The sequence below is a fragment of the Gobio gobio genome (genome assembly GCF_949357685.1).
Source record: "Gobio gobio genome assembly, chromosome: 10".
NCBI classification, from domain to species: domain Eukaryota; kingdom Metazoa; phylum Chordata; class Actinopteri; order Cypriniformes; family Gobionidae; genus Gobio; species Gobio gobio.
The window spans coordinates 54,136,420-54,189,051 of NC_137116.1; the positions used below are offsets into that span (position 1 = coordinate 54,136,420).

General features: G+C 43.7%; 1 protein-coding gene across 11 annotated transcripts; it reads right to left on the reverse strand.

Moving 5' to 3' along the window:
* Positions 1 to 7,125: 7,125 nt before the first annotated feature.
* On the reverse strand, positions 7,126 to 52,428 carry LOC307133264 (uncharacterized protein). 11 transcript variants are annotated; one of them, XM_079828222.1, is made up of 33 exons: positions 52,242 to 52,428; positions 52,135 to 52,164; positions 51,968 to 52,003; positions 45,940 to 45,996; positions 45,609 to 45,650; positions 45,334 to 45,375; positions 45,194 to 45,214; positions 45,028 to 45,069; positions 44,770 to 44,811; positions 43,214 to 43,255; positions 42,923 to 42,967; positions 40,262 to 40,303; positions 39,969 to 40,010; positions 39,678 to 39,722; positions 37,010 to 37,051; positions 30,028 to 30,069; positions 29,765 to 29,806; positions 27,949 to 27,990; positions 25,794 to 25,835; positions 25,510 to 25,551; positions 25,251 to 25,292; positions 20,594 to 20,635; positions 20,316 to 20,357; positions 19,491 to 19,532; positions 19,202 to 19,243; positions 18,914 to 18,955; positions 18,629 to 18,670; positions 16,905 to 16,946; positions 16,621 to 16,662; positions 15,239 to 15,259; positions 14,841 to 15,125; positions 9,018 to 9,158; positions 7,126 to 7,504 (listed from the first exon to the last, which is right to left on the reverse strand). In XM_079828222.1, the coding sequence occupies exons 1-33, from the start codon at positions 52,285 to 52,287 to the stop codon at positions 7,461 to 7,463; spliced, it is 1,695 nt and encodes a 564-aa protein (XP_079684348.1). In that variant the 5' UTR covers positions 52,288 to 52,428; the 3' UTR covers positions 7,126 to 7,460. The 11 variants fall into 11 exon arrangements, with proteins under 11 accessions (XP_079684348.1, XP_079684352.1, XP_079684353.1 ...); XM_079828226.1 differs by lacking the exon at positions 45,194 to 45,214 and having other exon boundaries at positions 39,678 to 39,719; positions 42,923 to 42,964; XM_079828227.1 differs by lacking the exon at positions 25,251 to 25,292.
* Positions 52,429 to 52,632: the final 204 nt, after the last annotated feature.

A 52,632-nucleotide genomic window follows, 5' to 3' on the forward strand; every position in this document is an offset into this window, starting at 1 on the left:
CTGTTCCCTTTCGTTCAGTCACTACGACGTAACGTTAGTGACTAACGAATGGGGGTTTCGCTTAGAAGCCTATCAACTTCGAGTTTAGAGAAAACGCCCAATGGCGTGCCAATGCCATGGGGCATGCGGAATTGGCATACGTAACTCCGCCTCACCGCGTGAGTATATAAGGAAGTACGTGGCAATATCGCATTATGTTCTGCTTTCGGAGCCAAGAGAACCTACCTCTTCACTCCTACAGCCTTCTGAGACTCTGTCAGCTTCTTCGAGACGAGCAGCTTCCAGTCGGTGTTGGTGTAACGGCGCGTTCCAGTGATCGCATACTTCCTGCCTGCTGATCTGCGCAGTGGTCCGTTTGACAGCTGGTGTGTGTTTCCCTGGGCGCTTCGGCATCGGCTGCGAGGCTTTCCTCTCACAAAAAGAGTTTGCGCGTGGCACGTCTTTTTCAAGACGGCTCGCCCGTGCACTTCCGGGTGCGATCGATTTTCCGCTGCTGTCTGTGGACGCATTCACTGCTCGAGCATGTTTGGGCTTCAGCACGTTCGGGCAGTGTTTGCGGATGTGTCACGTTTCCATTGCGGGGGCGTGACCATCGCGATGTCGCGGTCGAGACTCTATGATCTCCGTGAGGAGAGAGAGTCCCCTCTGCCACACCCCAATCTACCGTCCCCGAGTGAGATGGTACTTTGGCTGGTGGCCAGGGTGACCTGAGGGCGGTGCTGTGGTATTAAGAACCCCGATGTTCATTCCTCGGGCCACGCCCCCCTCTTATACATCGCTCCCGCGAGTGTTGGATTGAATCTACGGCCCGTCTCTGACGCCCCGTTCGTTCAGTTCACGCTCCGGATAGCAGTGAGATGTCGATCGCCGCATCCCAAGGTGGGCTGGAGTCCTTTGGGGATGACGATTAGGTTGTGCTCCGCCTCCGGGTGTGTCAGCACTGCCTGATCTGACCTAAAGTTGACAGCCATGTTATCTCGGGCAGCCGCGAGCCGCGCGCTGGTGTGGAACTCCGCCCAGTCGTGGGTGCTCGTGGTTGCGCGATTGGTTTTTGGGGGCGGCACCCGACAGCTGTTGGGCCCCGTCCCCAATGCCTTTCACCCCCGGGGTGCATGAGGAGATCACGCGGTCCCGGAAGTCCCCGTGCTTCCCGCGACCGTTTGGTGGCCTCCTCCGCCTTCTCTGCCCTTGATGGGGCCGCGGCCTAGGGTACACTGGTGCCCACTCCCCCCCACTGTTAAACTCTCTGTTGCGCACTACGGTGTCCACAGAGGGCTTTGACGTGGCGTGGTGTGGCTGTCCTAAGCACCCTCCCAAAGCCTGTGGGCTCGTCTACTTCGGTGGCGTGGTCCCGCAGAGCTACGGGCAGGCCGCCGCCCCTTTGCACATGCACAAGGGTCGAGCCGACCCAGGGCTCTTCATTGAGCTGCGTGCCGCAACTGACCCCGCCCCCGGGCGGTGAAGGTGGCCACACGCTCCCTGGGTCGGGCGATGTCCACAGCTGTGGTCCGGGAGAACACCTGGCCTTACCTGGTGATGTGGAGGACGTTGAGTGGGCCTGCCTCCTCAACTCACCCATATCCCAGGCTGGCCTCTTCGGTGGCGCGGCTGGGAACTGCGCCCAACAGTTCTCGGCTGCCCCAGAACAGACTGAGGCTGTAACACGTACTGCCGCCGGCTCAGTCGCCTCAGTCCGCTCGCCGCCGAGGGCGCCCTCCCTCTTCCCGCCCGGCCCCAGCAGCAGCCTTCACCTGGGCCGCGCCGTGGAGGTGGTTGAGGATGTCGCCCAGTCCGCTCCCCAGACTGGTTAAACGCCAGGCTGGAGGTGGACAACTCAGAGATGGGTTCCAGTTCTTCCCAGGGGATGGTAGCAGGGCCTCTCCTTCCCCCGGTGGAGGGCCGGGGGAAAATCCTTCCGCTGCTGGCCCCCGGGCTAGCAGCGCTTGGGAAGAACTCATGTTCCTGTCTCTGAGCACCCAGAGACCGGTGATGACAGTGCCCGCCACCCTCGGGTCTCGCCACTCGCATCCCTCTCTGTCGCCAGCCCCCTGGCAGAGCAGACCCCAGTGGAACGTGCGTCCTTCCCTGGTCTCCTCTGTCAGGACGCAGCCGTTAACCGTGCCCCGACCCCGGGACGCCCAACAGCCTCCCCTGTCCGGGCCGGTAACGCTGCCTCGCTGCCCCACCCTGGGTACGTCGACTGTCCGTATGACCCCGTTGGTGCAGTTCCTGAAAGCCTGGCTTCAGATTCCGGGGCTGTCCCGCTGGGTCGCGCGGACCGTCAGGCGCGGCTACGCGATTCAGTTTGCGCAGGCTCCTCCCCGCTTCCCCGTCATGCGTGCGGAGATTGCCACCCTGCTGGCAAAGGGTGCGTTCGAGCCTGTCCCTCCAGCCGAGATGGAGTCGGGGTTCTACAGCCCCTACTTCATTGTACCCAAGAAAACCGGTGGGTTACGGCCAATCCTGGACCTTCGCATCCTTGACCTTCGCACCTTGAACCGATCCCTTCACCGGCTTTTCGTCCTCACGATTGGTTTGCAGCGATCGACCTGAAGGACGCCTACTTTCATGTCTCCATCCTTCCTCGACACAGACCGTTCCTACGGTTTGCTTTCGAGGGGAGGGCATATCAGTACGCGGTCCTCCCATTCGGGCTATCTCTGTCCCCTCGCGTCTTTACGAAGATCGCCGAGGCAGCCCTTGCGCCCTTTCGGCAGCACGGGGTTCGCATCCTGAACTACCTCGACGACTGGCTCATACTGGGCCACTCTCGAGAGCAGGTTTGCGGACACAGAGATCTGGTTCTCCACCACTTAGCCCGTCTGGGCCTTCGGGTCAACTGGGAAAAGAGCAAACTTTGCCCCGTGCAGAGGATCTCTTTTCTCGGTATGGAGATCGACTCTGTCGCCATGTACGCGCAGCTTTCGAGCGAGCGCCAGCAGTCTCTGCTGACTTGCCTCCGTCAAATCGAGAGCAAGAGTGCGGTTCCACTGAAACTATTTCAGAGGCTCCTGGGGCATATGGCATCTGCAGCCGCGGTAACGCCGCTCGGATTGCTTCATATGAGACCGCTTCAGCACTGGCTTCGCGATCGAGTCCCGAGATGGGCATGGCAGTCTGGCACGCTCCGGATCCAAGTGACTCGGGCCTGCCTACAGACGCTCACCCCGTGGTCGAACCTCAGTTTTCTCCGGGCCGGTGTGCCCTTAGAACGAGTGTCCAGGCATGTTGTCGTATCGACGGATGCCTCTGCCACGGGCTGGGGTGCCATGTGCAATGGACAAGCAGCCGCGGGCTCCTGGACAGGACCCCAGCGCCTCCTGCATGTCAATTGCCTCGAGTTGCTGGCAGTACGTTTCGCCCTGCACCGCTTCCGAGCGCTGCTGAAGGACCAACATGTACTTGTCCGGACAGACAACACGGCCGTAGTAGCGTACATCAACCACCAGGGCGGTCTACGCTCCCGCCGTATGTCTCAACTCGCCCGCCATCTCATTCTATGGAGTCAGAAGCGCCTGAGGTCCCTTCGTGCTGTCCATATTCCGGGAGTCCTGAACCACGCAGCCGACGAGCTCTCGCGGTTTCAGCCTCTCCCGGGAGAATGGAGACTCCATCCCCGGACGGTTCAGCTGATTTGGGAACAGTTCGGCGACGCACAGGTAGATCTGTTTGCCTCCCTCGACTCTTCCCACTGCAGCCTGTATTATTCCCTGACGAGGGCACGCTCGGCACGGATGCACTGACGCACAGCTGGCCGTCAGGCCTACGCAAATATGCGTTCCCCCCAGTGAGCCTACTCGCACAGCTCCTGTGCAAGATCAGGGAGGACAAGGAGCAGGTCCTTTTGGTCGCCCCGTACTGGCACGGCCGGACCTGGTTCCCCGAACTCGTACTCCTTGCGACAGCCCCTCCCTGGCCTATTCCTCTGAGACCGGACCTCCTTACTCAGAGACGGGGCACCCTTTGGCACCCACGTCCCGACCTCTGGAGCCTCCACGTGTGGCTCCTAGACGGGGCGCGGCAGGTTTGAGTGGCCTACCACCTACGGTGGTCGCCACCATCACTTCCGCTAGGGCAGAGTCCACTCGGCATGCCTATGCGTTGTTATGTTGTAATACTGTTAAGCTAGGACTGGGCACTATGACAATGATAGTGACTATCCCTAGAGCATTGCACACAAGTATCTCAAAATCCTTGTCATGTGAGGTGTTCACTTGATTTAAACAGTCAGTTATGTTTGAGGTAACGTTAGAGTTAAACGGTTCAAGTTAACGTGGGGAATCCCGGATGCGTGTCATTGTGCTTTCGTTCTTAAAGGGGCAGCAGCTTAATAAACTGCCGTCCATTAATTTGAATCAAACAACAAAAGACTAGAGAAGACCTTCTGTGTTTTTAAGAATCAAGTGATAATAATGCATACAATATCATACAGTGAAGACTAAGCAGTATTATTCTGTAGTATTTCTTAATAAAATATCTATAAAATAACTATAGTGATATTGTTATTGTGAAATAAAATTTCTCATGTATGTAGAATAATATGGTCATAATGGCCATCCCTTACTGTCAACTAGTTTTAAGATCAAGCTTGTCATAAAATGTAAAGGAGTTTTGGAATGAGTAATCGGAGAACATTGTCATGTACACTCGATGTGCAGAGAGGACAGGAAACCACCATCCTTGGACTCTGAAGAATTGCAGGCAAACCAGGAGTTTGGATCTACTGTGAAGTTTTTGTATGGACATGGTGAGTACATTTTGCAAGTCCATGTCTCTGTCAGTAAGTTGATAATTAATATTAATGTTTTATCAAATAAATTAATATTCATTTGTGTGTGTGTATGCTTCTTCCCCCCTCATGATCCAGAAGTTTTGGGAATGAAAATATGCCACATGAACTTCAGAGGAAGTGAGTATTCATGCCATATCCAACATTAATACTGTTACGGTACGTACCTTCTTGAGTTTAAAAGCATAGCTCACTCAAAATGAAAACTCCCTCATTGTTTTCTTACCCTCATGTCTTATCAAACTTGTATGACTTTCTTCTGGGAAACAAAATATTTTGAATAATGTTGGTAACCAAGCTACATTGGACCAAATTTTATGGACAATAATTACCAATAACCATCTCAAAGCTGAGCGGACTCTGTGTTCATATAGCCAGAATAACTCAATGTCAAATGTTGTTTAAAGGAAAGGTACAAAACAAAATCCTCCCTTTTAAGGACTTTTCAGTGAATCAATGTATTTTTCTTTCTTTCTTTTACAGATCCAGATGATTATTGGAGATTTGGAAAAGGATTGCTCATTATCTGCTGTGTCTGTCCCTTCTGGTGCAGAATCATGGACCTGTTGTACGTTTTGATTTATATTTCTTATTACACTATATAGCTTGGATTCTGAATTAAAAGGTAAATGTTTGTCCACATATATTACCAGAGCTATATGGAGCCCTCGGGGGTCAGTTAAATATAGAGGAAAACAATATAAAACTTATTTGGAAAATACAAAGTAAATACAAAACAGTAAATGGCACAATTTGTTATTTTGTTATAAGGTGAAATCATGACCTCATCATGATATTAGTAACCCTAACTTACAAGATAAATGCAAGTTTTAGTTTTTCAATTTCTCCTGGGGGCTCTGAAGAATGTTTACATAAATTTACATCTGAATAATACAAGTTTTAGAATCAATAGTGAATCCGTGACAATCTTGTAAATGTATCAGTTTTTTTTTTCAGTTTGAAATTTTATTCAACTTTAAAATTTTGATGAAACTATTCCACTGTTATCTGTATTTGAAATGTATTATGTATTGTATTGTTTACAGACTGTGTTTTGTCTTCCAAAATAAAACTGTAAATTTAACACTTTATTGATTGTTTTTTTTATTGTAATAATCTGTAAAATAACTGTTTTTCTGCAGAATTTTTAGTACTGTCACTTTATTGAAGGTGTTTGATCATAATAATCTAGGAAAAATCAGTAAAATAACAGTTTTACACTGTTCAAAAATGGTAAATGATTGGCAGCTATGGCTGCCAAACAAAAAACGTAAAATTAAAGTAAAATATCTTAATTTAAACAAGGAAAAATCAGTAAAATAACAGTTTAACACTGTATAAAAAACGGTAAATGACTGGCAGCTATGGCTGCCAAACAAAAACAAAAAGTAAAATTATTGTTTTTGCACTTTATTTGAATTAAGATATTTTACCTTAATTTTATGGTTTTTGTTTGGCAGCCGTAGCTGCCAGTCATTTACCTTCTTTTTACGTTTTTTTTTTTTTACAGTGTGCCTATTTTTTATTTAAAGAAACCAAACCAATGTATATTTGGCTTTTGAGGCTTAATTCTATAGAATAATCATAATTAATAATCGCAGTTACAATTTCAGGGGAATAATCGACAATTATGATTTTTGTCATAATCGTGCAGCCCTACTGTAAAGGTTTTGCCAAAAACTCAACTGACTGGCTTCTGTCCTGTATGATCGTCTCTTCTGACCTCCCAACTGAACTCCTTCCCACAAATTGATCATAGATATTAAATGCAAACAATAACCATAATACAATAATCAAAGGACTCAATATTCAAAGTGCAAATAGAGACCACACTTTTCTTCAGGCATGATACAGAGCTAAGAGATGTTACAACGAGATCGCTTTTATATCGGGAGATATTTGCGTGCCTCAGGGGCGGTAATGTATTGAAATCATGTTTGAATGCGCGCTCATGTTTATTATTACTTTCATTTTTCGCAATCATGCGTACTCTGTAAATAGGGATCGGTGGTGCTGAACGCGCATTTTAAAATGTAAGTCTGGCGCTTCTGCTGCGCAACGAATCCTCCGCCCCGGTCCAGTCCACTAACATGTAACACACACTCAATGTTATCTGCAATACATTGTGTTGGTTCTGTTCTGTTTACCCTAAGGGAGGTTATTGCTGCTTTTATCCATGATAGGCTGCATGGAACCATTACCGCCAATCCAAACTGTATGCTAATAGTCAATCAATCATCTTTGACGATAGTGGTCCTGACAGAAACACTATCACTTGGCAATGGAAGTAAGATCTCTAGTGTCTGGCCAGCAGTAAGCAGACAGACTCCAGACAGTGCCTTTGAATATGCTTTAATCACGGCCGGGAGAGAGAATCCCCAGACAAAAAGAGTACAACAGTTTATAGAGTAAGTCCAAGGCAAAGGTTACATGATTCATTACATTACATTTTTCTCTAATATGATTGGTTCTTTATGCAGTATGTATAATTCTCTATTACTAGGTAAAAGCAAATTTGGTTAGTTAGTTATAATTAATAAAAAAATCCATCTCACTATACAGATGTAGCCGATAAAACAGTAACAGTTCAGCATGTAGAAAATTATTTGATCAATCTGAACTGATTAATTGATTAGTTGTCGTTTCTTTCCCCTTCAGAAACTCTCTCGTCTTATACATCCTTATAGTCATTCGCTGCCCCAGTAATCACTGAACCTGTTGAAACAAATGCATTAATTGAAATAATACATTTCAAAATGTAAAAATATGCAAACTACTGGACTTTACTGCAAAAATATTGTTCTTTTAATTCAGCCAAGAGGTCACACTGTGAAGTAGCGATTTTCTACTGCTCGCATGTCTTCATGTAATGCGAATGCACAGGTCAGAGTTCACCAAACCTGAACTTTGCGAAATGCGTAACTTTTCTCATGAGCTTGCATTTGCGGTCTGACGTATTCGCATTAGGGGTGTAATGGTACACGTATTCGTATGGAATCGTTTTGGTAAAGGGCTTTCGATTCGGTGGACATGTGTACCGAACGTTTCCAAATGCAATCTTTAACTTGTTTTAAGTGCGGAACATACTAGTTCCCACACGAACGTATTCAGTCCATTTTATCACAAAATTCAAACGATAAAATGCTGCTTTAACGCTCTTTAATGTGGCGTGACTGATCACTGTACAGGCGCATCAGGTGAAGCGTGTGCACGGAGTGCATTCGTGTGTGAACGTGATCATCTCTTCCTAAAGAATAAACATGAATTAATATCTCAAGGTATGTTGAGGATACATTACAACTTACTGAAGCGCATCACATGTGGTGTAATCGCTCAATCAGTGTTTCAACGGCGGAAAGACGTCAATAAAACAGCTTGAGAACAATGTCCCGCAGCATCACATGACCTCAGACGTCATTCAGTGCCACAGCTGAGAGTTCACTAGAGAAATCAACTCTTTCACTGAATATATGACCCATATTAGCCGTTATATTCGTCATATTCTACTGAACCTGTGACTGATGTCTGGATTATTAATGTGTGTTTAAATAAATCTGTCATGAAAATGACACACACTGTGTATAAATGATTATATTCCAACAATGAATTGGAGAAAAAAATATTTTATCATTAGATTTAGAGTTAATGCAAAAACTGCCTTATGTGAAGTTTACATGTTTGCACACAATGTGTTATCTGAGTGTTGATTATTATATCTAAACATAAACAGCAGCTGAATTTAGGCTCATAGTTTGGGCTCTGTCCTTTAATATTATAGTAATGTGTGAGTAAGGGCTCCTATAGTTTACAGCTTTATCTTTAACAAACTTTTAGTTATAATTGAATTAATTTAAGGACGGACACAATTTGTTCAGTAAACCACTGTTTAATAAAAATAAATAAAAAGCAATTTTGTAAAACTGCTGTACTGAATCCGTAGCGAACCGTCAGTTTTGTGTACGTTACACCCCTAATTTGCATTCATATTAAAGTCAATGGAACGAAAAGTGTTGTAGTCTTGCAGAGTTTAGCTCCAACCCTGAAAACAACACTTACCTGCCTGTAACTTTAGTAATCCTGAAGACCTTGATTAGCTTCAGGTGTGTTTGATTAGGGATGGAGCTAAACTCTGCAAGAGAGTGGCCCTCCATGATCAACGTTCCCCTGATGTATACAGTAGTTTTATGTGTGCAAATGAATAAATTGGTTGTTTAGGTGAAATGTGCACCTTTAGCATTGCTCATAGTCTTAAGGGTGGCCATGATCACTGCTGCAGTCATGGCGAAGAGACCAACAACAGCGAAAGAGAAAAAGCCAATGTATAATGAAGATACTCCAGTCTCATGCTGATCCAAGACTGCAGGAAAATCTGAAAGCAAACACAAGCATGGAAAAAAAAACATGAATTTCATATGTGAAACATTTAGAAACATGGTTTTGGAAAAGTTCCCATGTGATCACATGTGGAAAACATGATTTTTCTGTAAGAGAAAAAAACAAACATTTACACTCACAGGATTTGAGAAATAATGTAGCTTTACTATCGTCATGCTGGACTTGTCTGTGCGCGCTCTGAGATAGAGCGAAACAAACAAGTATAGGCTATTTTGGGCTTCGGGTGTGGCATAAACTGACAAATACACACAAAAATATTTCAGAATGTCCACCTTGGGGAGTTTTCACTTAAAGAGTTGGGAAAGCAATTGAATGCTTGTCAGTGTATTAGGTCTTTGCATTCGGTCTTAAAGTGACAGCAGCCTAATAAACCTGCTGCGGACGAGGGATGTGACAGTGAGGACATTTTCCCACTGGTTAATCATTGTGTGACATGTGGGAGTGACGTTTAAGTTTTTCCCTCTTTTTCTACTTCAATTTTAAATCGCTTGCGGTCCGTGTCCACCAGCACAGAGCAGAGCGATTGTTTTCAATGAAAGGGTTAGTTCACCCAAAAAATTTAATTATCCCATGATTTACTCTCACTCAAGTCATCCTAGGTGTATGACATTCTTTTTTCAGATGAACACAATCAGAGTTATATTAAAAATGTCCTGGCTCTTCAAAGCTTTATAATAGTATTGACTTGATGGGCAGTTTTTGAAGTCTATAAAAGTTTATCTATCCATCATATAACTGCTCCACACGGCTCCGGGAGTTAATAAAGGCCTTAGAATAGCTATTTTCCATCCAAAGTTGCGAATATAATTTATGCGCAAAAATGCAATATCGCATAAAACATTCACAATACAGCAGTGTTTCCATCCAGTGAGTCAAAGAGAACATAATCGTAACTTGCTGATAAACTACTGCTAAAAAATCACTAAGAAACATAGGAGAAGCCACCATATATAGCAATTTTCGTATATAATAAATTACTTGCGTCTCAGAGAAACTTGTGCGTCTCAACAAATTTGTTGTCATGCTTTCAGAGGCAGATGTGCTTTTTGGGAATGCAGTCGTGTAAGACAGGAAGGAAATATACAAGCATCTTTGACAACAGACTTCTAAATGACCAAAACAGCATTTCAGATGCTGTGCAAACAAGATTTTTCCGCTGGTTAGTACAGTTATGCTGTTACATCGCGAAAGTCACATGATTTTTATTATGTGCATCAAGGAATTTACTCGATTAAAAACAAACAAAACAACAACTATCAGCAGTCAGTTCGTACTGTGGATTTTAGATCAGCCACATCCACAACCAAACATCCTCTCTCTTCAATTTTCTACACTCACTGAGACCGAAGTATCTAAACTTCTCCTCTCCAGCCATCCTACCACCTGTCCTCTTGATCCCATTCCCTCACACCTCCTTCAAGCCATCTCTCCTACACTCCTACCAGCACTCACACACATCCTAAACACATCTCTCCTACACTCCTACCAGCACTCACACACATCCTCAACACATCTCTCCTACACTCCTACCAGCACTCACACACATCCTCAACACATCTCTCCTACACTCCTACCAGCACTCACACACATCCTCAACACATCTCTCCTACACTCCTACCAGCACTCACACACATCCTAAACACATCTCTCCTACACTCCTACCAGCACTTACACACATCCGCAACACATCTCTCCTGCACTCCTACCAGCACTCACACACATCCTCAACACATCTCTCCTACACTCCTACCAGCACTCACACACATCCTCAACACATCTCTCCTACACTCCTACCAGCACTCACACACATCCTAAACACATCTCTCCTACACTCCTACCAGCACTCACACACATCCTCAACACATCTCTCCTACACTCCTACCAGCACTCACACACATCCTCAACACATCTCTCCTGCACTCCTACCAGCACTCACACACATCCTCAACACTTCTCTCCTACACTCCTACCAGCACTCACACACATCCGCAACACATCTCTCCTACACTCCTACCAGCACTCACACACATCCTCAACACATCTCTCCTACACTCCTACCAGCACTCACACACATCCTCAACACATCTCTCCTACACTCCTACCAGCACTCACACACATCCTCAACACATCTCTCCTACACTCCTACCAGCACTCACACACATCCTCAACACATCTCTCCTACACTCCTACCAGCACTCACACACATCCTCAACACATCTCTCCTACACTCCTACCAGCACTCACACACATCCGCAACACATCTCTCCTGCACTCCTACCAGCACTCACACACATCCGCAACACATCTCTCCTACACTCCTACCAGCACTCACACACATCCTCAACACATCTCTCCTACACTCCTACCAGCACTCACACACATCCGCAACACATCTCTCCTGCACTCCTACCAGCACTCACACACATCCTCAACACATCTCTCCTACACTCCTACCAGCACTCACACACATCCTCAACACATCTCTCCTACACTCCTACCAGCACTCACACACATCCTAAACACATCTCTCCTACACTCCTACCAGCACTCACACACATCCTAAACACATCTCTCTGCACCGGCATTTTCCATACCACATTCAAGCAGGCTCGAATAGTATTGACTTGATGGGCAGTTTTTGAAGTCTATAAAAGTTTATCTATCCATCATATAACTGCTCCACACGGCTCCGGGAGTTAATAAAGGCCTTAGAATAGCTATTTTCCATCCAAAGTTGCGAATATAATTTATGCGCAAAAATGCAATATCGCATAAAACATTCACAATACAGCAGCGTTTCCATCCAGTGAGTCAAAGAGAACATAATCGTAACTTGCTGATATGACTACAGTGGCTCTGTATTAAGTCTATCATGCGACGAAAATACTTTTTGAGCGGAAAAACAACAAAAATAACGACTTTATCACACTATTATTGTTGTTCAATTTGAGCCTCTGACGAGAGTTCGCGGGAGTGCCACGACGCATGCGCGAGAACTGAGATTAACCCTACTCCGAAAGAGTGAGCAGCCAGTAACAAGTAGTAGTAGAAGAAGAACGCCGTAATCTCAGTTCTCGCGCATGCATCGTGGCACTCCCGCGAACTCTCGTCAGAGGCTCAAATTGAACAACAATAATAGTGTGATAAAGTCGTTATTTTTGTTGTTTTTCCGCTCAAAAAGTATTTTCGTCACATGATAGACTTAATACAGAGCCACTGTAGTCATTTGGACTCCTTAAATGACGTTTTTACTTACTATTCTGGGCCATCAAGTTTCATTCCCTCTGAAAGCCTATGGAGGAGTGAGACCGCTCTCAGATTTCATCAAAAATATACTAAATTATGTTCCGAAGATGAACGAAGGTCTTACATGGTTGGAACAACATGAGGGTGAGTAATTACTGACAGAATTTTCATTTTTGGGTGAACTAACCCTTTAAGAAACCCACATTAAACTCATCACTCTTAGATAACTACAGACCTGTTTCTCTCCTAGCATTCATAGCGAAAACTCTTGAAAGAGTTGTTTTCAACCAGGTTTCCTCCGTCCTCTTACAGAATAATCAGCTGGAAGTCAACCAATCAGGTTTCAAAAGGGGCCACTCCACAGAGACTGCACTACTGTCGGTCAATGAAGCCCTGCGGATAGCTAAAGCTGACTCCAAATCATCAGTCCTCGTCCTGCTCGATCTTTCTGCGGCCTTTGACACGGTCAATCATCAGATTCTTCTGTCCACCCTCTCATCACTGGGCATCACAGGGACTCCGCTCCATTGGTTTGAGTCTTATCTCACAGGTAGGTCATTCAAGGTTGCCTGGAGAGGAGAGGAATCCCAAGCGCATCAACTGACCACAGGGGTTCCTCAGGGCTCAGTGCTTGGACCTATCCTCTTCTCCATCTACACTACTTCATTGGGTCCCATCATACAGGCACATGGCTTCTCATATCACTGCTATGCTGATGACACTCAGTTCTACCTTTTATTTCAACCAGACGACCCCACAGTAGCTGCAAGAATCTCCAGCTGTCTGGCTGACATCTCTGCATGGATGAGTAAAAATCACCTTCAGCTCAACCTGGCAAAGACAGGTTTCTCGTCTTCCCCGCCAGTCCCACTATGCAACATGACTTCACCATCCAGTTAGGTACATCCCTGATTTCCCCTTCAAAATCAGTCAGAAATCTTGGAGTTACATTTGATGATCAGCTGTCCTTCAGAGAACACATTTCTAAGACAGCTCGCTCGTGCAGGTTTGCGCTCCACAACATCAGGAAGATCAGACCATTCCTAACAGAACACGCAACACAGCTTCTTTTACAGGCCCTGGTTATTTCTAGACTTTACTACTGCAATGCGCTTCTGGCTGGACTCCCCTCGTGCGATCCAAACACTTCGAATGATCCAGAATGCAGCGGCACGTCTTGTCTTCAATGAGCCCAAAAGGACCCACGTTACACCTCTCTTCATCTCTCTGTACTGGCTACCACTCGCTGCTCGCATCAAGTTTAATGCGCTGACGCTTGCCTACAGAGCCACCACGCGCTCAGCTCCTGCATACTTTGACTCGATTCTACGACTCCACACCCCCACCAGAAGCCTTCGCTCAGCTAAGGAGCGACGGCTTGTAGTACCATCACAGAGAGGCAGAAAATCCCTTTCCAGAACATTTTCATTCAACGTTCCCAGCTGGTGGAACGATCTTCCCACCGCCATCCGAAACGCAGAATCATTGACAACATTCAAAAGTCAACTAAAAACTCAGCTCTTCCGTGACCAATTAACCTCATAAAAAAAAAACACTTTCCTTTCCTCTTTCTTCCCCTTTTTTCCCTCCCTACTCTAGCCGGTGCTACACTGAGAAATGTACACGGTCTCAGTATTTCAGGCACTTGTTGCGCTTACTTGACTCTTCATGACCAATCGCTTCCTGTACTCCCAAGTTGTAAGTCGCTTTGGATAAAAGCGTCTGCTAAATGCATAAATGTAAATGCGTTTCCATCGTAGTTTATGCGCACGTTTTCGTATCGGATAGAAAATGTATCCGACTCAAACGAGTGCATAAGGTTTTTATGCGCATTTTTAGAATTTATGCGCATCTTGCCGTTTCATTCAGTATTTTTTGATGCGATATCCCAAAATGCGCATAAAAATAGGTGGATGTAAACATAGCTAATGTGTCTTGTAATACGGTGTGCTCATGTTGGTTTGAGCTTCCATAAGATGTAAGGAGACGCATAGCTGTATTTTTTTTTACTTTTTAAAATTTTGAAAAGCTGTATAATGGCCATACTTAACAAAATTTTAACTAGTAAAAAGGAAATTGTATATCTTTGATGCTCCCACATGTTGCTAGTAAGGTAACTTCATTTCAAATTTCTCATGTCGATGGGTTGTGCTTCAATAAAACAAAGAGAAACAATTTTTACAATTACTGAACATGGAATAATGAACTTGTCCTAGTACGCTGGTGTATTACTGCCATTAATCCATTGGAAGGAAACCTCATTAAACATTACAGGGGACAAAATCTTACATTTTTAAAGTATTTAGATTACATTGACGTGTGTTGAGGTGTCAAAATCCAACTTGCCAGCAAAACAGAGCATTAGGATTATAATAATTTGGAAAATTAATGTAATTTGTAGTGTATTTACCGTATGTTTTACCAGATGGGCTGTAGGTGTAGGTCTCACTGTGACGGTTCACCGCAGAATTAATCTCGTGCACACAGGTGAAGGAAACAGGTGTGCTCACTTTCACATCAAACACACACTTTTCATTTGAATAACACAGTGGGATCTTCAGTGTGTAGCTGTGATCACCCTCCACTGACAGCTGGAAAGAGCTCTCAATGAACCTCCTGCCAAATGAACACATCACTATCACATGCTCTCTGTCCTGCATCGGCCTGAACACTGTGATGTTGGGCACTGGGGCGTCTGAAATCACATTGACATGCTTATTAATTCCAAACTGTGCTCTAAACTAACAGACAAGATGAACGGTTTAAAATCAAAATGCTTTTTATATGTTAGAAGGAAATTAAACATACCTTGGATGCGCCAATATGATGCTGTTATTTGAAAGAATAAAAATGAAAATATCATTGTAAAACCAAAGTTTTAAAATCCAGTTTGTACATTAATAGCAACAATCTGCTAACTTGCTCCACTTTTGAACAGCTGAATTTAATAAACTAGAAATAATTAACCTATACTAATATAGTATATCACTGTATTCCTGCCATTAAACCTCAAACTTAAAAGCTGTACTTGTTTAATTAAGCAGAACAGCTGCATTTGCTGAGTTATTGTAAAATATGTTCTTATTTTGCTTGAAGGTTTTTTCTAGAACAATAGAAAATCCAGTTCTCTTTTGAATGAGAACTCGCACTGCGTCTGACCGGTGGCTGAAGCATGTTTAAACGGGACAACATTGGCTGACAACAGTCCGTGACATAATTACTGGTGCAAAAAATAATGCATTTATTGCATTGTAACGTTTCGACCGACAGGTCTTAGTCAGGGACCAAAGGAGACCTGTCAGTCGAAACGTTGCAATGCAATAAATTGGAGCAGTTAAATCAGTGTGCGGACATCACATTAATTATTTTTTTTTAACTTTTGTCCTGCACCTGAGCCCTGTTTGGCTTTGAGGAGTTATGGCCCTCCCTAGCGGTTTGTGAGGGTATTAAAGGTGCTTTCACACTTGGGTCCTCTTTAAAAGAACCAAACTCAGACTCCTTTAAGTGGACCAAGAGGTGAACCAAGTGAAAAAGGACCCAGTTCTCTTCACGTTCACACTGTCCCTGTACCTGAAAGAGGACTCAGATCCTTTTTTGGTTCACTTCAGTAGGAATGTGGTCTCAGAACCCTTTGTGTTCATACTGTTGCTTTTTGGATTGAGTCCAGTTCAGTGTTTGATGGCTGACCCTATGGCCTTCAACATTTGATCCCATTCACTTACATTGTTTATGCCATTGGGAATATTGGGTGGCCTGAGTTGGGGAAGAGTCCGTTGAGTCCTTACTTGAGTGCTTAGTCACAGTCGATCAGGCAGTTATTCCCCTCAGCATGGCGTAGTGGGCATTTGTTCCCCATATCATCTTGTCAGACACAGTGCGAATTCCCATTCGAAAGAGAATGTCTTGGTTACCAATGTATCCCTGGTTCCCTGAGATGCGGAACGAGACACTGCATATCCTTGCCATGCCTCTGGCTTGCCTGCTTGCGTCTCCTTCAATCAAAGAAGTTGATGACATGTACTACAGGCACTCTCTTATTCTCACGGTCGCTGATGACGTTCCCCATAGGGTCTTGTCAGACGCAGTGTCTTGTTCCCCTCAGGAAACCAGAGTTACATTTGCAACTGAGACGCTCTTTCTTTAATACCCAAAATGATGCATCAGTACAACACTATAAATCTGCTGCTTACTTGGCGTCTGGTAATACGGTCTCCTCCAGGAGGGGGCTTGAGCTTCATTAAGATAAAGAGACAGTTTTATTATTTTATTTTTACAGTTTGAAGAGCTGAATTTGTGACCATTTAAACCATTACAAGGAACATTTTAGAAAAGAAATGATAACTAATAAGAAGGAAATGAGACACCTTTGATGCACCAGGTGGTGTTAGTAATGTTCATTCATTAAAATAAAAATAAATAAAAGTCATCTTATTATAATGATGCATCAGGACAACACTATAAATCTGCTGCTTACTTGTCATCTGGTAATACGATCTCCTCCAGGAGGGGGCTTGAGCTTCATTAAGATAAAGAGACACAGTTTTATTATTTATTTAAATTTTTTACAGTTTGAAGAGCTGAATTTATGACCATTAAACCATTACAATGAAAATGTAGAAACTAAATTATAACTAATAAGAAGGAAATGAGACACCTTTGATGCGCCAGTGTGGTGTTAGTAATGTTCATTCATTAAAAGAAAAAAAAAGAAATAAATAAAGGTCATCTTACTAAAATTATGCATCCAAATGTATTCATCAGTTAATGAAAATGATGCATCAATACACTATAAATCTGCTGCTTACTTGGCATCCAGTAATCCAGTAATAGATGGTGATTTTCAAGTGGTTATAGCTAAAATACCTTTCGGGCTCCCCTTGATTCGCCGGTTTTCAGGGTTTGGTGTGCAGTAGAACCCTTCCCTACTCATGGGATTTCTTTCAGTGAGGGTCGTCCACCCCCTGTGAGAGAGCTTGACATGATTCCTGAAATCCTGTTTAGTGGCTCTGTCTAGTGGTGTGATTTATGCTTTTTGCAAGCTTCCCTTCAGGGTTTAGCGTGGAGTAGAACTCTTACCCACTACTGGGATTTCTTTCAGTGTGGGTTCTCCACACCCTGAGTAAACTCAGGCAGATCTCTAGAACCTGACAAGAAGTGGTATTTCACCACTTTTTTGTTGTAGGGCACCTTTTGGGAGGGCTGGAGTCTTGAGACCTTGGTACGGGAATGCAGTAATTTGAGTTGTTGCAGCGAGCCTTCCCTACTGTTCATGATTTCTAATTAGGGTGGTCAGATTCCTGGAATCACATTCTCTTGACAGCTATATTGAGTGGTAGTCAATCCCCTTGGTAAGAGTGTCTTTAGGGGTGAGTGTGAGGGTTCTTCATGCTGAGTCCTCCACTCCTCGGAGCTACCCTTGGCAAGCACCTTTAGGAGTGCTGGTCTCTTGAGATTCTGACTATAGTAAGACAGGGCGTGACACTTTTCTACTACGGTAATAGTTTTTTTTATCTACTCTGGGGTGTATAGGGGTAGAACTAGAGCCTCTAGGGATAATGACAGGGTAGGGGATTGACTAAATATTTCCTGAGCCTGTATTCCCATTAAAGTTTATGTCTTGTATAGGGCTTGCGTTACCAGACCTTTGAGCTCTGCCTTTGGTACGAGCACTGGTGCCCGGTGAGGAAGGTTTAAAAGGCAGAGACTTTCCTTGCATAGGGTAAGAAAGCTTGGGTGGTGGCCATTGGGAATATTGGGTGGCCTGAGTTGGGGAAGAGTCCGTTGAGTCCTTACTTGAGTGCTTAGTCACAGTCGATCAGGCAGTTATTCCCCTCAGCATGGCGTAGTGGCCATTTGTTCCCCATATCATCTTGTCAGACACAGTGCGAATTCCCATTCGAAAGAGAATGTCTTGGTTACCAATGTATCCCTGGTTCCCTGAGATGCGGAACGAGACACTGCGTATCCTTGCCATGCCTCTGGCTTGCCTGCTTGCGTCTCCTTCAATCAAAGAAGTTGATGACATGTACTACAGGCACTCTCTTATTCTCACGGTCGCTGATGACGTTCCCCATAGGGTCTTGTCAGACGCAGTGTCTTGTTCCCCTCAGGAAACCAGAGTTACATTTGCAACTGAGACGCTCTTTCTTTAATACCCAAAATGATGCATCAATACAACACTATAAATCTGCTGCTTACTTGGCGCCTGGTAATACGGTCCTCTCCAGGAGGGGGCTTGAGCTTCATTAAGATAAAGAGACACAGTTTCATTATTTTATTTTTACAGTTTGAAGAGCTGAATTTGTGACCATTTAAACCATTACAAGGAACATTTAGAAAAGAAATGATAACTAATAAGAAGGAAATGAGACACCTTTGATGTGCCAGGTGGTGTTAGTAATGTTCATTCATTAAAATAAAAATAAATAAAAGTCATCTTATTATAATGATGCATGAATACAACACTATAAATCTGCTGCTTACTTGTCATCTGGTAATACGATCTCCTCCAGGAGGGGGCTTGAGCTTCATTAAGATAAAGAGACAGTTTTATTATTTATTTACATTTTTTACAGTTTGAAGAGCTGAATTTGTGACCATTAAACCATTACAAGGAACATTTAGAAACTAAATTATAACTAATAAGAAGGAATTGAGACACCTTTGATGTGCCAGGTGGTGTTAGTAATGTTCATTCATTAAAATAAAAATAAATAAAAGTCATCTTATTATAATGATGCATCAGTGCAACACTATAAATCTACTGCTTACTTGTCATCTGGTAATACGGTCTTCTCCAGGAGGGGGCTTGAGCTTCATTAAGATAAAGAGACACAGTTTTATTATTTATTTACATTTTTTACAGTTTGAAGAGCTGAATTTGTGACCATTAAACCATTACAAGGAACATTTAGAAAAGAAATGATAACTAATAAGAAGGAAATGAGACGCCTTTGATGCACCAGGTGGTGTTAGTAATGTTCATTCATTAAAATAAAAAAAATAAAAGTAATCTTATTATAATTATGCATGAATACAACACTAAAAATCTGCTGCTTACTTGTCATCTGGTAATACGGTCTCCTCCAGGAGGGGGCTTGAGCTTCAATAAGATAGAGACACACAAATCATAAATATTCACCATGGATTTAATGTAGTAACACCCCATGGTATTGTGGCAGAAATTGTCAAATGTTTTTTTTTATTTTATATTTTTACATTATTCATCTCAGGGTTCGTACAACCTTTTGAGAGTGAAATTCAGGCACTTTTCAAGTGTTTCACACTTTTTCCAGCACTTCAAAGCTCTAAATATTATCCAATTCTAATATTATTTTTTGTGTTTAGTTTTAAAGTTTAAAGGTGCTGGCCACTTTATGACAAAAAAACAAAACCCCCCACTATAACCAGTAGGTGGTGGCATAGGAGCACTTATTTGACTTATTAGACATTTCCACTTCCAAAAGTAGGAAGTCACAAAGTCTCATGAAAAACTAAAACTTTTCTTCAAATTGTGACTGGATTACACAGAAAGCAAGTAAAGAGTGTTCCTTTTAGTTCAGTATGATACTATAGTATAGAAGAACAATAGTACATTTAATAAGAGTGGAATTTAGAAGCGTGCGCGCCTCTCTCACATGCGCTGGTTGCATATTTGATCGCGCCATCAAAAACCTAATTGTTCTGTAAAATTTATTCGGCCTTTTCACTTATTATAAATAATTTCGGTTGCCGAATATTCGGTGCATCCCTACTAAAAAAGAAATTAGACATACCTTTAATGTGCCAAAATAAATAAGTAATATTACTAAAATTATGCATCCAAATTTATTCATCCGTTAATCAAAATGATGCATCAATACAACACTATAAATCTGCTGCTTACTTGTCATCTGGTAATACGGTCTCCTCCAGGAGGGGGCTTGAGCTTCATTAAGATAAAGAGACACACAGTTTTATTATTTTTACAGTTTGAAGAGCTTAATTTATGACCATTAAACCATTACAATTAAAATGTAGACACTAAATGATAACTAAGAAGGAAATGAGACCTCTTTGATGCGCCAGGTGGTGTTAGTAATGTTCATTCATTAAAATAAAAAATTAAAAAAGTAATCTTATTATAATGATGCATGAATACAACACTATAAATCTGCTGCTTACTTGTCATCTGGTAATATGATCTCCTCCAGGAGGGGGCTTGAGCTTCAATAAGATAAAGAGACACACAGTTTTATTATTTTTACAGTTTGAAGAGCTGAATTTATGACCATTAAACCATTACAAGGAACATTTAGAAAAGAAATGATAACTAATAAGAAGGAAATCAGGCACCTTTGATGTGCCAGTATGGTGTTAGTAATGTTCATTCATTAAAATAAATGAATAAATCCAGCGCCCAACGATGAGCCCCTCAGACCCCGTCTGTTAGCGGGGTGGGAAATTCACGCAGGGAGAGTCAAAAAGCTGCTGTTCCGCAAGACCCATTCAGCTGACTTTATTGGATAACGTCCGGAGAGCACGGACGGGACAGAGAAAAGCTAGGGCTGGGTCTGCCTCCTCCGAAGGCAGCGCTTGCAGGCTCACCACTTGGTCCCGGAAGGGAGTAGTGGGAACCTTGGGCACATATCCAGGCCGGGGTCTCATGATCACATGAGAGTTACCAGGCCCGAATTCCAGGCACGGTTCGTCGACCGAAAATGCCTGCAGGTCCCCTACCCTCTTGATGGAGGCCAACGCAGTCAGGAGTATTGTCTTTAACGACAAAATCTTTAACTCTGCTGACTGCAAAGGCTCAAAGGGCGCTCTCTGCAATGCGGTTAGCACCAGAGACAAGTCCCAAGAAGGAATAGAGGGAGGGCGAGGCAGATTTAGTCTCCTGGCCCCCCTCAGGAACCTGACAATCAGATCGTGCTTCCCTAAAGATTTTCCATCTACTAGATCATGATTAGCGGCAATAGCGGCAGCATAGACTTTGAGGGTGGAGGGAGACAGCCTTCGCTCCAACCCTTCTTGTAGAAAGGAAAGCAAGGACCTGATCGAACATCTTCTGGGGTCTTCTCGGCGAGAAGAGCACCAATCGACGAACAGGTTCCACTTCAACGCATAGAGGCGCCTCGTAGAGGGGGCTCTAGCGGAAGCGATGGTGTCGACTACCGCTTGCGGTAGGTCACCTAGAACCTCCGCGTCCCGTCCAGGGACCAGACATGGAGTTTTCAGAGGTCCGGACACGGGTGCCATAGGGTGCCCCGTCTCTGAGTCAGGAGGTCCTTCCTCAGAGGAATGGGCCAAGGAGGTGCTGTCGCGAGGAGCACTAGTTCCGGGAACCAAGTCCGGTTGGGCCAATACGGAGAGACCAACAGGACTTGCTCCTCGTCCTCCCTGACTTTGCACAGTGTCTGTGCGAGAAGGCTCACTGGGGGAAACGCATATTTGTGTAGGCCCCGGGGCCAGCTGTGTGCCAGGGCATCCGAGCCGAGGGTCCCCTCGGTCAGGGAATAAAACAACTGGCAATGTGTCGTGTCCGGGGCGGCAAACAGGTCTACCTGTGTGGACCCGAAGTGACTCCAAATCAGCTGGACCACCTGGGGATGGAGTCGCCACTCTCCCGGAAGCACCGGCTGTCGTGAGAGCTCGTCGGCTGCACGATTGAGCAGGCCCGGAATGTGAGTGGCACAAATGACCTCAGATGCTTCTGACTCCATAAGAGGAGATGGCGGGCGAGTTGTGACATGCGACGGGAGCGTAGACCACCCTGTTTGTTGATGTACGCAACGGCCGCAGTGTTGTCCGTACGGACCAGAACGTGCTTTCCTCTGAGCGGAACTTTGAAGCGGCTGAGTGCAAGACGAACTGCTAACAACTCGAGGCAATTGATATGTCATTGCAGTTGAGGCCCCGTCCACAGACCCGAAACTGCAAGCCCGTTGTACGTGGCACCCCAGCCGGTGGATGAGGCATCCGTGGAGACAACAGAATGCCTGGACACTTGTTCTAGGGGAATTCCTGCCCGTAGAAACGAAGGGTCCGACCACGGGCTGAAGGTTTGGCGGCACCTCGGAGTCACTTGGACGCGGAGAGAACCGCTGTGCCATGCCCATCTCGGGACTCGGTCGTATAGCCAGCGTTGAAGCGGTCTCATTTGAAGCAATCCCAACGGTGTTACTGCGGATGCCATATGCCCCAGGAGCCTCTGAAAGTGTTTCAGTGGTGCCGCTGTCCTGCCTCTGAACGAATTCAAGCAGTTCAACACTGACTGGACGCGCTCCTCGGTGAGGCGCGCTGTCATGGCGACCGAGTCTATCTCCATACCGAGAAAAGAGATCCTCTGTGTAGGACAGAGTTTGCTCTTCTCCCAGTTGACCCGAAGTCCCAACTGGCTGAGGTGACTGAGCACCATGTCCCTGTGTTCGCACAACTGCTCCCACGACTGGGCTCAGCCAGTCGTCGAGATTGTTGAGAATGCGAACACCACGCTCTCATGGGAGCAATGGCCGCCTCCGCAACCTTCGTAAAGATGCGGGACGACAGGGACAGGCCAAAGGATAAGACAAGGTACTGATATGCCCGTCCCTCGAACGCAAAGCGCAGAAAGGGCCTGTGTCGAGGGAGAATCGAGACATGAAAGTACGCGTCCTTCAGGTCGATCGCTGCAAACCAATCTTGGGGACGGACGCACCTGAAGATGCGCTTCTGCGTTAGCAATCTGAACGGCAGCCTGTGAAGGGACCGGTTCAGGAATCGCAGGTCTAAGATCGGCCGTAACCCGCCGCCTTTCTTGGGTACAATGAAGTACGGGCTTTAGAACCCGGACCTCATATCGGCTGGAGGGACCGGCTCTATCGTGTCCTTCGGCAGTAGGACTGCGATCTTCGCCCGGAGCATGGGGGCGTTCTCCTTCGCGTGAAGTGAACGCCCCTGAACTTGGGGGGACGCCGGGCGAACTGAATCGCATAGCCGAGTCTGATGGTACGGAGGAGCCACCGAGACGGGCTGGGAAGCGCTAGCCAGGCTCCCAGACCCCGAGCAAGGGGGATCATCGGCACCACAGATGTACCCGCAGCGGGGCAGCAAGGCGGAATGCAGGGATCCAACCCAGACGGCATGGGAGCGGCCCGGAGTGGGATCTGAGTGTGCTGTGCAACACTTACCTGCGTCCGCTGAGGGGGCGTGCGAGTGTGGGGAGGCCGCTTGAGTGCATCCGCACAGCCGGCGCCCCCTGCTGGCGAAGGGAGAGGCGCCTGAGGGTGGCGAAACATGGGAGTGTCGACCACCGCCAAGCGCGCTCTCTTGGCACCCAGAGATTTCGGAAACTGCTCTTTTTATATAAGTTTTGAGCGGAACAGAAATCAACAAACAAAAGATTCTCCCCCGGCCCTCCTCCGGGGGAAGGAGTGGTGCTGCAGCCAACTCCTGGAGAGCAGTTTCCTCCATCTCTGGGCGGCCCGTCTCAGGGTTTCTTCCGACGGCGCTTGCCACCTAGCTTGGCAGCGGCCTGAGCGGGCTGGACGTCCTTCCCACGGCCGGCCCCACACCGTCGGCTGTTGTTAGGCTGCTGCGGTGCCTTGGCGGACGTCCTCGGCGACGAGCAGGCGGAGGCTGCGCCGCCGGGCGGCGGGGTGGAGGCAGCAGCGGGCCGCCGGGGCAGGATGTGCTTAATGGCCACCATCTGCTTCTGGGCGACCAAGAACTGCTGGGCAAAGCTCTCAACCGCGTCGCCGAACAACCCGGCCGACGTAATGGGGGAGTCCAGGAACCGATACTTGTCTCCCTCATATCGGCCAGGTTGAGCCAGAGATGACGCTCCTGGACCACTAAGGTGGACATCGCCTGACCGATGGAACGGGCGGTGACTTTCGTCGCCCGGAGGGGGCTCTGGGTCAGGCCTACCCTCGTGCATATCCATGAGTGCTTGGGCCTGGTGGACCTGAAGCAATGCCATTGCATGCAAAGCAGACGCAACCTGTCCACATGCCTTGTAAGCCTTCCCAGTTAGACTGGAGGAGAACTTACAGGCCCGGGACGGGAGACGCGGGTCACCGCGCCAGTTAGAGGCGGTCGCCGGACACAGTTGCATCGCGACGGCCCGCTCCACTGGCGGGATTCCCACGTACCCCTTGGCTGGCCCGCCGTCAAGGGTAGTGAGGGGGGAGGAGTCACTCGGCCGGTTTCTGGCAGAAAAAGGTGCCGTCCACGACCTTGTGAGTTTCTCAGGCACCTCCGGGAAGAAAGGCACCGGGGCGGGACGCTGAGAACCAGCGCGACCCACCCCGAGAAACCAATCGTCCAACCTAGAGGGTTCGGGACATGGTGGAGGGTTCCACACAAGCCCGACCCTTTCGGCGGCCCGGGAAAGCATAGCAGCCATCTCGGGGTCCGGTGCGGCCATTGCCACTCTCTCCCAGAGGGAGGCAGTACATCCGAACCTTCATCCTCCGAGGACTGAAACTCCCCCTCCGATCGTCTTCTGCTCATCTGCTGGAGCCCCAAAAGTCTCAAAGAAAAGCTTTGTCTTCCAGAGTCGCGGCCAAAGCCGATTCAAAAGACCGCTGTTTGCCAGCTTCTTTGTTTACAAGTAGCACCGCGGAACCGCCGCAACGAGGCTGTCATTATGTTAAGCCCGCCCACCGACTCCATACACGATGTGATTGGCCTGACCAGAGTTTGGTTTTTCCAGCTCGCAAGCCAATGGAGAGTTGCTAGACCCTGACTGCAAATTACATTTGCTGCCGCTAGGGTGCGTCTAGTTTTCTAGGCTAATAAGTCGTACTTTAATACCCAAAATTATGCATCAGTACAACACTATAAATCTGCTGCTTACTTGCCATCCAGTAATATGATCTCCTCCTGGAAGGGGCTTGAGCTTCATTAAGATAAAGACACAGTTTTTTTTTTTTACAGTTTGAAGAGCTAAATTTATGACCATTAAACAATTACAATGAAAATTTAGAAACAAAATTACTGTTAAAAAGGAAATGAGACATGATGTGCCAGTATGTGCTAGTAATGTTCATTCATTTACAAAATAAAAAAATAATACCCAAAATTATGCATCAATACACTATAAATCTGTTGCTTACTTGGCATCCAGTAATACTGTCTCCTCCTGGAGGGGGCTTGAGCTTCATTAAGATAGAGACAGTTTTATTATTTATTATTTATTTTTTACAGTTTGAAGAGCTGAATTTATGACCATTAAACATTACAAGGAAAATTTAGAAACTAAATGATAACTAATAAGAAGGAAAGGAGACGCATTTGATGCGCCAGGTGGTGTTAGTAATGTTCATTCATTAAAATAAAAAAATAAAAGTCATCTTATTATAATGATGCATCAGTACAACACTATAAATCTGCTGCTTACTTGTCATCTGGTAATACGGTCTCCTCCAGGAGGGGGCTTGAGCTTCATTAAGATAAAGAGACAGTTTTATTATTTATTAAAAAATGTTACAGTTTGAAGAGCTGAATTTATGACCATTAAACCATTACAAGGAAAATGTATAAACAAAATAATTAATAAAAAAATAGGGATGCACCGAAATGAAAATTCTTGGCCGAAGCCAAATAATTGTAAGACACTTGGCCGAAGCCGAACGCGGTTTTTCTATTTTTTTCCATTTATTTTGCCAATTTTTTTCAGCATTGCATAAATTAGCTTTTTTACTATTTTGTCTTGCTTTTAAAACAAATTCATAATAATAAATAAAATAAAACAAATAAAACAAATTACAAAACTACAATTTAAAAATATTTATTTAACCCTGAACATTTTTAGCATTCCAGCAGACATTATACAAACAAAGCACAATATAACAATAAAATAAAAATATTTGTATTATGCCATCTTATTTTATCTTTGTCCTATTATGCCTACAGGTATCATAATCAAATCATAATCAAATTTTTTGTTCATTAGAGGTTTTGCAAGCCTGTATAACTCAACACTGAATAAAAACTCTGGCGGTTTGAGCAGTGAGTGGAGTCTGACTAACTTAAAACATATTGGCCATTGCGTACAGGAGATCAACAACTCTGTCACCGCTGCAGAAACGCGTTGTAAATTATACATTTGAGGTTCTACAGACACAAATATGCACTGGAGCATTTGCCCATATATTATTACAGTATCAACTAAGGGTGCTCTTGCTTGCATTTGAGGGTGCTTAGACAATTCAGCAGAACAGTGTCTGCAAACGGCCATTTCTGTGTCTTTCTCCGACACTTTAAAGCCTTCTTTAAAGGCAGCATGAAATCAAATTTTACAATTCGTATTTTTATATTTAATATTGTAGTGTTTACTATAACTGATTTATATGTGCACTTCAAATTTTTTTTTAAATTAATTTACCCTTATAATCTTTAATCAAACATGTTAACTTTCCCTCCCCCATCGAAACAACCTCTCTTCTCTCCCAGTCATGTGCTATGGCGCGAGGGCGGGGTTATCGCCCCCTGTCTAGTTTCTGCACCGCCTCTCAGAAACCTGTCACTGATCGTAGCATGGTGGTTAGGTGCATTTTTCTCGGTGTACACAATACCTTCTTCAAGAAGGACTTGAGGCAAAAAGAGAGAAAAAAGAAAAGCTTTTTTATGTAAAAATTACTCAATATAGTCGGACAAACAGCTTGTCGTGACGGCTCGCACTTAGGAATGCAGCGTGTGTGAACGCGCTTACGGCGCGCCCCCCTTGAAGGGGGAGCTGAGAAAAAAGTTTTAAAGAAATAAAGCCATTAAAGGCTTAAAATAAGTGAAATCTGTAGCATAAACCAGCGAAAAGTAAGGAAATATGCTCAGTAACATATGTAGAAAAGATTTAGAGAGAAAATACATTTATTTAAGAGATAGATCGAGTTTTTCTCCACAACTGAGTGCAAACTTCAAATCTGCCTCCATTTTGTTAGCAACGCCCAACTTCCAAAGATCTAATCAATTCCCGAAGGACGAAATCAAGCCTCGCCCTAAATTTTTTCTAATTTCAGAAGCTGTTTCACTCGGATATACGTCACAATAAGAAGAAAAAGACGATCTCAATTTCCGTTTCATGCCGACTTTAAGCCTTGTTTATACTCGACGCATCCGCACGAGCGCGAGGCGTGCGCGCAGTCAGCGGAGGCTCGCCCTGCGGAGCCAGATGAAAGTATAAACAAGGCTTATGCTTCCACACTTTCGACATGAGCTGCATTTAGGAGCGTGCGCACCTCTCTCACACGCGTTAGTTGCTATATTTGATCGCGTCATCAAAAACCTCATTGTTCGGTAAAATTTATTCAGTCTTTTCACTTATTCGGCCGAACACCGAAAGTGCAGTTTTTGCTATTTTCGGCCGAATAATTTTGGTTGCTGAACATTCGGTGCATCCCTAATAAAAAAGAAATTAGACATACCTTTAATGTGCCAGTATGGTGCTAATTAATGTTCATTCATAAAAAGTAATCTTACTAAAATTATGCATCCAAATTTATTCATCAGTTAATCAAAATGATGCATCAATACAACACTATAAATCTGCTGCTTACTTGGCATCTGGTAATACGATCTCCTCCTGGAGGGGGCTTGAGCTTCAGTAAGATAAAGGCACACAGTTTTATTATTTTTACAGTTTGAAGAGCTGAAGTTATGACCATTAAACCATTACAAGGAACATTTAGAAAACAAATTATAACTAAAAAGAAGGAAATCAGACACCTTTGATGTGCCAATATGGTGTTAGTAATGTTCATTCATTAAAATAAATGAATAAATAATAAGTCATTAGCCTGACAAGCCAGACCCACATCAATATGTTGGGTAACACACCATTGGCAGGCCTCAATCCGAGGGGCGGGACAATTGGTTGTCTTTCAGATTCCCTCTGCACGCAATAGGATAGCGCTACAACCAACCAGAGCAATGGAGAAGGTGAAGCGGAGCTAGTTGGTAGATTAAACTTTCGCCGTATCCGGTCGGCAAAACTCAGAACACATCTTCCTTTCTTAAGAATGACTTCAGTGCCGTTCTTTGTTCTTTTTTCAAAGAAAAGTTTCGTCTTTCAGAGTCGCGGCCAAAGCTGATTCGAAAGACCGCTGTTTGCCAGCTATTTTGATTACGAGTAGCACCGCGGAACCGCCACAACTCTGGCGTCATTATGTTAAGCCCGCTCACGACTCTATACACGATGTGATTGGCCTGACCAGAGTTTGGTTTTTCCAGCTCGCAAGCCAACAGAGAGTTGCTAGACGACCCCAAATTAGATTTGCTGCCGCTAGGGTGTGTCTAGATCTCTAGGCTAATAACTAGAGGTCGACCGATAGTGGATTTTACCGATACGATAACTAGGTTGGACCGCACTTGCCGATAACCGATTAATCGACCGATAGTTTTTAAAATGGATACTGGATAAAAAAATACACAAGTAAAACAGTGTTGAACTTTATAACAAGAAATAAAAACAAAAACTGATCCATGAAAATGTGCTAACATGCTTACATGAACTATATGCATTATGCATACATTTTTACAGCATGTATTCATATATGAGCAATACAATTGTACCTTGATCATTCATGTTAGTTCATAGTGCATTAACGAAGGTTAACAGATAAAAATAAAAATTCTAACTCAATTTAATGTTGAAATTAACATACTAACAATGAGCAATACTTAGTGTTACCATTTCATACACATCCAAACAGTCTGCTTTTTTAGAAAGAGATTATCTAATAAAAAAAACAAATGCTTTGTTTATGTTTCTATCGGCAGCATGATGATATAGTTTGCTTTCTCACATCACTAATTTTACATATGCAACATTTAGGTCAGACTTGCGTGTGTTTTTATCACATTGTTTTAACTGCTTGAGGTACTGCTAATGTTAGCGTCCTCTCAGCCTCGTTGTCAAACATACACACTGCTGTTATTTACCTGTTAATGCAGCATCTAGTCAAGAAACTAATTACTTTATAATGATTTGGAAACAAGTACTGTAGTGCTCTGTATTCATACCGTTTTGCTGTCCTGTTTTAAACGCGCATCTGATGTGTCAGCGCTCTCTGTGCAGCGAGCAGACTCACGTGTGAATGTAAACACAAGGCGTCAGTGAGTTTTTATTTGGCCTCTAGAGGCCGCTCTAGTGCTATATCATGCCAACAGACCCTTCTCAGAGCTCTTGTACTGTGTATTGACAGCGCATCCGTCTCAGCCGCTCCAGCAACGGACACAACCTGGAAAAACTATCGGTGTGGATTTTTGCCGATAACCGATTGTTCCACCATGAATCGGTCGACCTCTACTAATAAGTCATACTTTAATATCCAAAATTATGCATCAGTACAACATAATAAATCTGCTGCTTACTTGTCATCCAGTAATATGATCTCCTCCTGGAAGGGGCTTGAGCTTCATTAAGATAAAGAGACACAGTTTTATTATTTATTACAGTTTGAAGAGCTGAATTTATGACCATTAAACCATTACAATGAAAATTTAGAAACAAAATGACTGTTAAAAAGGAAATGAGACATGATGTACCAGTATGTGCTAGTAATGTTCATTCATTTACAAAATTAAAAAATAATACCCAAAATTATGCATCAATACACTATAAATCTGCTGCTTACTTGGCATCCAGTAATACTGTCTCCTCCTGGAGGGGGCTTGAGCTTCATTAAGATAAAGAGACAGTTTTATTACTATTTATTATTTATTTTTCACAGTTTGAAGAGCTGAATTTATTACCATTAAACCATTACAAGGAATATTTAGAAACCTAAATGATAACTAATAAGAAGGAAATGAGACACCTTTGATGCGCCATGTGGTGTTAGTAATGTTCATTCATTAAAATAAAAATAAATAAAAGTCATCTTATTATAATGATGCATCAGGACAACACTATAAATCGTCTCGGTTACGTATTGTAACCCTCGTTCCCTGAAGGAGGGAACGGAGACGTACGTCGGACGTACCGACGAATTGGGATCACTTCTGGGAGCCCCTATCAGCTTCGAGCTATCTAGAACCGGCCAATGAACAATTGGCGTGCGAGATTTGCATCTCGCGCTCCGCCCCGCACCGCGGGTATAAACAGGAAGCGAGAGCGAATGCACGCTGTTTTTCACTGAGGAGCCACACGTAGTGGCTCGACCTGCAGTGATGGTACAGCAACTGTGGCGACGGGACGTACGTCTCCGTTCCCTCCTTCAGCGAACGAGGGTTACCATACGTAACCGAGACGTTCCCATTCAGTCGGTCACGTTCGACGTATGTCGGACGTACCGACGAATTGGGATCCCCTATGGAAAACGCCATAGTTACTACCACTTCCAGCGCCCAGCGATGAGCCCCACGGACCCCGATCTGATGCGGGCGGGTAGGTTCACGCAGGGAGAGTCCAAGCTGCTGTTCCGCAAGACCCATTCAGCTGACTGTATTGGATAACGCTGGGAAAGCGTGCCTGTGAGGGCAGCTGCGGAAGCCACATCATGCCCAGAGGGAGTTAACGTGGAGAATACACGTATGGGCTGGCCGTGGGCAGCACAACATACGGAAGTCCCAGGGGTGGCCCCGGCCAATTAGGAGGGAGACAACACGTACCTGGAACGGTAGAGGAACTCTGCCGAGGGAAAGACACGGGCTCGCCGTAGGGAGCCGTACCTTGGAAGAATACACATATGGGACCGCCGTGGGGGTCACTACATACGGAACCCAGCCTAACACAAGTTCCACCAATGCATACGAGTGTTAGACCTGGCGTCGAACGCTCCGCCACGTCCGACTGCCGCGGGTTGCGGAGGACTCAACAGGGTTCGCCGTTCCGGGGAACTCGACTGGAGCAGAATAAGCGCACGCATCCGTCTACCATAGGGGAGGGAATGGCGCAGCAAGCCGACACTAGAACAGGCATTTCGGTGTTACTGACTATGGGAAGTGAGCACACAGGAAGATACCGGCTCTACACGGAGGCTATAGAATCTAGCGAACGTGTTAGGTGTCGCCCAGCCCGCAGCTCTACAAATATCTGTCAGCGAGGCGCCACGAGCCAGCGCCCAGGAAGAGGCAACACCCCTAGTGGAGTGGGCTCTTAACCCGAGCGGGCAGGGCACGTCTTGGGACTGATAAGCCAAGACGATGGCATCCACTATCCAGTGGGCCATCCTCTGCTTGGAGACAGCCTTTCCCTTCTGCTGTCCTCCGTAACAGACGAAGAGCTGCTCTGAGGTCCTGAAGCTTTGCGTTCTGTCCACGTAAGTCCGGAGAGCACGGACGGGACAGAGAAAAGCTAGGGCTGGGTCTGCCTCCTCCGAAGGCAGCGCTTGCAGGCTCACCACTTGGTCCCGGAAGGGAGTAGCGGGAACCTTGGGCACGTATCCAGGCCGGGGTCTCATGATCACATGAGAGTTACCGGGCCCGAATTCCAGGCACGATTCGTCGACCGAAAATGCCTGCAGGTCCCCTACCCTCTTGATGGAGGCCAACGCAGTCAGGAGTATAGTCTTTAACGACAGGATTTTCAACTCAGCTGACTGCAGAGGCTCAAAGGGTTCTCTCTGTAGTGCAGTAAGCACCAGAGCTAAGTCCCAAGAGGGTATAGAGGGAGGACGAGGCGGATTTAATCTCCTCGCTCCCCTAAGGAACCTGACGATCAGATCGTGCTTACCTAGAGATTTCCCATCTACGAGCTCATGATTAGCGGCGATAGTGGCGACATAGACCTTGAGGGTGGAGGGAGACAGCCTTCGCTCCAACCCATCCTGTAGAAAGGTAAGCACAGATGCGATCGAACATCTTCGGGGGTCTTCTCGGCGAGAAGAGCACCAATCGACGAACAGGTTCCACTTTAACGCATAGAGGCGCCTCTAGAGGGGGGGGCGCGCATAGAGGGGGCTCTAGCGGAAGTGATGGTGTCAACTACCGCTTGCGGTAGGTCACCTAGAACCTCCGCATCCCGTCTAGGGACCAGACATGGAGTTTCCAGAGGTCTGGACGCGGGTGCCATAGGGTGCCCCGTCTCTGAGTCAGGAGGTCCTGCCTCAGAGGAATGGGCCAGGGAGGTGCTGTCGCAAGGAGCACTAGTTCCAGGAACCAAGTCCGGTTGGGCCAATACGGAGCGACCAACAGGACCTGCTCCTCGTCCTCCCTGACTTTGCACAGTGTCTGCGCAAGAAGGCTCACTGGGGGAAACGCATACTTGCGTTCTTCCCGGGGCCAGCTGTGGGCCAGGGCATCCGACCCGAGGGTCCCCTCGTAGTGATGCGCGGTTCGGCTTTTTTTCCAACCCGCGGGTCCTGCTTTTATGAAATTATTTGGCCCGCCCCAGCCCGCACCGCACCAGTGTATCAATTTTAAAACCCGCCCCGCCCCGCCCCGCATCCGCGACCATTAATCTTAAATCAGGTCATATTAATAACAAGATAATGATAAAGATTTTCAACCTTTAATTTTCACCAGCTGTCATGACGTGCCGCGTGATGCCAAAGGCTTGGGGACATCATGCAAGTTACGTTGCTACGGCTTTCATATTGTAACCTTATCAAAAAAACCTAATAAAATATGAAAATAGATACTCCCAAATATTTTATATAGGCTATAGGGAATTGCAGGCAACATACATAGATTTTTTTATTTTGTTTTTAATGACCCGCCCCAACCCGCCCCGCAAATAAGTGAAGATTTCTTAACCCGCCCCAACCCGCCCCGCAGGTTACCCGCGGGGCCCGCGGGTTATGAGACGACCCGCGCATCACTATCCCCTCGGTCAAGGAATAAAACCACTGACAGTGGGTCGTCTCTGGGGAGGCAAACAGGTCTACCTGTGCGGCCCCGAAACGACTCCAGATTAGCTGGACCGCCTGGGGATGGAGTCGCCATTCTCCCGGAAGTACCTGCTGACGTGACAGCTCGTCGGCCGCACGATTGAGCAGGCCCGGAATGTGAATAGCACGAAGCGACCTCAGATGCTTCTGACTCCATAAGAGGAGATGGCGGGCGAGTTGCGACATGCGACGGGAGCGTAGACCACCCTGTTTTTTGATGTACGCTATGGCCGCAGTGTTGTCCGTCCGGACCAGAACGTGCTTGCCTCTGAGCGGCACTTTGAAGCGGCTGAGCGCAAGACGAACTGCTAACAACTCGAGGCAATTGATATGCCATTGCAGCTGAGGCCCCGTCCACAGGCCCGAAGCTGCAAGCCCGTTGTACGTGGCACCCCAACCCGTGGATGAGGCATCCGTGGAGACAACGGAGTGCCTGGACACTTGTTCTAGGGGGACTCCCGCCCGTAGAAACAAAGGGTCCGACCACGGGTCGAAGGTTTGGCGGCACCTCGGAGTCACTTGGACGCGGAGGGAACCGCTGTGCCACGCCCATCTCGGGACTCGATCGTGTAGCCAGCTTTGAAGCGGTCTCATATGAAGCAATCCGAGCGGCGTTACTGCAGCTGCGGATGCCATATGCCCCAGGAGCCTCTGAAAATGTTTCAGTGGAACCGCTGTCCTACCTTTGAACGAATTCAGGCAGTTCAACACCGACTGGACCAGCTCCTCGGTGAGGCGCGCAGTCATGGCGACCGAGTCTAACTCCATACCGAGAAAAGAGATCCTCTGCGTGGGGCAGAGTTTGCTCTTCTCCCAGTTGACCCGAAGTCCCAACTGGCTGAGGTGACTGAGCACCTTGTCCCTGTGTTCGCACAACTGCCCTCACGACTGGGCAAGAATCAGCCAGTCGTCGAGGTAGTTGAGGATGCGAACACCATGCTCTCTCATGGGAGCAATGGCCGCCTCCGCAACCTTCGTAAAGACGCGGGGCGAGAGGGACAGGCCGAAGGGTAAGACGCGGTACTGACATGCCCGTCCCTCGAACGCGAAGCGCAGAAAGGGCCGGTCGAGGGGAAACGAGAATGAAAGTACGCGTCCTTCAGGTCGATCGCTGCAAACCAATCTTGGGGACGGACGCACCTGAAGATGTGCTACTGCGTTAGCATTCTGAACGGCAGCCTGTGAAGGGACCGGTTCAAGAATCGCAGGTCCAAGACCGGCCATAACCCGCCGCCTTTCTTGGGTACAATGAAGTACGGGCTGTAGAACCCGGACCTCATATCGGCTGGAGGGACCGGCTCCATCGCGTCCTTCGCCAGTAGGATTGCGATCTCCGCCCGGAGCACGGGGGCGCTCTCCTTCGCTACTGGGAAGTGAACGCCCCCAAACTTAGGGGGACGCCTGGCGAACTGAATCGCATAGCCGAGTCTGATGGTACGGCCCCGAGACGGGCTGGGAAGCTCTAGCCAGGCTTCCAGACACCAAGCAAGGGGATTAACCACAGACGTACCCGCAGCGGGGCAGCGACGCGGAATGCAGGGATCCGACTCGGACGGCATGGAGCGGCCCGAAGTGGGATCTGAGTGTGCTGTGCAACACTTACCTGCGTCCGCGGAGGGGGCGTGCGAGTGTGGGGAGGCCGCTTGAGTGCGTTCCCACAGCCGGCGCCCCCTGCTGGCGAAGGGAGAGGCGTCTGAGGGTGGCGAGGCATGGGAGCGTCGACCACCGCCAAGCGCGCTCCCAAATGAAGGAGGGGCTGAGCGTGGCAAGGCTTTGTGGCGTTGCGCACGGTCTGCCTCACCTCCTTCCTCAGCGGGGAACAAGAGTGGCGAGGCATAGCGTCGCGCACTGTTGTCCACGCACCGCTGAGAAGAGGGGAATGAGAGTGGCGAGGCTTTGTAGCGTCACACACTGCCATTCTCGCCCTCTTGTGGGGAGGGGAATGAAAGCGGCGAGGCTCTGTAGCGTCACACGCTGCCATTCCTGAACTCCCGAGACCCCAAGGTATTGGAACTGCTCTTTTTTTTTTTTTTTTTTTGGTACCACTGGCTGTTTTTAACATCAGTGGCGGAACAGAATTACTAATGGTTTTCCACCCGGCCCTCCTCCGGGGAAGAACAGTTCCAGACCAAATCCGGGTCAATTGTGTTTCTGGACCAGGGTGGACATCGTCTAGCCAAGGGCCAGCGCTGTGCGCAGCTCAACCTCAGCTCAGAACTACCCTCGTGCACTAAGCAGGGCGGAGGTGGCCTGCCAGTGGCACTGCCACCCCACCGATGAGGGTAGTGAGAGAGAGGAAAACTTTATACAGATTATGGCCCTATTGGTGTTCCATATTTTGGCACCAATAGTTCCACAATGCCAAAGCCTTCCAATGCACATCCGAAAAAAGGCAAGGGGCAGGCAAGGCGATTTACGCGTTGCACTATGCCTCAGCCATCCGGGAAAGCATGGCTGTCAAGTATGAATCTGATTCAGCACGAGCGCCCACTATTACGGTGGGAATCTCAGCATCATCTTCATTTTCAACACATAACAGCCCTCTCTCCGATGCAGCGATTGACATCTGTCCTCTGCTAGAGCCCCAAATGAAATGCTAGGTCCCCTTTCAAGGACCAGCAATCCCATCTGTAAGCTACCAGCAGACACGTGAGACAGTGGGCGTGGCCGTGAGACGGCACACGGCGCGCTGATCACTCAAGCCCTTATGAAAAAGGCAAGACGAACAGCGCGCCGACGTGGCCATGCTCTCGTGAGAGAGCATAGACCACCCACGAACACAGTCTCAACATGCTTGCGATGCGATAGAGGAGTGAGGGGCCCACAGAGATGTACGCGGCGGGGAAACCTCACTGTAATCCTCAGGCCACCCAGGCTTATCAGCCAAAATAGTCCCCCCTCTGGTGCACCAGAAAAGAGACTAGATCGGGTTATAAGCGAAGGGACTCAACCCCGTTTGAGGCATCATAGTCTCGACCGCGCATCGGAGGCGCCGAGTGATGCGCGCAGAGTTGCCGTGGCAACCCGCGCTGTCACCCGGCAGCCAGACGGCACACGGCGCGCTGAACACTCAAACCCTCACGCGGAAGGTGAGATGACCAGCGCGTCGACGTGATCCCGTTCCCCTGGGAGAACATGGATCACCCACGACACAGTCTCAACATGTTTATGCGAGAGGGATCGTGGCCGTCAGGACAGGAAACAACCGCATCCAGAAACGCACGGGTGGAATGCCATCTTGAAAAAGACGCAGTGTCACACCCGTGTACTCTTTTGTGAGGAAACGCTCTGTGCTGAAGCACTCAGGGGGAAACGCGACAGCGCACGGGATTGTAGTGCAGCCCGTGCCTGTACTCAATACAGGAAAACGCCCAAACCAGACCAACAGAAATTTGTTGCTGTGAAAACAGCAGTTTTCTCTGTAGCGCAGAGGCAGCTGATGAGTCTTCCGCGGTCCCGCTGGAATGTGCCGTCTCTCCAACACGTGTTTCTCCTCTTCTCCGGTTCTTTCAAACTCTTTAATGTCTTGCTGATAGCAGCGAACTCAATTTGAGTCGTCTTCATCTGCCGTGTGGCTCCAAAGTGAATGACAGCGTGCATTCGCTCTCGCTTCCTGTTTATACCCGCGGCGCGGGGCGGAGCGCGAGATGCAAATCTCGCACGCCAATTGTTCATTGGCCGGTTCTAGATAGCTCGAAGCTGATAGGGGCTCCCAGAAGTGATCCCAATTCGTCGGTACGTCCGACGTACGTCGAACGTGACCGACTGAATGGGAACTGCTGCTTACTTGTCATCTGGTAATACGATCTCCTCCAGTAGGGGGCTTGAGCTTCAGTAAGATAAAGGCACACAGTTTTATTATTTATTACACATTTTTACAGTTTGTTTGAGCGTTAATGTGGTTAATGTGGCGCACGTCTGGAGAACGAGAGAACGCATACGGAGCTGAAAGGGCTTGAATGAAGTGCGTTTGGCTTTCGATAAAACTACTATATATAGCACTGAATGTTTTTTATTTTTATAAAGCATAAAGAAAGAGAACAGTGAATGAAATTCTAGGTCTAATCCGAGTTGGGAAATAATAATTTTGGGAGGATTTACAAATAATATTTGCATCAATTTGCGTTAAATATATTGATAATCTTGAGTTTCTTTTATTTGAGATTGTAAATACATGGATCCGCTGTTCACATTTGGACTCCCTAGTGGTCTGGTGGTAGAATATTTGTCAACTGTGTCAAAAGTTGCAGGTTCTAATCCGCCCTCATATAGGTTTCTTCTTCTTCATTAAAATCAAAGATGGTCATCAGTGATTGTATATTAAGAACAGGGACACGTTTGTGTGCATTTTTTGTGTGTGATTTCACCGGAAAGAATAGAGTTTCTCTATTCGCAACGGCATTAAGCAATAGATTAAAGTCTGTGTGAAGCATGGACTGTAAACAAATATGGACGTAGTGTCCGTGACGTCACCCATAGGATTCTGAAGAGCGTTTTTGAAGCCTCAAAGGTGGCCTTTGCCATCTTGGCAGTGCGTCATCGCGCTTCACACCCGGAAAACAGACAATGGGCAAAGAGGCGGGATGTGGGCGGAGCTGAGGTGACTAACAGACAGCAGACAAACTGCAATCCATCTATCACTCAAAATGGCCACACCCTTAATTATGCAGAACTTTAAGGCTTTATATAATGTAAACGAATGAGTTATATAAAAAATTCACCCCCTCACAGTCGTCATGAAGGGTAAAATTAGCCGTATAGACTAGGGGTGCACCGATCCGACTTTTTCAGTCCCGATACCGATACCGATGCCTGGGCTTTGTGTATCTGTCGATACCCGATACCGATCCGATATATTGTTGAATTAATAATAAACTGTATATCTTCCACCTTATACCTTCCTTGAAGAGACTAATGGCACCAGTCTTTACTAACTAAACATAACTAAGACAAAATAACAGATGTATGTAAGGTGTTGAATTCTTATTTATTTAAAAAACAATTGTGCATTCAAATCTAAAATAGAATGTAATCTAACTTCTTTAAATAAATAAAATGTAGCAGTGGAAACAAAAAACAGTGTATTGGTCAAACATACAATAGTAATCTGACAGTTACCAAACATTTTTTACACTACAGATAATTGTTTTGGTATATAATCATATCAATATTAAAAAGTAGCATTACAAATTAACAAATAGTCTAATTTTCTACCATATGCAATTTAATAAAAATTTTCAGCTAGCTAATAACAACTTTGTTCTGGTTTCACCTCACTCCAGATTAAATGATTGTAGGCTAGGCCTATTTATTTTACTACACATTGTCAACAGAAATAAGATGAAATACTGTTGATAATTAAAAATAATTCTTACTACCCACTCTTGCTAAAATGGGTAAGCACTTGTGTTCTCATTTCAGTTGCGTTCTGAGTAAATTAATAAACTGAGTTCATGAGTTCAGTGTTGGACAGATCAGTTGTTCTGGCCAGTCGATAAAATGATTCGGTTCAAAGGAGTCATTAGGTCACGAATCGGACATTAGCAGACGCGTTGTGTGCGAATCCCGTCTGTTAGAACATCGCGAAAGATGTCAAGACACAGAAAACACTTCATAACTGGATATAATTTGTCTCCCGCTTATTGAAAGTATGCTTTATGTCAGCTGGTCAGAGAAGAGTCAATGTTTTTTGAGCGCAATTCACACCCAGTGATAATTCAAGGACAAAATTGTCCGAATGTGTCACGTGCAACATGGTTTCGGTCTTCCGAGCTTTTGATTTGGATTAATATGTGAAATATGAGAGCGAACACTGATTATTTTGAAGACCAGAGAGCGCGCGCGGGGGAGGAGCTCTCAGATCGGTCTCTCTGTCACTCAGTCACAAGCGCAGCATCTGTTCTACATCACTCGTAAATCACAATAACTCATCAAATTAGGCTTTGGCCGTCAAAAAAATGTCAATGCAGGAAAGACCCTGACTTTGCAGTAATACCCTCGAAACAGCGACGAACTAGTTGGCGTGGCAAGCGTGAAATATCTCCTCCACACAGCCGACTCTCTGGCTCGCTCCCTTCTAGCATGCGACACACGTGAAGCTGACGAATGACGTAGGTTCTGCTGCGACGGAAAAAAACACCTGGATCGGCTTGTGGATCTGTTAATTTTTCCGATCCCCGATCCAGCTATTTTGTCAGTATCGCGGCCGATATCCGATCCTAATATCGGATCGGTGCACCCCTAGTATAGACCAATTTGACCATTTCTAATTATTGGGGGAACTTGTCCTTCTCAATGTCTATGGTGGTTCCGGCCCTGATTTGTATTGTGATCGGGAACAACTTCATTATTTTGGGGTGGGCGGGGAAATCACAATGCCGGCTCAACAACTGTCAGCCATCGGTGATGGACGATCGGCCCAACCCTAAATACAACACTATAAATCTGCTGCTTACTTGCCATCCAGTAATACCGTCTCCTCCAGGAGAGGGCTTGAGCTTCTTTAGGATAAAGAGAGACAGTTTTATTTGTTTAGTTTCTTTTTACAGTTTGAAGAGCTGAATTTATGACCATTAAACCATTACAATGAACATTTAGAAACAGAATGACTATTAAAAAGGAAATGAGACATGATGTACCAGTATGTGCTAGTAATGTTCATTCATTTACAAAATAATATATAAAATAAATAAAAGTCATCTTATTAAAATGATGCATCAGTACAACACTATAAAGCTGCTGTTTACCTGGTGTCTGGTAATACGGTCTCATCCTGGAGGGGGCTTGAGCTTCATTAAGATAAAGAGACAGTTTTATTACTATTTATTATTTATTTTTCACAGTTTGAAGAGCTGAATTTATAACCATTAAACCATTACAAGGAATATTTAGAAACCTAAATGATAACTAATAAGAAGGAAATGAGACACCTTTGATGCGCCATGTGGTGTTAGTAATGTTCATTCATTAAAATAAAAATAAATAAAAGTCATCTTATTATAATGATGCATCAATACAACACTATAAATCTGCTGCTTACTTGTCATCTGGTAATACGATCTCCTCCAGTAGGGGGCTTGAGCTTCAATAAGATAAAGGCACACATTTTTATTATTTATTACACATTTTTACAGTTTGTTTGAGCGTTAATGTGGTTAATGTGGCGCACGTCTGGAGAACGAGAGAACGCATACGGAGCTGAAAGGGCTTGAATGAAGTGCGTTTGGCTTTCGATAAAACTACTATATATAGCACTGAATGTTTTTTATTTTTATAAAGCATAAAGAAAGAGAACAGTGAATGAAATTCTAGGTCTAATCCGAGTTGGGAAATAATAATTTTGGGAGGATTTACAAATAATATTTGCATCAATTTGCGTTAAATATATTGATAATCTTGAGTTTCTTTTATTTGAGATTGTAAATACATGGATCCGCTGTTCACATTTGGACTCCCTAGTGGTCTGGTGGTAGAATATTTGTCAACTGTGTCAAAAGTTGCAGGTTCTAATCCGCCCTCATATAGGTTTCTTCTTCTTCATTAAAATCAAAGATGGTCATCAGTGATTGTATATTAAGAACAGGGACACGTTTGTGTGCATTTTTTGTGTGTGATTTCACCGGAAAGAATAGAGTTTCTCTATTCGCAACGGCATTAAGCAATAGATTAAAGTCTGTGTGAAGCATGGACTGTAAACAAATATGGACGTAGTGTCCGTGACGTCACCCATAGGATTCTGAAGAGCGTTTTTGAAGCCTCAAAGGTGGCCTTTGCCATCTTGGCAGTGCGTCATCGCGCTTCACACCCGGAAAACAGACAATGGGCAAAGAGGCGGGATGTGGGCGGAGCTGAGGTGACTAACAGACAGCAGACAAACTGCAATCCATCTATCACTCAAAATGGCCACACCCTTAATTATGCAGAACTTTAAGGCTTTATATAATGTAAACGAATGAGTTATATAAAAAATTCACCCCCTCACAGTCGTCATGAAGGGTAAAATTAGCCGTATAGACTAGGGGTGCACCGATCCGACTTTTTCAGTCCCGATACCGATACCGATGCCTGGGCTTTGTGTATCTGTCGATACCCGATACCGATCCGATATATTGTTGAATTCATAATAAACTGTATATCTTCCACCTTATACCTTCCTTGAAGAGACTAAAGGCACCAGACTTTACTAACTAAACATAACTAAGACAAAATAACAGATGTATGTAAGGTGTTGAATTCTTATTTATTTAAAAAACAATTGTGCATTCAAATCTAAAATAGAATGTAATCTAACTTCTTTAAATAAATAAAATGTAGCAGTGGAAACAAAAAACAGTGTATTGGACAAACATACAATAGTAATCTGACAGTTACCAAACATTTTTTACACTACAGATAATTGTTTTGGTATATAATCATATCAATATTAAAAAGTAGCATTACAAATTAACAAATAGTCTAATTTTCTACCATATGCAATTTAATAAAAATTTTCAGCTAGCTAATAACAACTTTGTTCTGGTTTCACCTCACTCCAGATTAAATGATTGTAGGCTAGGCCTATTTATTTTACTACACATTGTCAACAGAAATAAGATGAAATACTGTTGATAATTAAAAATAATTCTTACTACCCACTCTTGCTAAAATGGGTAAGCACACTTGTGTTCTCATTTCAGTTGCGTTCTGAGTAAATTAATAAACTGAGTTCATGAGTTCAGTGTTGGACAGATCAGTTGTTCTGGCCAGTCGTTAAAATGATTCGGTTCAAAGGAGTCATTAGGTCACGAATCGGACATTAGCAGACGCGTTGTGTGCGAATCCCGTCTGTTAGAACATCGCGAAAGATGTCAAGACACAGAAAACACTTCATAACTGGATATAATTTGTCTCCCGCTTATTGAAAGTATGCTTTATGTCAGCTGGTCAGAGAAGAGTCAATGTTTTTTGAGCGCAATTCACACCCAGTGATAATTCAAGGACAAAATTGTCCGAATGTGTCACGTGCAACATGGTTTCGGTCTTCCGAGCTTTTGATTTGGATTAATATGTGAAATAAGAGAGCGAACACAGAGAGCCAGAGAGCGCGCGCGGGGGAGGAGCTCTCAGATCGGTCTCTCTGTCACTCAGTCACAAGCGCAGCATCTGTTCTACATCACTCGTAAATCACAATAACTCATCAAATTAGGCTTTGGCCGTCAAAAAAATGTCAATGCAGGAAAGACCCTGACTTTGCAGTAATACCCTCGAAACAGCGACGAACTAGTTGGCGTGGCAAGCGTGAAATATCTCCTCCACACAGCCGACTCTCTGGCTCGCTCCCTTCTAGCATGCGACACACGTGAAGCTGACGAATGACGTAGGTTCTGCTGCGACGGAAAAAAACACCTGGATCGGCTTGTGGATCTGTTAATTTTTCCGATCCCCGATCCAGCTATTTTGTCAGTATCGCGGCCGATATCCGATCCTAATATCGGATCGGTGCACCCCTAGTATAGACCAATTTGACCATTTCTAATTATTGGGGGAACTTGTCCTTCTCAATGTCTATGGTGGTTCCGGCCCTGATTTGTATTGTGATCGGGAACAACTTCATTATTTGTGGGTGGGCGGGGAAATCACAATGCCGGCTCAACAACTGTCAGCCATCGGTGATGGACGATCGGCCCAACCCTAAATACAACACTATAAATCTGCTGCTTACTTGCCATCCAGTAATACCGTCTCCTCCAGGAGAGGGCTTGAGCTTCTTTAGGATAAAGAGAGACAGTTTTATTTGTTTAGTTTCTTTTTACAGTTTGAAGAGCTGAATTTATGACCATTAAACCATTACAATGAACATTTAGAAACAGAATGACTATTAAAAAGGAAATGAGACATGAAGTACCAGTATGTGCTAGTAATGTTCATTCATTTACAAAATAATATATAAAATAAATAAAAGTCATCTTATTAAAATGATGCATCAGTACAACACTATAAAGCTGCTGTTTACCTGGTGTCTGGTAATACGGTCTCCTCCAGGAGGGGGCTTGAGCTTCATTAAGATAAAGAGACACACAGTTTTATTATTTTTACAATTTGAAGAGCTGAATTTATGACCATTAAAGGTGAACTATGTAGGATTTTTGCAGTAAAATATCCAGAAACCACTAGGCCAGTGTTATATATTTTGTTCAGTTGAGTACTTAGAATATCCCAAATGTTTCCAACTATTTGTAAATCGTGAGAAATTGCTATTTTAACCGAGGAACCGGGACGTGTGAGCTATGCGTGTGAGGGAGTCGCCTGTCGATTGTGTCATATCTGCGTTCCCCTCGGTTTCCGGTTTTATTTAGCAGAAACGCTGTACTCTCACTGCAGTGTGAACAAGTGTCATAGCAGCCGCCGAGCGAACGTCATAACTTAATTTTCAACACACTCAGATATATCTAATACGATAAACAGAGTTGCGTTACCTCATACTCATGACTGGAAAAGAGGAAGTGGCGCCGGCAACCGTGTCATAATAAAAGTCCCGCCGGCGAATATGCCATAATAACAGTCCCGCTCTTCAATCGCTCCTGCAGCCTTGCTCAGCTCCACAACACTCGCTCCTGCTCTGCTTCACTACAGTAACGTTAATAATCACATCCATCAACATGATTTCTGCCCGAGTCCTATCCTGACTCTTTTCCACCGGCTGTGAGCTGAAGACCACATGTCCCAAGATTCTGCGCTCAAACGTGGCGTCATCAAACTACACCTTTGTTTTGAACAGGCGACCTCTAGCGGACGGAAAAGTTACATAGTGTAGCTTTAAACCATTACAATGAACATTTAGGAAAAAAATTATAACCAATAAGAAGGAAATGAGACGCCTTTGATGTGCCAGTATGGTGTTATGAATGTTCATTCATTCAAATAAATGAATAAATAATAAGTAATCTTACTTTAATAACCTAAATTATGCATCAATACAACTAGGGTTGGGCGATGTCTACCAAAGTGGCATCAGACAATGTCCACAGTGAATCGCGATGGACGATATCATCGGGGGTTGTGTTTGAGCGTTAAGCTCCGTTAATGTGGTGCACATCTGGAGAAAGAGAGAACGCACACGGAGCTGAAAGGGTTTGAATGAAGTGCGTTTGGCTTTAGATAAAACTACTATATATAGCGCTGAAATATCATTACCACAAACCATCCCGAGTGCTTGTGGTGTGATCCGCATCCCTGTTTTGACGAAATAGAAAAATGGTGCTACCGTTCGGTCTCGCAGTCCAGATGGAAACATGCGGGGCTCTGGACTGCCATTTGAATATAATTGGTTTAGTTTGTGTAAAACATCTAGTAGCATCTCATTTGTTTGCCGTTTTTTGTACAATAAAATCGTTAGTGTTTAAATTGTGTTAATTGAACTGTTTTGAATGTATTTGTATTGTGATCGAAAACAACTTCATTATTTGCGGTGGGCGGGGAAATGCCGGCTCAACAACGTGATGTCTGTCAGCCATCAGTGATGGACGATCGGCCCAACCCTCAATACAACACTATAAATCTGCTGCTTACTTGCCATCCAGTAATACTGTCTCCTCCTGGAGGGGGATTGAGCTTCAATAAGATAAAGAGACACACAGTTGTATTATTTATTTTTACAGTTTGAAGAGCTGAATTTGTGAACATTTAGAAAAGAAATTATCACTTATAAGAAGGAAATTAGATATCTTTGATGCACCAGGTGGTGTTAGTAATGTTCATTCATTAATAAAAAAATAAAAGTAATCTTATTATAATTATGCATCAATACACTATAAATCTGCTGCTTACTTGTCATCTGGTAATACGATCTCCTCCAGGAGGGGCCTTGAGCTTTATTAAGATAAATAGACACAGTATTATTTATTGTTATACAGTTTGAAGTGCTGAATTTATGACCATTAAACCATTACAAGGACAATTTATAAACGATAAATAAAAAAGAAATTAGACATACCTTTAATGTGCCAGTATGGTGCTAATAATGTTCATTCATAAAAAAATAAATAAGTCATCTTACTAAAATTATGCATCCAAATTTATTAATCAATGAATTAAAATGATGCATCAATACAACACTATAAATCTGCAGCTTACTTGGTGTCTGGTAATACGGTCTTCTCCTGGAGGGGGCTTGAGCTTCATTAAGATAAAGAGACACAGTTTTATTATTTTTACAGTTTGAAGAGCTGAATTTATGACCATTAAACCATTACACTTAAAATGTAGAAATGAAATGATAACTAAGAAGGAAATGAGACATCTTTTGATGCGCCAGGTGGTGTTAGTAATGTTCATTCATTAAAATAAAAAAATAAAAGTCATCTAATTATAATGATGCATGAATACAACACTATAAATCTGCTGCTTACTTGTCATCTGGTAATACGGTCTCCTCCAGGAGGGGGCTTGAGCTTCATTAAGACAAAGAGACACAGTTTTATTATTTATTTACATTTTTTACAGTTTGAAGAGCTGAATTTATGACCATTAAACCATTATAAGGAAAATTTAGAAAAGGAATGATAACTAAGACGGAAATGAGACACCTTTGATGTGCCAGTATGTTCATTCATTAAAATAAATGAATAATTTGAAATATTGAGCTTGAGTTTCAATAAAACAAAGAGAAACGGGGATAGTTTTGAACAGCTGAATGTCAATTATATGATAATATATGAATATAATTATCTGCACACTTACTTGGGGCCCAATAACATGGTCCATTGTACCAGTACCAGCAGGGATTTGAAGATGCTCCTAAATATAAAAAGAGACACAAAGTACTACATTTTTTATCAGCTTTGATGATTTTATGATCAGAAAATAAGGTGCATCATGAATATTATTGTCACAAATCGCTGTATTGAAAGTAGAGAGTAGAGAAACCAAAAAATGTTATCCATAGGGAATACTCAGAAATAATATCACAAGTGAATATAACAGAAACAACGTTTAATATTGACAACACCGATCAATGAACTGAATGAACACTTAATACACATGTTAATACAAATACAATGTAATTAACAGAAAAGGAACAGGTGTGAAAAACTAATTAACAAACAAGGAAACTTAACTAGGAAATAAGGCAGGGAAAACGATGGGCTTAGAATTGTTGCATGATCCCAAATAAATAGATTCAATCCTCTACGGACACACTGACGCTTGAGTCACCATTGGCTAGTCAATTTATTTTACTCGCCATACTTTTTACATGAAATGCAAGAACAATGCTAATGGAAAAAGTCACCCCCTCCTTGTGGAATGTATTTGAAGTTAAAGGAGAGACTAATGGTGTGTGCAGACAGACCTAAAGCGGATTTAAAGGGGTCATGAATTGAGAAATCAACTTTCCCTTGAGCCTTTGATATATAAAAGTTCATTGTGATATTAGAATATCCGGTAAGTTTTGGAGCTGAAAACGTCCTTGTTAGTCAAAGAAAAGTTTTTATTGACACCAGGCCCAGGAAACGCTCGATCTCAGAATGTGCCAACCCTTGACGTCATCGTGTGGTGAAACACCGCCTCAACATGAATTTTCCAGCTCACGTGGGGAAGACATTGCATGTTTGTCCCTTCATTTCACCGCGGATTCGTTTGTAAACAAGACACAGGTTGAGACTGGATTTGCAGACAGATTGAGATTAAAACACAATGCTGTGCCTTCTATATTGGATCCGACAGGAACGGTGCAACACACTTATGTGAGTAAAAGATGTTTTTTATGTGATAGTATTGCATTGTTACAGATCGCTTGATATCTACTGATTATGTTGCGGAAGATTTGAACATCCTGATTTGTCTGCAGTGAAGTTTTGCTGATGCACGTTAGGGCTGTCAAAATGGCTGAAAAGCTAAATTCGAAATTCTTTCTTAAATATGAACAAAATTCGAATTATATTCGAATTCTAAAGGCAATACTTAATGTTAGAGGGAAAATGTACTGAATTGTCTCCTATGCCCACAAGAGGGCGCAAGCGAGCGCAACAAGCAAATGTAAACCAAATCAAGCATCGCATCTTTTATTGAAATCGTCTTTTATCGTCTTTTTTAAGTGCATTCACTTTTTTTAAACAATTGTTATTAAATAAAATATAATTTCATTAATGAGCATGCAAGGAAAATTAGGTAACAAAAGTGCATAAAACTGCAAGTGCATCAGTAACCTGAGAAAACACGCTTCAACATACAAAATAGCAAACTGACATTCAGAAACAATCCATTTCCACTCACTAAACATCTACATATTGTTTTGTCAAAAACACCAAACGGTCAACTTGACCTGCAGCGAGTGCTAAGCGTTTTTTGGTGAGGTATGGTCAAGTATGTCTTTGCCAGCTGCACAATATGTGGATACATACATACCGCATGATTTTTGCCACCAACTGAGAGGATTTTCGTCAGCAGGAAGCGTATCTTCCCTTTCATCTCATGCTCCAAAGCCCTGAGTGTCGTCTTCTACACTGCTCTGTGTCTGACTGTGTCCGATGCCGTCGAACAGGTTGCCCATATTTTACGACTTTTTTCAAATATACGAATATTCGAAATTCAGCCCTAATGCACGTACTTGGCTTGGCATTGTGTTTGTTTGATAAAGGCATTTTGCGAACCCTGTGGGCGGATTCCGGTTGCCGTTTCTCTCCACATTGGAAGTTTTCAAAACGATTCCCTACATGTACTGACTGGGGAGTCGAAACTCATTATAATATGCCAAACTGTTATCCAATCCTAGCCGTGGGCGTTTACTTCCAAGTCTTCAGTGCGGCACGCCCATAAAAAGGTGTGTTCCAGGAGAGAGGCTCAAAACCAGGGCAGAAAATAGCCTATTACTTATTCATTATGATATTTCTGAATGTAAAAACCGCGCAAACGTCAAAAGTAGACCTCAGACAACAGTTTTAGGGCTGCACGAGTAATCAAAATCGAACTGCAATCGCGATTTGGCTTATGTGCGATTATGAAAGCACAAAGGCTGCGATTTTTAATTAAATAAATAAATGCCCAGTGTGTCAGTGAAGAGCGGCTCTGTGATCAGAAGTAAATGCTGCTTCGTCTGAAAGCACTGCGAGTTTGAGCAACATGTGTCAAACATCTTTACAAACTAATGCAGAGCGCTCATAAACCTGTTGTCCAATTAAATACAACGTTTAATAATACGTCTTAACTCACTTCATATCGTCAGTCGAGCTGATGTGGCTTCTTATCACAGAATGTCAATCAGCACTGCATACTTTTATTATTATGAAAATACCCGAGAAGGCTTGAAGAACTCAATACACCATATTGATCAAGTATTATCTTCATGTTTAATCAGTCAAAGCATTTCTATCTTCGTTTTATTCAGCTACAGCGCAAGCTTCACATTAGGGATTTCCCATAGGGATTTCCTGAAAACAAATGATTACTTCTCTGGCGCAATTGTGGCGTTTCTGCTCGAGGGCGCCCTCTGGCCTCCAGTATGACTTAAACTTTTGGGGAGAAAATAAGAAAAATAAAACTTCTCTCTAAATAAATTGATATGACAATCCATATGTTTTTCTTCAATGTACTGGAGTTTTAATCCCCACAGTGGATTGCATAAGAGACTCATAGTTCATATTAAAGACATAGACTTTAAGAAATTGATATCACAGATAAAAAGCAAAGATTTGTATAATAATAATAATAATAATTGTTTTTTTTTACAATTAATCCTTAGACCTTTCTAATGATTTTTAGTCATAGGCTGTCTGCATACTAACAGGTAACTCATAATTTTTAGTTTTCTGTAAAATATAAATATTATTATTATTATACTGTTATATTTATTCTTAAATGCTCTATTTTTTTTTTTTTAATTAATGTTATTGTAATAGTAATATTTCTTATTTTTATTTATCAATAATAATAATCATAATTATTATTATTAGTTACATTAATATATAAACACAAAATGTTATATACACACTTTTCATGTGTAAAATAAATAATAATAATAATAATAATAATAATAATAATAATAATAATCGCATTTTAAATCGCAATCGCAATTTTAACCAGAATAATCACAATTAGATATTTTCCCCAAATCGTGCAGCCCTAGTCAGTTTTGAGAACTCAAAATAAAAAGAAAGTTCTAAATACTCAGTTAATTTGAACTTTTTTGTTTAATTTGAGTTGGCTCTACTCTAATTCATTTTTTTGAGCGTTAGAGTTTACAGTGAATGCACATCGCTTGTTTGCTGGGCATTTCACTTTTAAATGCATGATATGATCTCTTTGGAATGCAACATCCTGTCACACATTTAAAAAGAAACCACCTATATCTTCTCTACAAACAAAGGGAGTCGTAATACATGTATTTCATGTTTTAAAATACTATTTATAATGCTTTATAGATCTGTAGATCCATAGAGCTGCTCATATGCGTCATTAACTGCTTGATTGAAGAAGTGGGAAATGCTGTTGCCTGTTGTGTGACAGTAATTTCAACTATTACACAAACTTGCATGTGTATCACGAGGTTGAATCCAGTTATTCATTAGTCAGCTACTTATTGATGCTTTTCAGTTCTATCTTGAAAAACGTGACGCTTACATAATGCATTGTTCCCATAACACAGATGTAAAGCACTGTTTCTCTGGCATTTTCAAAGGCTCATAAAATATAATACTGTGGCTTGGCTTGATGCACAGTCTAATGGTGTAATGAAATCCAAATTTCAAACATATTTTTAGTGTTACGATTTGACAGGCCTTAAAGGTGCACTATGTAACATTTTTTCAGTAAAATATCCAAAAACCACTAGGCCAGTGTTATATATTTTGTTCAGTTGAGTACTTACAATATCCCAAACTATTTGTAAATTGTGAGAAATTGCTATTTTACCCGAGGAACCGGGACATCATATCTGCGTTCCCCTCGGTTTCCGGTTTTATTCTGCAGAAACGCTTTACTCTCACTGCAGTGTGAATAGTGTCAAAGCAGCCGCTGAGAGAACACACAGAGTAACGAATATTCAATCTGTAATTAAAATTCGAAAAATAAAAATACTATTCAAATTTTACTATGTTGCTTTGCTGGCCGTAAATGCAGTGAATCCATGATAAATCCCACTAAAACTTGCAGTTATAACTAAATCCCCTGGGTGGCGCTGTGGAGCGTGTTAATAAGTTTGATCACATAATGTCGTCATCTGCCTTGCGATGTTTGGAATTAGATGAAAGTTGACAATTATCTTACAAAATGGAGTTACTTTTGATAAAATGAATGAATGAAACTATCATATTATCACGACCACAGTGAGAAATCACATGAAATCCAGTCGAATGAGGAAAGACAGCTGTCCATCACTGCATCACGACTGCAGGTAAGCACAGATGTTCACCGAGTGAGAGAGAGATAACGTGTATGACAGCAAAATGATCTTGAGGCAAATGCATCCTTTAAGTTTCTTTAGGGTTTAAGAACAGAAAACACAAAATGCTGTTAGAAACTTCACTTAACACATTATCTTTGTGTCTCTGGAACGTCTGTCAGAGGAGCGCGTTTCTCACGCGAATATCATCCTCCACATGATATTACTGTTTTTCTGAACATTATAATGTGAAACAATATAAACACGATAACCATATTCTGACTCGAGTGTATATGCACGATAACTGGCTCGCTCTGCTTTATTAGTGTTTTTTTCCACTCGCGCTGCATGCTTGAGCTTATAATGCTTTTGTTCGTAAGCCTATATTTTTTGTTTACACATATTGTTTAATGTTTTGAACTGAATGTAAACCTTAAGATATAAACTTGTTGTGTATATTACCTAATCATTAGTTTGTTCAGAAATGATGAAAAAAACGTTATATAAATAAAATAATGTCTTTCTTATTTTCTCAAAATAACATCATTTAAATAAACAAATATTCAAATATCCGTTTTTTTTATGAGCCCAAATATTCTAATACAATATTTTGGAAAAATGCCCATCCCGAGTCCTATCCCGATTCTTTTCCACCGGCTGTGAGGTGAAGACCACATGTCCCAAGATTCTGCGCTCAAACGTGCCGTCATTAAACTACGCCTTCGTTTTAAATAGACGACCTCTAGCGGACAGAAAAGTTACATAGTGCACCTTTAAACGTATGTTTCTTGAATGTTTCCACAAATATGTGCAGCCATACACAAATGCATGGAAGTGATTTACATATGAATGCCATGCAGAGTTGTGTTTGTGACATAAAACAAATTTTTTTTTTTATTGCTAATCTTATGTCATTTATTTGTGAATCTCTTTACATTTATTTGTGAATCTCAAATCTATTTATTTAGAATAATGCAACAATTCTAACCTAATTCTTAACCATAATTCTTTTTATAAAAAACAGGAACAGAACACAGAGAAAACTAAACCAAAACAGTATACGTGACAGATATAATCTCAGCTAGTATCACTAACAGGCAAATTTCAGGCAAAGGTCTTTCCTGATATTAAATTGCACTTTAAATTATTTTTAAAATAGAGCACTAGATTAAAGTCATTAGATAATGCGCCTGATGTTGATGTGCAAACTCAACAAAACTCTACAAAACTCACAGCAAAAAAATATAGCGACTGCCACATTATATTAAAATGATAAGAAATTATATATTGACTGAATATATAAAATATTATGCAGATTACATAAGATTATATGAACTGAATACAGAATAAAAAAGAAAAGTATAGATGAAATAAAGGTTTTAGATAATGCACCTGTCTGTGAAGGTTGAGCTGTAGTACTAGGCGGCTCTGTACAAAAACACAGCAAACATTATATTGACTGCTATCCTTGCATTTGAAAACATCTCAGAATATTATATAGGAACATTACATGTTTCTGTATGTGTGTATATATACACATGTATAGATTAAAGATGCACCTGTATAGTAGTACCGTGCATCAGACGAATCTGTACAAAAACACAGCAAAATGTTATTAACTCAGTATAGACAGAAAATCTGAGGCAGAGAAATGTGATTTACTTACTGAAAGCTGACCAAAGGACCAATAAAAGGATATAAAGCAGGTTCATGCTGTCAAAGAATAGAGAGCTACAGCTTTCTGAGACACTCGTGTGACAGTCACACTGACTTCCTTTGTCTTAACTAGAAAAAATGCAGAGTAGATGTGGGGAGAAAGCAGAAGTGCCTCTCATGAGGAACATTTACTGTCTGGGTTTATTGTCAGTTGTGGCTGGGTTTTCAAAATCAGGCTGGAAATATTTAAAATCTGCAGCAAACAGTATCATTATTTTATCATTGAAATATGTATACAAAATGTAGGCCTAGCTCTTCATGTATAGATGGTTATGTGCACATTTGTTATGTGTGGTGTTAGGGGGTAACAGTTTAGGACCTAAGACCAGTTGTGAAGAATG

Excerpts from the sequence above, each read along its gene's own strand:
- LOC307133264 (XM_079828222.1), bottom strand. The coding sequence starts at position 52,287 with ATGAACCTGCTTTATATCCTTTTATTGGTCCTTTGGTCAGCTTTCA. Across the intron at positions 45,070-45,193 it reads ACCATACTGGCACATTAAAG|CTCAAGGCCCCTCCTGGAGG; the intron begins GTATGTCTAATT and ends ATCTTAATAAAG. Across the intron at positions 20,358-20,593 it reads ATCATATTACCAGATGACAA|CTCAAGCCCCCTCCTGGAGG; the intron begins GTAAGCAGCAGA and ends ATCTTAATGAAG.